The sequence below is a fragment of the Semicossyphus pulcher genome, unplaced genomic scaffold (genome assembly GCF_022749685.1).
Source record: "Semicossyphus pulcher isolate SPU_LCO1_2020_fin unplaced genomic scaffold, fSemPul1.0.p SCAF_7, whole genome shotgun sequence".
In the NCBI taxonomy this organism is placed as follows: Eukaryota; Metazoa; Chordata; class Actinopteri; order Labriformes; family Labridae; genus Semicossyphus; species Semicossyphus pulcher.
Window position 1 is genome coordinate 9,233,801 of NW_027211748.1, and position 70,662 is coordinate 9,304,462.

The window sequence follows — 70,662 nt, forward strand, 5'->3', positions numbered from 1 at the left end:
AGAGGAGCTGTTGTTTGTCCTCAGGCTGCTCTCTTCGAGGAAGGACAAGGATGTGGGGGTGGTTAGCAACATTTACTGACACAAACTGTGAGCGCGTGTGTGCGTGTGAGTGCTCATTTTTCACAGCAACCAGTCACCAATAACATTATATAAGAATGATCAAAACAGAAGAAACCATGGCAACTGTAATCCAACAGCCACTAGCTCCTCGCACATAGAAGGAACACACAATGTTCGGTGCAACTGCGATTACAGACGCTAAAGATCTTTTTAGATATATAGAAATATGTCTATAGTTATCAAGGCCTGGTTTTCTTTACCATGCAGAGAGGCGAGCTCGCAGCCTTACAGGGAAGAGATGTTTTTGTTATTGTGGCGCTGCAGATCAGCAGGCTTTTAGTCTGAAAATTCCTGACAGGAGCTCAGACAGTGACGGGCATAGCTTCGGGGAGATGAGCGTATTTCAGGCCTGAAACGGAGGCCTGATGGACAGAAGATGAGGGCATCTGGGTCACCGTCCCAAATGACTCCCTCGCTTCCAGAAAGTCAGGCACGAGCCTCCGATGGCCGTCTGGATCCCCGGCTTAGGAGAGGATGAGGGGGATGAATGAGGTAGCCACAGAGAATGCAGTTTCACTATAGCCGCAGCTTAAAAGCTCATTTACATCTGTTTCACCCTCACACCGGGCTAAACTGGGCCTGGGATGGCCTGAATACCAGTTGGCCCACCTGTCTTTACCCTTCCACAATCACACTCTCAGGCCTGTAACACTAATCACTGATCGTCTGTCCTGAACAGAGGCTGCAGTGAGACAGAAATCACAGCATGTACTGTTCAAAGCCACTGATGGAGCTACAAACTGAGACACGTTGCATACTATTGTGGTGTTTACGACTGTGCGGTTATGTGTTCTTTTCTTTTTGTTGTGCCTTCAGTGCGGGTCTGCCTTTCACGTATTTATGTCCCTGTTGGTTGTAATGATAATGCTCGATGAGGATGCAGATATCTACTAACATACCTATCTTATCTGGATATCTTTTCTGGATTTATTTCGAGAAACACAGCACCTATTCCAAGCGTCAACAGTCACTTCAGGAGATAACACAAATCACTTTTATTTAATTCAAATGAGACTTTCACACACGCACTGCACTCCTGAACATGTCTGGACATCACCCAGAGGAGCCGCATGTGAGAATGCAGATGTCAGAATCAGTTCATCTGGACTTTTTAACCTGCCAGTTCTTATGGGAAAACTGCTCAACAATCTACAGCCACACCAGAATCAGTGCTGCTTTTAGCTACATGCTAATATTGGTATGCTAGGATGCCCACAATGAAAATGCTAACCTGCTGATGTTTAGTAGGTATATGAAGATGAAGGTGAGGAACACAGAGACTAAATACATACAGGGTAATCAGGGACAGGTGAGACTAATCAGCACAGGAGAAAACAATGAGGGCAGCTCACACAATCTGAAAGGCGGGAAAACACACAAAGGCAGGAAGTAAAACAAGACATGACACACATGGGGCCTGAACTTTCAAAATAAAACAGGAAACACCGAAACCAAACTCAGGACTTTGACAGTAATAAAACAGGAAATGAAGAAGAATGAAGAACCAACGCTGAAAGGCTTCTGCGACCCAGCGTCTAGGGAATTTATCTCAAGCTGAATTTTAGATCTGCCATTCTACATTTCTATGGAGAATCTGTAAATAGAGATTATATTGGCATTAATGAACAGAGATTGGTGACATAATGTCACTGCAGGTCTAATCAGATACAAGTGAAAACACCTGTGTGAGTTTGTAGGGCTGAAGAGCAGTTTAATCTTCCTTATGTTGTTAGAGTTCAATGTATTAGTTTGTCAATTTAGTTAGTTGGTTATTTTTATCAGTTTGCAAAATGATAAGTGAGCGAACAAAAGAAAAATCTAAATTGATATTTGGTGTTGCTACTCTTTGCTTTCAAACCAGCATCAATTCTTACAGGTACACTTGCACAAAGTCAGGGATTTAGTTGGATTATAGTCAGGTGTATGATCAACCGATTATACCAAACAGGTGCTAATGATCATCAATTTCACATGTAGGTTGAAACACAGTCATTAACTGAAACAGAAACAGCTGTGTAGGAGGCTTAAAACTGGGTGAGGAACAGCCAAACTCTGCTACCAAGGTGAGGTTGTGGAAGACAGTTTCACGTCACAGGTCATACACCATGGCAAGACTGAGCACAGCAACAAGACACAAGGTAGTTATACTGCATCAGCAAGGTCTCTCCCAGACAAAGATTTCAAAGCACACTGGGGTTTCAAGATGTGCTGTTCAGGCTCTTTTGAAGAAGCACAAAGAAACGGGCAACACTGAGTGGCAGTGGTCGGCCAAGGAAACTTAGTGCAGCAGATGAAAAACACATCGAGCTTATTTCCCTTCGAAATCGGAAGATGTCCAGCAGTGCCATCAGCTCAGAACTGGCAGAAACCAGTGGGACCCAGGTACACCCATCTACTGTCCAGAGAAGTCTGGCCAGAAGTGGTCTTCATGGAAGAGTTGCAGCCAAAAAGCCATAGGCTACCTCTGACTTGAAAACAAGGCCAAGCGACTCAAAGTTATTGTGTAACCTCCTGGTCACAAGCTGCATCTTCAACAAGCAAGCCTCTGATGATGATATATAATAAAGCCATAAAGATTGTATACGGGAAGCCGATAAGATCACATCACTGTGACGTTCTAAAAAAAATAAATATGTTAAGTTTTAATAATTTTATTAAATTTGCTAATCTAAAACTCGTTCATAAATGCTTACATCATCAGGCTCCTCAGGTGCTCAGTGATCGTGTGGTGCCACTGAGACTATCAGGCTCTATAACACGTGGAGCATCTAATGGAGATTGTAAGGTGCCCTTTAGTAAGTTGGACGAAACGCTTTTTCTGTTCAGGGGATCAATATGTGGAATGCCTTACCTGCAGAGCTCAAACTGGATCCTGACTTGGAGCATTTTAAACTCAAACTGAAACAGTTTTTGAAGAGGGCTCAGTCTTGTAATCATGTATGATTTTGTGCTCCCTGTTTTACATTAAGTTTTATTGGAGGAGTGTATTTTAGTATCCTGTATTGTTTTATCTGTCTTATTGCTGTTGAGTCCGTTTTGTATTGCCTCTTGTGTATTTGTTGTTGATTTAATGTATTTTAAAGGCCCATCTAGGGACAAGAGTTGGAAATTAGCCAAGGCTATAAATGCTGTAGTGTGTGGCATCGGTTTACTTGCTTCATACTTGTCCCTGTACAAATAAACATTAAAATAAATAAAAAACTATGCAGGAAAACATAGGAACTGGGGTGCAGAAAAATGGCAGCATGTGCTCTGGACTGATGAGTCAAAATGTGAAATGTTTGGCTGTAGCAGAAGCCAGTTTGTTCGCCGAAGGGCTGGAGAGCGGTACAATAATGAGCGTCTGCAGGCAACAGTGAAGCATGGTGGAGGTTCCTTGCAAGTTTGGGGCTGCATTTCTGCTGATGGAGTTGGAGATTTGGTCAGGATCAATGGTGTCCTCAATGCTGAGAAATAAAGGCAGATACTTATCCATCATGCAATACCATCAGGGAGGCGGTGGTCGCACCAAATATTGATCTGATTTAGATTTCTCTTCTGTTCATTCACTGCATTTTGTTAATTGATGAAAATAGACTATTAACACTTCCATTTTTGAAAGCATTCTTAGTTTACAGCATTTTTTCATGCCTGCCTAAAACTTTTGCACAGTGCTGCATATCATCAAAAACATTGTGTGATATTTGACTTGACTGTTTTTCCCTCACACTGTGATTAGAGGAAAGATGAACGGATGAACAAACTGTGTGTGAGATTATTTTCTGAGTCTATGAGGCCGTTAGCGAAGATCTCGGTGAGAGATTTAAAGACTTTTCAGACTAAAGAAGAAAAGCTTCACTGCTTCTTGATTTTCATTTGGACTCTAATGATCAGGATTCCTGCGGAGACCTGAGGGCCTTCTCGCTCATATTAAGGAAATTGCAGCTTGAAAATGGAGTCAGCCGGCAGATCCAGTGAGGCTTTTTATGGGATAATTAAAACTTTACTATCAAATCTAAAAATCTCTGGAGGCCACTGCAGAGAAAGAGCAGCAGATAGCTGGCTGAGATGTGTTTGGATTTCAGCAGGAGGACACATGTGGAGTTAAAGGGGAATCTATCGTCCATCTCATCTTTTAGTAATTCCTCCTTGCCTCCAAAAGCACTGGTGGATGGAATTGAGTACGTATCGGGCAGTTGGTGGTGGGGCTGTGGCTGATCGCCTTCCTCCTAAAATAACCTGCTGATGTAATTTTGTTGTCAAAAATGAGGTGGGAACAAACAGAAGGCCCCCTCCCTGTGAAGCAACAGTTTCTATTCAGAGCCAATACCCGGACATCTGTCACAGTCGCTCATGTAATATTCCATCACGTAGTCGCTCAGGACCATATGGGTTATAGACAAATTCTGTGTACCTAACCAAACATTTCATCACCACATGTTGTCTTTCTGTGTTTGGATGGCAACAGAAGTAAAGGTGCAGGAAATGTGCCGCAGCACACGATACAGTGTTCTATGTTAAACCTTAAGTGTCATTTGTAAATATGGGGACTTTACCCTAAATTCACATGCATATTATCCATTACCTGGTCTTGTTTATCATGTGCAGAGCCACAGGAGGCTGGAGCGTGTCCCAGCTCACATCGAGAGAGCGACAGAAAACACCCTGGACTGTTTGCCGTCTGTCACAACACATAAAGACAGACAGCCAGTCATGCTCACATCAACAGCTACAACCAGATACTCATTCTGTAACATATGCCTTTACAGATGGCAGTCACTATCAGTCGGTTCACACTGAAATATCTTTAGAACATTAGGATGTATTGGCATGAAATTTGGTGCAAACATTTATTGTCCCAAGAGGAAGAAGACTGATGACTTTGGTGATCCTTTGACTTTTCCTCTAGCGCCACCATGAGGTTCACATTGGTGGTTTTGAATTAAATTTCCCAACACATATTGGATGGGTTGCGATGAAATTTGGTACATACATTCATGTCCCTATCAGGATGAAATGTAAAAGGTTTGGTGATCTAATGACTTTCCATAGTGTAAATACTTTCAATATTGTGGTTTATGACTCAAAACTATTGACATTCCCACAGGCTTTAGCTGCACTTGGCTTTAACTGTTAATTAACAAATGTTAGCATGCTAACTAAGCATGTAGCTCAAAGCACCTCTGTGCCTTAGTGAAGCCTCACAGAGCTAATAGCTTCATTCTTGTTTGTCATGCCATTTGGGTTGAGGAATGCACCTGCCACTTCCAGCGACTAATGAAGCAGGACGTTCTGGGCTGCGAGGCGTGCCATGTGTTTAGAGTGTATAATGCTGTACAGTGACACATGGCTGCACATCACGGCCCTGTTTGGTCGCAGACCTGGCAAAGTGTGGGTTTGATAAAGCCAAACTGATATACCTGAGCGAGGTAATGTGCGACCTGCCATTGGGAAATGTCCTTATCCAACACAAGGATCCCATTTCTTTGGATGGTCGGTAAATCCTCAGCAAAGGTTGCATCTTTGACTGACCTGGTAAGCCTAAAGGTCAAGTGTCATTGGTTCGATCTCTGTCAGAAAGCTTTTGGTGATAATTAAGCTCTTATGAGTTGGGCCAAAGCACTTGCAGAAATAATTGGAGGAGCCGGTTCATTCAAAGCGGACAACAGCAATAAGGGTGCCTGCTCTATGTTGCTGCAACAGGATGCGTCTGGCAGGTCAGTCGGTTACCTCTCATGCATGTTTAATACATGACCACTCAATTGTAGAGACAGAGGCACTTGATTTGATTGGTTGAAGGCTGTTAGTGATGCATACTGACCACAATCCATTAAAGAACTGGAACCAGCGTTTGAAGAGTTTGACCGTGTTTCCATCTGGATTTCCAACACCTTAAGAGCACTGAAACTGTTATGGTTCATGCGTTTGATCTCAAGGGGTTTACGGCTCCTTTTTTGAACTGTTTCCAATGTTTCCTTCTCCTGTTTCTTAAAATGGACTCTTAGGTAACAAGTTGTTGAGTTAGAGTAGCTGGGCAGGGAATTATGCTGTGGTGGAGACACCGATTGGTAACAATTGTGATTGAGGCCTGTATTGAGAGCCAATTGTTCTTGTTAATTGTGTATGTCTGCTGCACTGCACCATTGGTAGGACAGGTGCTTTTGAAGTCAGGATCCCCCCCCTTTATGCTCCTGACACTATATTACTGATTTCCATGTATCTAAATTCGTAGCAGTTTGGCGAATTAAACCTTTAAATCTGATGCTTGTACGAGCTTCTCATGCTTCTCTCTTATGTTGCAAATGAAGCCGAGTAGTAACACCCATAAATTTAAATAATAGATGGGATTTGCTTAAAAGGGAGAGTTTATCGTAGATTCACGGAAGGAGATTAAAGATAAACCCAAATAAATCTGTTTATTACAGAATATGAATGAAGAGAAAAAGATGGAATAACTCTTGTGTGTCGTTGCTGCCTTCTTGGTGAAATGAAGCAGAGGTTTATCAGTGGATTTTAACTAGTCCTGCTCCATTATAATCTATTGTCACACACATCACTTCACAATAGGTTTGATTATGTTGTGTGGTACTGTGTGGGAGCTCAGGTGTGCACTGCATCTATTGTGTGTATTGTGCTGCTGAATTGTTCTCATGAATATCCTCATACTGTGCAGACAATGGAGCGATGGTTGAACAGGCGCCCTCTCCCCTCTGTTACAGGAGCTATTCCCATATTTCATATGATAGCAAGCTGCTGGTACACAGTCGTTTTTTTCACGCACACTGAACACGATAATTCTCTATTTATAGACAGACATTTGTTTATGCACATATTCATCTTTATTTCTGTCCTTTTTTTCTGCTCCGCATAATCTCTCTAACCGACGGGAGCCGAGCGCAGAGAGATGCTTCCACGCTGGCTGCAGATGAAATGGAAGCAAGATGAGTCAATTAAAGGCAAACAACAGGCATAATGTCTTATGACATGTGGAATGAAGTGTGAGGATCACATATTGTCACAGCAGACGCGCAAATGCAAAAACACAATTATTGCGGCCCTGTATCTCTGCAGTGTGTGTGTGTGTGTGCCTGTGATGATCTTTGGAAACAGTTTGTGACATGCTGAAAGCCAGAGGACACAACACTGAATCATATTGCTCGCTCCCTCATATTAGATTCTCTTGTTTTCTTTTGGTCACGTGACAGAACACATCTCATACCTGAGGCTGCTCTCACCTTGCTGTTACTGTGGAGTTTCATTTTCCAACAGCATCGATCTGATTCGGGACCGCAGATGTGGAGGAGGACGAGCGAGAAGGCGAGAGAGAGAGAGAGAGAGAGAGAGAGAAGGAGAAGGAGAGAGAAAGAGAAGGAGAGAGAGGGGGAGTTGTTGATTTTCTTTGAGTCTGAGTGTCGGAGCATTATCTGCTTTTTAGAGGGTGTTGTTGTTCAGAAGCAGCCGGCTGGAGAGCCCTGCCTGCTGTACCTAATCGGAACCGAGAGCGTGACGCACTGATTAAAAAACCCAATGAAAGCACTCAGAAACACACACACACACACACACACACACACAAACACACAACACACACACTCTATCCCCTGCTTTGAAAACACAGACTCTCCCTCAAATTCCAAACCTTTTCTTTGGTTCATCACACTTCAGTTCACGCATATACATTCAGTTGTGTTAAATACGTGTGGGTGTGTCCTGCTGAAAAGAATGAGATTCATGTGCCGGGGACAATGTCTCAGGGAGGTATGCACTGTGTAAAATCAAGAGTCAGGTGCAATCTTTCCATGTGAAAGGAACCATGGACGCACTTTAGCACGTTGTGGTTGTAGCATGACTTAGAATCATTGGATGAATCCCAGCACAGCACATACAGGTCCCTGTTTCCAATTGTAATGTCTTGTTCAAAGGACAATTAATGTTATTACATTAATATGGGCATAGTTTTGTATTTCAGTGTGGTATTTTGACCCTCTCGTTTTTTCCTCACATGTACGATGGTAAAGTACAATTATTTCAAAGCTGCAGCACGATATTGCTGCTTTTTCAGTCTGGCAACACAGGGAACTGTCCAGTCCTGACCTACCCATAGCACTTTGACTAAATGGACTCGCTCTTCCTCCTTTGTTCCTTTAACTATGCTCACTGGTGTGCTTTGTTCCTTTAATGCAAACATGAGTAGTTTGGGGGGAACTTTCTGGGAGGCGGGGATTCTGATTCTGTTGTTTTTGTTATGGACAGTTTAATAAATGAATACTTCTTCTCAACTTACCTTAAAATCCCTTTAAGTTTGGTTTCAGATCTAAAAGCTTTTTCTCCACAAAATGAACTATTCATGAATAAATCAGCAATTAATCAAACCTAAGACTCAATCCTTTACAGTGAAAAACTAACCTTACCTGCTTCCTCTGGACGTGGTGGATGTGGTCTGATCAGCATCTCCACCTCAACACAAACAAACAAACTATTAAAGACTTGGTAACGCCAAAAAGTGCTCCAACAAAATCTGTGAAATACTGTAGCCGATGTGGTTTAAGAAGCTTGTTGACATATGTAAAGATAGTTTAGCTACGGTAGCAAACAAGCTAACCGCTAACATTCTCGCCACTAACATGGTGACAAACAGGACAATAAGTTACCATACTTCATCTAACAGACATACTCGAACCACTGACTCTTCAGTATTCCTGTCAAGGTAATAAATCAAATCTGGAGTAGGGTCATTTTCTCATTGACTTCTATAGAATCACTCTTCTTTTTAAAACCATTGGAGTCTCCCCCTGTGGGCCATTAGGAGGGAAGTAAGTTTATGATACTGCCCTTTTCGCTTCCCTTTTCACTTTACAATCTTTGAATATAAGACCTCATAACTCAGAAACAAAGCCTCAGGCAGAACAAAAAAGCAGTAACACTTCAAGGTCTTTAAGCCTTGAATATATATATATAACTACATCTACTGTTAGCAAAAGGCTAGGTGGTTATTAATCTTTCACCTGCTCTTTCTCTCTGTTCCAGCAGACCCCGCTCTCCCCCACTCTAACCCTTCACTCTCTGCCCTCCTCCCAATTTGGAAGATCTTAACCCTGTGGTCAAAAGCAGCGAGTGGTTAAGGATGCATAAAAAGAGAAAGAGAGGAGAGGGAGAATTTTAATTAATTTTCATGTCTGTATCTCTCTCCATCCACCTGCTCTGTAGTCCTCGCAGGCACAATGTAACCTGGAGTCAAGCCCGAGCCTCCATGACGGAGAACTGCAATTATTTCCTCGACGCCCTTATCACACCTCATAAGCACATCCATCCTCCCAGGTTCTCTCCTTTAAAGCCTTCATTCAGACGCTGAGGGATGAGCACAGATACTATTTTCCATCAGAGCTTTAGCTTTAACGTCAACATATAAATATATTTAAACCTCGTGTTATCCAGTGTGCCACATTTACCACCGCTCACTGTGGAGGCTCAAGTCTTTGAGGAGGTTATCCACAATTTGTGAACATTTTAAACGGCAGGCTGAAAAATGTGAAAGAAGTTGTTAAGTAATGATGTTGTGTCTGCTGTTCTCTGCCTCCCCTTGTCCTGTCTTATGTGTTCTTGAGCACGAATCTGATTCCAAATCCCAATACTCCAAACATCCCTAATAAATACGTCCCTATTATATATTTCCAAGCCTCAAGATTTGCATCCAATGCCAACGTTTTATACCAATGCAGAAAGCCCAGATGATGTGGCGGGGCAGAAAGTAAGAGGTCTGAATGTCATGCTTTGGGTTAGCGTTCTCTTACCATCCCGGATCTGTAATTCATGTTTTTTTTACAGTGTAAATCCATTGGTATGGTGGATCTTACATAATTTGGATTTTGCTGAATTTGCCTGATTTTGAAAATCTACTACCACATGACAAAATACAGTAATAATGACGAACATGAATCTGACCACATGTAATAAATCATCCAACACTGTGGTCAGACAGGAATGCTTTGAGTGGATACACTATCCAAACCTTGAATTGTGTTCAACGCAATGTTTTAAAAAAGTTACAATTCTAACTTCCTCAAATATCTTTGCTGGCAACTATGTACAGTGGATATAAAAAGTCTACACACCCCTGTTCAAATGCCAGGTTTTTGTCATGTAAAAAATTACATCAAGATAAATAATTTCACAACATTTTCCACCTTTAATGTGACTTATAACCTGTACAACGCAATTGAAAAACAAACAGAAATCTTTCAGGGAGGTAAAGTAAAAATAAACAACTGAGATAATGTGGTTGCATAAGTGTGCACACCCTTTTATAACTGGGGATGTGGCTGAGTTCATATTTAACCAATTACATTCAAACTCATGTTAAATTGGAGTCAGCACACACCTGTCACCAAATAAAGTGCCTCTGATCAACCCCAAATGAAGTTCAGCTGTTCTAGTAGGCTTTTCCTGACATTTTTGTTGCCACATCTTCCAGCACAAGCCATGGTCCGCAGAGAGCTTCCAAAGCATCAGAGGGATCTCATTATTCAAAGATATCAGTCAGGTGAAGGCTACAAAAGAATTTCCAAGGAATTAAATATACCATGGAACACAGTGAAGACCGTCATCATCAAGTGGAGAAAATATGGCACAACAGTGACATTACCAAGAACAGGACGTCCTTCCAAAATTGATGATAAAACGAGAAGAAAACTGGTCAGGGAGGCTGCCAAGAGGCCGACAGCAACACTGAAGGAGCTGCAGGAATTTCTGGCAAGTACTGGCTGTGTAGTACATGTGACAACAATCTCCCGTCTTCTTCATATGTCTGGGCTATGGGGTAGGGTGGCAAGACGGAAGCCTTATCTTACAAAGAAAAACATCAAAGCCCGGCTTAATTTTGCAAAAAGACATCTGAAATCTCCCAAACGCATGTGGGAAAATGTGTTATGGTCTGATGAAACCAAGGTTGAACTTTTTGGACATAATTCCAAAAGGTATATTTGGCGCAAAAACAACACTGCTCATCACCAAAAGAACACCATACCTACAGTGAAGTATGGTGGTGGCAGCATCATGCTTTGGGGCTGTTTTTCTTCAGCTGGAACTGGGGCCTTAGTCAGGGTGGAGGGAATTATGAACAGTTCCAAATACCAGTCAGTGTTGGCACAAAACCTTCGGCCTTCTGTTAGAAAGCTGAAGATGAAGAGGAACTTCATCTTTCAGCACGACAATGACCCAAAGCACACATCTAAATCAACCAAAGAATGGCTTCACCGGAATAAGATTGAGGCTTTGGAATGGCCCAGCCAGAGTCCAGACCTGAATCCCATCAAACATCTGTGGGGTGATCTGAAGAGGGCTGTGCACAGGAGATGCCCTCGCAATCTGTCAGATTTGGAGCGGTTTTGCAAAGAAGAGTGGGCAAATATTGCCACATCAAGATGTGCCACGCTGATAGGCTCCTACCCAAGAAGACTGAGTGCTGTAATAAAAGCCAAAGGTGCTGCAACAAAGTATTAGTTTAAGGGTGTGTATATTTATGCAACCAGGTTCTTTTAAGTTTTTTATTTTATATTTTTCCCCTTTAAAGGTTTCAGTTTGTTTTTCAATTGCGTTGTACAGGTTATAGGTCACATTAAAGGTGGAAAAAGTTGTGAAATTATTTGTCTTGCTGTCATTTTTTTACATCACGAAAACCTGGCATTTGAACAGGGGTGTGTAGACTTTTTATATCCACTGTATGTTAAGGTGAATTAAAAGGTCAAAATTCATGCCAATAAACTATAGTTAAAGTATTTTATGCAGTGTTGTACCAGAGAGCGCTAAACGCTCTGAGAGATATGGAGAGTTGCCAAGCACATGGCTAATGCTGCTAGCAATTCAGCCAATACAGCTACCGGTCCTGCTGAAGCCAGTTCTTACCAACATCTGAAGCAGTTTTATGAAAAAATCACTTCAGATTCCAACAGGAAAATTCTCACATTTTTATGCAAATTGTTCCCACCGGGTCTGAAAAAAGTCAGAACATCAGTCACATCAGCAACGAATTTGAAACGACACATGGAGTTGAAGCATCCGGCCGGCCTTGGGAAAAATCTCCGAGTGAATGATGACTACAAGAAACCATTAATGATGATTGAGGGCTAGAGACAGAAGCATAGGAGGCTCTGCTGAACACGGGTAGCTTGGTGCAGTTAAAATAAGATCTGTGTCAACTAAACTTTGAGATAGCTCTTTTTAAGTGAACGTGCACAACACTGATGTTATGTATGGCATGTTAAGGGATACAACAAGAGCACTTGAGGGGGGTTAGCGAAAGACAATGGTTATGGCTCATTTATTAGGTTGGTAAGTCAGGTTGGTCGCCGGCGCTGGCGGTTGCCATATTGGAAATGCCAGGCTAATCCAGAGGCGGAGCACGAGCGAGCTGAAGCCTATGGCTGAGGACTATTTACGAGCTGCATGAATCAGTCAGCTACAGCTAAGAAGCTAGGCTATATGCTCCTCAGCATAGCTAGCAGTTATTAGCCGTAGACTGTATAAATACCGAATGAGCTAGTTTAACTTCCTGTTTCCCACAGAGGAGATTCTGTTCTGTCTCAGTGGCTGACGGCAACAAGTAGCGGACTCGCTGCTCGCACGCCCGGTGAGATAGCGGCGAGTCGACACGTAACGGGAAACTTAAAATAACCGATCTTCTCATCACTACGGTCTGCTGTTATCTCGCCGGGAAAAGTCAACAACTCCTGACAACTATGTAGTGGCCCACAATTATGTTTGATAAACACTGAAGAGTCTAAAGCAAGCACAGTATACCTGCTACTCAGTGCTAAAAATATAATAACAATTATACTTGCATTTAACTCACTGAAAAGCTGGAGCTCAGACTTCCCACAGAGACAGATTATTTGTGAACGAAAAAATCCCCAAAAAGCTCCAACAACACAAACAGGTGAAGTTAAGTTCAGTGAATGTGTGTCTGTGTTGACGTCTAGCAGACGGCCAGCAGGATCCACCTGTCAATCAAGTGATCCAGCCCCTATGATTTAATGCTTAATATAATTAAAACGGGTGTGTTACAAAAAAATTCACCCCCCGTACAGTTATCTTGAACAATAAAATTAGCTTTTTTGTACCAGGCTGTAAACATGTTTATTTCTGCTGTAAAAATGAACATTTTCCCATCTGCTGTAATGTTATTTCTTGTTTTCTGGAGCCTCAAGTGGCCACTCGAGGAACTGCAGTTTTTTGCACTTCCGCACTAGCTTCATTTTTCAACACTGGAGGTTGTTAACTGGCTTAGAGATGGGTTTTTGGTATGGTCACATTTCTAAGAGATATGTGGGCGAATCACCTACCACCCCTTTAGCCAGTGGACCTGCGCATGAGTGGAAACTACAAGCTGTTTGAAAGGCTTGAAAAGTTTATATAGTTTATAGTTTTAAGGCTACAAACAAACTTCTGCCACCGACCTTCAAGAACCTTGATCAAGGTCGCTCTAGAAGGACTAGTTTTCTTTATACATCTCTGCCACACACCTTTTTCAGCCAAGCAGGGATTCTTTCACCTTTACTCACTTTTCCACCTCCACTGCTGCCCCTCATTAACTTGAGAACATAAGGGGAACCTTTTCTGCTATTAAAAACTGCATGTACAAGGAGACGCTGACTTCCTCCTTCATGCTGCCCCATTTCCTGTCCTTGTTTTGCCTCCCAGGATGTCCGATCTGCATGAAGGGAGAAAAGACGGCGCATTAATCACCTCTGGTGCTACTCACAACTCCCCTGACAGTCTGTTAAACACATGCACACACACAAACATTAAAGATATTAAACCTCACACACCCTCGAGCTCTTTGAAACCCTCAGAAAAGCAGCACAGGTTCAATAACGTCTAAGCACTCGGGGCATCTCTCGGGTTTAGAGAAGAAGGCTTAGAGCCGGGTTGGGAGAGGTCAGGGAGAAGGGCACAGAGGGATGGAGGAAAAAAAGAGGAAAGGATCCTGAAAAAGAGGAAGGTAAAAGGTGGGGATTGGATCAGCAGAGGGAGAGATTAAGCAGCCTGAAAGAGGGAGGTCTAAATCAGAATATTTAACGCTTGAAGTGGAGGAGGATTGACAAGTGAGTGGGTAGAAGTGACGGGAAAATGGAGGCTTTGGCAGAAATACAGTATGAAATTGGTTGCAGAATTAGAGTGTATTTTGGAGACACGGTGGCGGAGAGGCCGGAAAATGAAAGGATTGTGCAAAGAGGATAAGGGAGAGGAAGGTGGGAGACTGTTAAGGCTTGTGGTGGTTACCTCCGTTCACCTCAGACTGAAAAATATATCCTCTGCTATAAGCAAACAACACACCCATGTGCATCCTCTCGCTCTCTCTTTGAGGGAGGACGATCATCCCTGGACCCTTTGACTCCTTGTTGGAGTCCCTGCCACCAAACTTCCCCCTTTATCTCTTTTCCATTTGTCCTCGCTCGGTGGCTGAAGTGAAATCAGGCCTGAAACACAGAGAGATTATTCCAGCACACTGCAGTTTATTACACCAGAAGCACGCTCTGCTGCAGATGCACTCAGTGAGGAGATCGGCCAATAAACCGTTGTTACATTGTTGTTTTCCCTTTGGTAATGATTTTATATGAAGATTTTGGATTTGAAGCCTAATCCTAGATGCCAGGGGCCCTCAGCCAAGTAAAGAGCCACTAAGCCTACAGCTAGTATATCTTTCCATAAGCAGAGACAGGTAGTAACAGCTGGTACCCTGAGGTTTTGACAGCGCTACAAACTGACTGATGTGATGTAATGCACCATTATACTTTCCATGGACTTTAAATAGCCTCCTGCAGCCATGCAGTATACAGCTCTGGCATGTAATGCTTCCATACGAACATGTAGGGAGATTTGTAGTTCATTACAAGCACTCAGAACCATAAACGGGCACCCCAGTTATTTATTCACCATATTTATGCCGCAGCCATTTTCCTCTGATGTCACTCAAATGTTGGTGAGCGCAATGCTTTTATAATTTTGTATCACTGCAAGTTATTTTAATTTAGTGAATCTCACAAATTTTAAGTAAAAAAAACCTTTGATAAGGTTTCTTAAGCTTCTGTTCGGCAAGAGCTAACGTTAGCATTCCACTACTTCCTAGCTAACATTACCGTTTGATATTGTTAGCTTCAGGTAAACAGGGATTGTCAGATGTCTCCTTTCAGGAGGAAGGAGTACTCTTGGTACAGAATGTAACATGTATCTTTGTTTACCAATGAAGATGGTAACATTGACATTAAAACAGTTTGAAGGAACGCTCTAACTCCAAAACAGAACTTTAAGTCCACGCCACAGCTAGCGAGCGATCACAGCAACAACGACTGTACAACTACGACAGCTACAAAAACTATGGCTACATTTGTACAATAATAGCACCAGTACTACAGATCACTAAAGCTGAACTGAAATGAGAGTCTGGTCAACGGAGGATTTCCTGTTTGCGTCACCAGCTGTTCCCACCCTTACCCTTGCATCGCCGAACGCCGCTCCTGTCACCTAGCAACAGGTAACCCCTTTCGTTATTTTTTTTAACATATGTATCGCCAGCTATTCAGTTGAGTTGAAACCAAATACTCGGCTGCTTAAGAGTCTGCTATCTCGTCTGAATTGACGCAAAATGAATTTCGGGATACTTTGGGCCGTCAAGGATGCAACCGATGGATCCTTCATGGCAAAAGGAGGACACATTTGTCAGTCACATCTGAAGGAGCCTTCGAATTGGGACAGCCTTTGACGCGCTGCTGTGACACAAGCGGCCTTCAAATACGCCGTTCGAAGGATGCAGCTCCTGGATTGGGACACAGCTCATGTGTCAGGATTTATGACAGAGAGATGTGTTAAAAGACCGAATATCTGATGGCTTTAGTACCTATTACACATCAAGCTCCAAAAACATGAGTAGCCTACACTTCCCATAATGCAACTGGACATTATGTTTTGTCAAGCTCTCTCTACCACACCTTTGAAATTCTTCATCCCTAGTTTTCTTATCGAAGGCTTCCTCTTACAAATTGAAATTCACCAAGCAGAAGCTGAGATAACCTTAATGACATCACTATGACATCATTAGTTATTTTTTCACACTTGACAAATCTCCCTCCAGCGCCACAAAGGCCTTTCTGAGAATGTTTGCAAAGGCTAGATAGCATTGGCCATGACTAACTGACTTTGACTTTTAAAAGCCCCTTTAACATGATATCTACCTTCAAGGTAACTTCTGTAGCTATGACAACAAGCCGGTGTTGTTGTACAGACGTTTTTTCATGAGTGTGTAAGGTTGTGTCCCACCAGGTTACACAACTGACAGACACAAAAGGTGTTATCCTGTTAGATTCCTTGATGTGTGTTTGTGTGTAGAAGGGTCTCTAAGTGTTTGTGTGTGTAGAAGCAAAGATGTGCGCAGTGATGTGTGTCCCACTCTCGGTCTGTGCAGGACATAATAAGCCAATCACCGGGCCTGATGGAGAGAGGTGAGTGATGAGAGCTGTGTCTCCCGGCAGAATGAGACTGAGGGGGATAGATGATGTGTGCTGATGCAGGCCGGGCTGCTTTGCCTGGCGTGCGCCTCTAACACCTGAGACCAAGGCCACACTGCACAGCTTTTTACAGGCCTCATTGTTACAGAGAGCACACACACGCACAACAGTGAGTTATTGCCTGAGCACAAGCCATGCCAAAGAAATGGCAGAATAAAAACAGTTTGTTTTGTAATGCATTACATCTGCAGAAACGCTGACAGCTCTGGCACAATTTCAGCTAAGTCTGAGCTCCGTTTACAATCGCAGCATGCACCAATTATGTTGTGATAAATGAACAAATTAACAAGCACTTGGTCAAACGTCTTGGCATTTCATGCATACAGAAATAAAACAGTGATAAATGAGGCTCAGGTTTGCATTATTTACTGCTCTCTTACTGCATTGAGAAAATAAATGTTATTTTACTTTGGCACCTGGCGTGGGACTCCTACGCGCGGCTGAAATGGAAACAGTCTTGGAATATTATTACGGGGCATACATTGATCTCGCTCTTATCAGCAGCTGCAGATCCACAGAAACACACTGAAATACACAATCAAGCAGCTGTTTGGCTATGCACACACACTATACAGGCAGCCTGACACACATCTTCCTGCTGTATTGATCCTGTATTGATTGTTGTTTTTCGCTGCAGTTCTGTGTTGAACTGGGCCGTATATCTGGCTCCCTACTGGATTACAGTAAATCCCAAATACACCCAGATAAAAGCACAACTCCAGAGCGATGAAGATGCAAAAAATTCAGGAATAATCACCAAAATTTTAGGGTCACAATCATGCAAATAGCAGCAGCAATTCCTTCTCAGCTTATGCAACCATATATGCAAAACAATAAATCAGCTGAGCAAGGGGTAGAAAAAGGCTGAGTGCATCCTTGTTGCCTGAAAAATCACAGCTGGTTCCTGTTTCATACCGAGCACTCGCACATCACAGCACTCAAATATGCTCAGGCATGTACAATGTGCATACAGTCAACAAACAGGCAATAAGAAATCTGCTGTCAGGTGCCAGGAAACACTCAGGGGGCAAAACACTCACATGTGTGAGCCCACATGTGAAATCAGAGGGGCTTGTCTCAGAGCCTGCAGTGGTGAGATAAACAAAAACGCAGCAATTGCCCATTTGTCAGTGTGTGTCTGTTTGTGTGAATGAATCTGAATCTGCGCTCCACCATCCGGGACAACACAGGCCTGAAGGAGAGCAGGGCCACAGCTCAGTACGGTAATCATACACTTAGTGCCATCTTTTCCTCCGCAGTTCCTCTATCTCTGTCTTTTCCTCTGGCCGCCTCATTTCACAGCCCGTAAATACAAGCTGAGAGCAGCGCTGAGCAGAGGGAAGGAGGAAACATCCTATCAGGGCACTAAAGCATCTATGCTCTTGTTAGTGCGTCGTAATGTGAGCTCTGTTGCCTAACAACTAAATATCCGACAGGCTGGTAGGGCACCAGCAGGTTTTCTGGATCACTTAGGCTCCATTTTTTATATTTGGTTAATACAGACTGTAGCAAGAGTGAGAGAGATGCCCCTTAGGTGTCGTCTAATGACTTGTCAATTGCCACTGAGAAGATGTATCTTATGCTGTAGTCTGTAGTTGCTAGAGCACAGAAAAGGTCAGAGTTCAGAGCATAGACTGTATAAAAAGATGGACGACATGACAGCTCCCCAAAAGTGAAGCCAAAACATCTCTAGCGCCCCCTGCTGACTGGCTGCAGTATGGGTCATTAAGCCCGCCTCCTCCATGTTAACAGATGGGACATGATCAAACCATTGACTGCATATAAAGATGGGCGGCGTGTCTCCATCTATTCTCACTGTATGGAATTGATGCCAAAGTAGCCCCCATGACGGGCGCTGCCATCTTGCGATGGTGACGTCATTTGAAGCCAGAGTCTGTGCAGTAGAGATTGGCGGGTGGAGCTGCCGTAGCCACTTCCGCTAACCAAAACACACACTTAACTTACCGATGAAACCCAGCAAGGATCATGTCAGCGTGTTTAACAGCTTTAACAGCTTCTTTTGTTTTGGGTAGGTGAAGGGGCGGGACGTCAGTACCGAGGCTCCACCAGCCGATCTCTTCTGCGCAGACTCTGAAATGCGCAGGTGGCAGCATCCGCTTTCTGCGTCTTTATTAAGTCAGTGGTTCAGAGTCAATGTAAACGCGAGAAAGACGAAGTTAGTAGTAAGAAGCTAATAGGAGAATGTCAACAGCATTCTTTCGTAATGAAACAAGGCAATGAAAAGTTTTGCAAAACTCATGAAAAGTCTTCTTCGTCCTTTAGTTACCATACTTGAGTAATGAATTGCCTGAAGTTTTGAACCCCTCCATTCAGCATTTAGTCTTTAAACTCAAACTTCTGCATCCCTTGAGGATTTGGGGATCTTGTTAGTGGCTCTTTAAGTAACAACAGACATGTCCTTGTCCCTCTTTTGCTGTCAACTGCATCTCCTTTCATCATGGGCACAAAGTCTGACAGAGTCTAATAAATCATTCACTGAACAGAATCCCCAAAACAAGCCATTGCTTTGAAGTTGTGGGTCCACTTTGACAGAAAATAAGTCATGTATGTCAGCGAGCGAGAAGGAGTGTTTGTGGGAGAGAGATGCTCAAGATGCAGAAGGAAGTGCATATGTGTGTGTGTTTGTGTGTTGTCTTTTTCCTGCTTTGATCTCTCTGCTATTATCCGCTTTCGCCCGCGGTCAAGCGTGCAGCTGTCATGGCTCCCCATGAAACAAGGAGACAGAAAGACAGACAGACAGACGGGGGGTTCCTGTTGAGTGAGGGCCGTGATGAGTCCTCAAGTCTCGGCTGTCACTGCACACATCGCAGCTTATGTAAGCAGGAGACGGGGATGGAAGGAGGAAAGGAGGAAGGAGGGAGGGAGGGGAGAAGCAGCAAACAATGAGAAGAAGAAGAAGGGGGAGAGAAAAAAGTGTCATGCAGGCAGCGAGAGGAACAGAGGGAGACAGAAAGACGGGGAGAGCTGTCATCAGAAAGAGTCTGACTCATTCCCACTGTTCTGGATATAGCGCTGAGCTGAGAGGCATGTAGCTAATGTACGACAGCTCGAGAACAATTACAGTCCTTCAAACGAGGATTAGCCTCATAATATGTGAGGGAATGGGCCTGTCTCTGCAAAGCTAAGCCGAGAGAGGACTCAATGTGCACCGCAAAATGTGCCCAGTATTTACTCGTTTTGTTGCTCGTTCTGAAAACTGAACGCTTGTTTTAAATGCAGATATTTTTAAGTTCAATCTCAAGACATTTTGTCCTTGCACAGTAATTGGATTTTCTTTTTGCTGCAGATCTGAGTTAGGGAAAAAATACTGTATCTTTGATATTTCTCTTTAACTCCTCAGATAAAAACTGAGCTTTGGAAAAATCCATATCGCCCATCTCTGTGTGTGAATAACTGCATCAGAAAGATCCATAGTTTATTTTCCATCATATTCACTCGACCATTATGTCTGTAGTTATCCACAGAGGCAGTTAAGGGCCTCTGCTTGGCGTGTTCTCCCTCTGTAAGTGCCTGCAGAAAAGCACTGGCTGTGAAAGCTGCAGTCAAATAGCTGTAATTATCTACAATCAGTTGACAACCAGGGGCTGGCTGAAAGCTGCTCACACACAAACACTACAGAGAAGGGGAGAGGCAGCGAGGGGCGCGTGGGGTAAAATATCTCAGGAGAAGAAAAGAAAAATGGCAGTTTTAAAATCAGACAGTGAGGTTGTAGAAAACAGGTTAAGATGCAGCAGATGTGATTATTAATCAGAGGAGAATCTGACAACAGGATGGACTGACATCTCTACAGCCTTATATCTCCGATAAAACCATCTATGTTGATTTAAAGAGACAGCACACATTACGAGACTACATTCAGTACCTGTCTTTGGGTTTGTCTCAGTGTTTGAGCTTTTCCTCAATAATGAATAAATTAAGTCATCCATCCATTATCTATAACGCTTATCCTGTTCAGCATAGCATAGAGCCTATCCCAGCTGTCACTGGATGAGAGGCGGGGTACACCCTGACTGACACTGGCTGACACATACAGACATCCATTCATGCTCACACGGGCAATTTTAGAGTCCCCCAGTTAACCTAGACTGTGGGAGGCCTGAAGAGAACCCATGCAATGCAAACTACAGAAAGGCCCCCTACATCGAACCAGCAACCTTCAAGCTGTGGAGGCGACAGCGCTAACCACTGCACCACCGTGCAGCCCCTAAATTAAATCAGTTTTATTTTAATATCGCCTTTCTGGATCAGACGTCAAAGAATTTCACATTAAAAGCCACAGGAGAGACGTAAACTAGAGACATATTTATACTTTGGGGATTTGGAGATCATTTCTAGACTGTCACATCTAATTATGTTAAAAAAGATGAAGAAAGAAAATAGTTTTTTTGGTAACTGAATGTGAATTTTACATGTTAAATACATAGGAATTATAGGTCGTAATTATGGTTTGAAATAAGCTCCTTACTTTGTTGCAATCAATTTACAAAACTCTAGACTTTTATGCTGTTTCACAAATTTACATTATACCTGCTTTAATCCAGTAGTGAGTCAGTAATGCTAACTTACTTAAATATTAAATGTCCTAAAGTCTAGTTTATACCTGTTTGTCAACTGGACATCTTGACACTGTGACCCCGGCTTCTGATTACACATTCTGCCCCTCACAAAACAAGTTCCTATCTCTGTTACCAAGCTTTCAATCGTAATGCACGATGTCCACCAGAAGTTGGCACGACATTGTAGAATTCACTTCACTTTAACAAAATAAAATTAGATTTTGAGCTCTACCGTTCCATGAAAACGGAGACAACATTTTAAATGGGCCTACAAAATGGTATTTTCAAGGACAAGAGGTCAAGGTCATACAGATTTGCAATGCTGGATTTTATTTTAAAAGTGGGTGTGTCTTCTGGAAATGTCCTTGTGAGACTCAATAACATGCAGCAACTTGAACTCAAAGATCGATATTGCAATCAACATAAGTATGTTTCACTAATATATTCCAGTTATGTCACTTAAGCCGGATACTTTCATCAGACTGGAACTCCTGCCACTTACAAGATCTTTCCCTTAAAGCCTCAGAAGATTATCTTCCTAATGCACAGGTTGAACACTGCAGCTGACGCGCAGAGAGAAGCTAAGTGCTTGTAGCTCCTTGATGAGGCAGAGAGGAAGGCTGCTGGCTGAGTAAGAGGAGAGTTTATGATGCTGTCATGCAGCATTCATTCCTGTTAACAGCCATCACGCACGTAAGCAAAGAAGAGGCTCCATTTTTATTTTAAAGCATGATGAAACTGAGCTTGAATTCTGCAAGAGAGATGTAACTGTGCTGCTGTCGGGTGTCCAGCTGGAGGTTCGTCTCCACTGAATGTCAGAGAGAACAGAAAGTTAGCAGAGGATATTTCTGTTTGTTTTTTACATCAAATATTAATAAGAAATAATTCCATGTGTGTAATTATTTATCAGTCTTCGCAAACAAATCAACCCTCTGTGTCCCTCCGTCTTCCTGTCTCGTCGGGCTGTGCACAAATGAGAGCTGAAATTGATTTGCAGGTTCACAAATTCATATTGAGTTTAAGAAACTGGAATGAGTTATTGATTATTGACCTGTGAGCGTGAAACTAACGTGCAGGAACATGCATTAAGAGGGAAAGGGGTGTAAGGCCTCAATAAAGACATTAAGACCTCCAGAAATCCTTCGTATTATGATCAAAGCCAAACATTTCACAGGTGTGTCCTGCAACTCCTCCAGATGCCCATAACGTGGTCATCACTCCGCAGCAGTAATAAATCACTCTTCCTCGGTGTGAGAGGTTTCATTACTCGTCTCCCACAGGCGTACGCACTCCTGCCCCAGCATTAGGGCCGTGACAGAAGCTGTGAAGCACCGGCCTGGAACCTCACTGAAGGGCTGAACGGCCTCAGATGAATAGATGGTAATTAATACACATAGTACCCGGGAGACGGCGGTACAATCTCAGGGCAAATTACCCTATCAATAAAACGGCCTACAGACACAATGAGAGACAGAGAGGGGGGAGGGAGGGAGGGTACTGTACAGGTTAGGGCCAAGCAAGTTGCAGGAGTTTGACGGTGATAGAAGCCTGTCTTTAAGGCTCCGTCAGCAGGGGTGTGACAAGTGGGTGGCCTGGGATGGCACGAGCCCCACTTGAAAGCTGATTGGCCATCTCACGTGCCACTTTAAAGACAGTAGTTATACACACATCATGTAGTTTCCGGGCAATACAAGATTGGCATCAGTGAAGAATAAATATTTAAATATTATCATGTGTTTTGAGGGTTACCCTGTGGTGCAGTGGTTAGCGCTGTCACCTCAAAACTATAAGGTACCTGGTTCGAATCCCGGCCCCAGCCCGGCCTTTCTGTGTGGAGTTTGAATGTCCTCCCCGTGCATGCGTGGATAGTTAGGTTAATTGGCGACTCTAAATTGCGAATATTCGTCCGTCTCTATGTGTCAGCCCTGTGACTGACAGGCGATTAGTCTAGGGTGCACCCGCCCTCTCGCCCGATGACAGCAGGGAGAGGCTCCAGCGTTTAACAACTCTGAACAGGACCAACGTTTCGTTAGGTGCGACCCCCTAATCCTCAAATATGATTGGCTATCAGGCTGGTCAGAGGCGGGAATTAAGTTCAAACCAACTCGTTGGGCTTAGTTGTAAGACTGCTAGCAGCTTTTATAGCATTCAAGCATTGCTAATTTTATTTAGTTGGTACTTTAAGGTGTAACTTTTAGTGATACATCTTCTTGAGTCCTTAAAGAATGAAGCACGGAAGATTTGTAGGGTGACTTTTTTTTTTCTTTTAAATTTAAGACGTATACACCTCAACAGTTTGATACTGTAATGTTAGTAGTTAAAGTAGTTTCGAAGAATGGAGACAGAAAATGAAAATGTACTGCTATAGGTTTATGTGCACACACGTACTTTACACCATGCCTGTATGAGTCGATGCCCCAGTTGGGTTGCCCCAGTCAAAACAAGTCTGGACACGCCCCTATAGCACAGAGAAACAAACAAACAGAATATGCCTTAAACCTGTTTTAAAAAGGTGAAAATTGGAAAGAAAAGCTATAAAGACGGAGACGATGTAGAAGGAGAGATAATATGAAGTAGGTTTATACAAAAGATATCAGTGTCATAGCACCTTTGCATTAAATTAACATAAGAACTCAGGCTCTGTAGCAGAGAGATGATAAAGTAAACTTAATATTCACGATCAAACACTACCAATTGGATTTTCCTCGCCTTTTGAGAAATCCAATATCTCTAACCAATTACTCCTCTCTCTTCTTTGCTTCTCTCATCTTCCTCCTGATCTCTTCTGTGCGCCGGTCCCATAATGATGAAACCAGGCTGCTAGATATTTGGAGAGAAAGATCAATGGGGGGAAAAGCGTGGGCCTGCACATGGGGAAAATGTTTTGCCGAATCTCCTTCTCTGATCATTGCTTTCCCTGTGCAAGAGTCCTCCAGCGCAGGCCCCGGAAGCCTCCAGCTCCTCTCCCAAGCATCTCTCTGGACGTTACACCTCCCCTCGGTGGGAAAATGAGGGACAGATTATCACGCTGTTTGGACATTTGAACATTCATCAGCCTGGGGGCACAGCAGCAGAGCCCCCAGCAGGACTCGTGTTCATGAGCCGGTCAGAAACATGTTGTGGTCTCCGGAAGATCAAAGCCTGAGCGGGCTGCCTGAAGAGATACAGAGAAACACACGATACCCACGGTGGCTCCGAAAGGAACATGAAGGCTTTGGTTCGAGATTCAAAGTGAAAGGCGAGCTGCTCGGAGACGTACGACTGAATCCTTGTGGATCCAGTGTCACAGGTTTTTACAGCGTCAGCACATCTGAGAAGCAGGATGTTTAACACACGGGCAGAGGCAGATATCTGCCCTGGAAGGCGGCGGGCAGATTGTCCTGTGAGGCTGTCTGATGAATGAGGGCTGCTAGGCTTCCTCTCAGGATGGCAGCTGCTTCTCTTGTCCATAATAATAATCTTACAGCTTCAGTTATTATCATTAAACTAAAGTAAATGAAGCAATAAAAACGCAAAACAGACAAAAATTACAGCAAAAACAGTTTACAGTCTGTTTCAAGGGAGAAATAATCCACACATACAGTGTGCAGTCTCTACAGGGAGCTGTATGCGGGATCAGCACATTAGCACATCAGCACTTGTACATGTGTGTGCAGAATATGATTAAGCCTCTTAACACTCACGCACATGGCAGAGGCATCATTTATGCTAAACACAATCAACATATATTTTGCAGGAACACTGTAACGAACATAAAGTCAATTACAGGAAATGTATTTGATCACTCCATCCTACGCCCGGTGTGTGACTGATCAGAATCAGAATTGCAGACGCTGCACATACGAGGGTGGAGTCGATGAGGAGAAAGAGCTGAACTGAAACAGTTTGGATGTTTCATTAAAGAAAAAGAAATCTTGAGGTTGCAGAAAGATCCAGAGAGGATAAATCATTTTGTACTCCTGTCAGGCAGTGTCCATTTATCAACCAAGCAAAGCCACTTCCCTCTGAGTTCACCTCCACCGTGTTCGATCATAATACATTAATCATGCTCCGGCTCTTGCCTTGTTTGCATCTTAATAAAAGGGTGAAACATTTAGAGCTGTTCTAAAGTTGAAGTCTAATGCAGGGTACACGCTACAAGATAATCAAGCCGATTTTGGGCCTTATTTCCCACTTCAGACAAAAGTAAGGCAAGTCCCGATTTTGTGATGGTTCTAAAGATGATCCTTCCAGATTTTTCCTGTGGTGTGAGGTATGTTAAGAGTGATTTTACTTCAGCTCAGAGGAACGTCGTGGCGGCACTGATTTCGAATCCTAAATATTAAACATGTTAAATATTTACAATCCAATATCCTTCTGTCTGGGGGGAAACCCGAGGACAGCAGAGCACGCACTCTGTGGATTGTCACATGGAACAAAACGATCGCCAATTGCCTGTCATCCACCATGTTTGTTTACTCTAACGTCGTAAACAAACATGGCGGAAGACAGGCAATTCGCAAATCGTTTCGTTTGTGCCTAACTTCCTGCAACTTACAATCTTACCTCCTACATATAAGCTACTTCCAGTTACTGCTGGTACGTAAAAGTACAAGAAAACCAGACTAAAGGAAACACGAAAAGGAAAACTTATCATAAGCTGTGCGACAGGTACCCAGTACAACTACATCTATTGTCCTTTGAAACGTCACATTTATTACTCCCTTGTTTCCTTTAGTCTGGTTTTCTTGTGCTTTATCGTTCATGGAACAAGAAGACGTAAGGACAGTGACGTTTAACCCCGTTGCTAGGCAACAACCTTTTTGCACGTGGCTTGCTATGGTTCATAAAAAGCGGCAGTTCGTTTTTAGCTAGTTGTTTCAACAGTTTGTGTGCGTCCATGACCAAAAGTTAGTGCTAATTTGTGTATTTTATTGTAGAGACTATAGTTTCTGTTTACCAGCTGTTTATGAAGCAATTCACAAGCTGTTTGTAAGTAGTCTTTTTATCCGTCCTGTATGTAGCCTATTTAGAAGCATTTCTGTATTTCTTGTAAGTGTATAAAGTTGTTAGTCTATATTGTGAGGTTTATGTTTATTGTAGAGACAGCATAGCCTAAGGAACTAACGTGGATGTCTTTTGTTTCCACTTTATTTCTGAACCACACTCCCACGTAATAGCATAAGCAAGATCTTGAAATGCTTGATAGTCCTGGAGAAGGCCTAACGATCAGTAAACATTATTTGCCTACAGTGAGTAAAGTTTTTTTTTACTCCAGCTCGTCCGTTATGAGCTGCTGCAGAGCTGGACTGACAAATAAAACAGCCGTTTCTCATCTTGTTCTCATTCCAAATCCTACATTGAAGTACAAGACGTGCATAATAAGTAGCTGGCGTGTGGGTGTAGCCTGCCTGCCAAAGCCACAACTGTAACAAATAGGCTGTCACAGCTGACATCAGAAAAGGGCAAAAGCATTTGTTTTTATAACACTTTGTCCATCAGGATTTGACGTTTTGGCAGTAAATCACAATTGAGTGAAACATTATTCAGTAATTATTTAAAAAGTACTGCAGGAAGTCATGGTTCTCAAAAGTCCAGCTCTTTACCTGCACGAGACCGCAAAGTCTCTCTGCACCCCCCTGATGCCTGCAGCCATTCCCTCGTGTTTCCACGTTCGCTGCCGGTAGTTCCTCACCGCTGGGGCTGATTGGTCACTGGCCGCTCTGCTCTCATGACCCATTGGTTAAAAAGGTAAGTCTATCAACAGGAGGGGCGCTCCACAGGTGCAGCTAATCAAGCTTAAATGCTATGAATGTGCGGGCAGGAAGTAAATAACACGATAAAAACTCAAACCGTTTCAAACTAAAAGCATGCAATAACACACAAATAATTCTATTTTAAGATCTATTAAGTAGCTCAACGCTAGTAGAAAATGATGCTCAATAAATACAAAGCAAATAAGAATAAAGAAAAAATAAAACGTATAGCTCCGCCATGCAACAGGTATCCAGTATTGATAAGTATACTTAAAGTCTAAACTATTTTAGTCTGAAAATTCAGCTTTATTACTCTCTTGCTTTCTATAGTCTGGTTTTCTTGTGCTTTTAGGTACCAGCAGTAACTGACAATAGTTTATAAATACTGTTTTATTGCTCTTAAAGGTTACAAGCAGCTTTAAAGGAAGTAAAAGTGAACTCTACAGTCCTCCCTTTAGTGACTTAAAGGGTTAAGTATGCTTCAAATGAACTAATTCATACCAAGTGTCGTCTGAATATCTGATCTCTCATCTCACAGACATCTAACAAAAACTGTCTGCTATCTGCCAATCGGGGCTCCATCAGTCAAACTCCACCAGCTGCTCTTTCACACCACACTCACCCTCACTAATAGAAACCAGCTCCTTTAAATCAATAACATTTCTTCTATAATAATCTGTCTCCCCCACTCCTGACCTGTCAGCCCCCAATAGCACTGCCACCACTCAGCGAGCACACGACTCCGGCCACCCCCTCAACTCATGCGTCACCCGCCCCCCGTCTGGCCACGGATAAAGAAACTAAACTTTAGAGTTCAAGCTTTGACAGAAGTTTTGAAAAAGCCTGGGTACACTTGGGTTGCTGTAAAGTTCTTGTCTGCTTTGTTTCAAAGGATGCTTCTGTACGTAGAGTCTTTTTTTCAGCTATGTGGCTATGCATTTGTAGCTGTTCCAAATTGCCACACCAGAAGGAGAGATAAAAGCGAGGCTTGATGCTATGAATTGTACAACTAGGAGTAAAATGGTGCAAACATTTCCCTTAAAGCTTTCATGGCGTTTCTTTTGTACACCTAAAAAGTGACAGATGTAGTTTTGCTAAAAAAAAAAGTGTGCTTGAAAAGACGTTCAAATCCTGCATACTTTTCTCAACTCTGCACAGACAACCAATTATTGGGTGAAGTGAAAGAGAGTGTGAGTTTTAGTGAGCTCAAGTCGAAGGCCTACAGCTCCTGAGACATCATCTTTCAGCGCTAGTTTTACAAAGAGATCCCGGCTCTTTCTTCACAAAGACAAATTAAAACACAATTAATAATCCTACATCAAGCCCACATACGTCACATTCAGGCCTCTGAGATCCAGACTCCACAGTTAATGTTGTTTCACGCTCTAATATACTCGTCCTCTGTGAGCGAGGGCATGGAGCAGCTCCCACTGGGTGCAGGACGGTCAGCGTGTCCTCTGAGCACAGTCCTCGTTATGTGAGGACAAAAAGCTCCCAGATCTCTCATGAGCCTCAGTTTGGAACGTAAATGCCCGCCAGCAATGTTTGCCCACCTTATTGGGCACGAGGTGTCCACAGGAGGCAGGTGCTGCCCTTGAAACACTCTTTAAGACTTCAGCCCAAACTTGCCACAGTTAGATTTTATTACCCCAACGTGTGCTGAGAATGAGATAGGAGGTTAGTTTACTTACCGACAATAAGGAGGACATCTGTAGATCGACAGGCTCAGTGTGGGATTGGAAGAATTAATGTACTGGAATGAGATTTAACTTTTGCCACAGATGATGAACTGAAACTAGTGGTGAAGATGTATCCTCAGGACTAATGAGCTCCAATGAATCAGCGAGGGGAGAGTGTGTGTCTGGTTAATTAAGTCTGCAGATAAGCACATCATAAGCAAGAGTACCTCTTAATGCACACATGACGCCAAGTGTGAGTTCTGTAAACTGGAATATGAGATACTACCGCCCATCATACACACGTTTGTGCATAAAATGCTGCACACTTTGTATCTTAATCAACTTGCTTAGAGAAATTGAAGTTAAATAAAACAAGGGACGTGTTGAGGTCAACTGCAGACTCACTTTTAAATAAGTTATGGGTATTCACATATCATATGGCCTGGAAAAGTGAATCAGAAAGAGCTTTAATGCATTATAAATTGAGTTTCAAGCTTAAAGTGGACCAGTGAACCTAATGAGCATGTCTTTAGACTGTGGGAGGAAGCTGGAGCACCCGGAGGGAATCCATGCATGATGGGGGAGAACATGCAAACTCCACACAGAAAGACCCACTACGTCCAAACAGGGATTCGTACCAGGAACCTTCTAGCTGTGAGGTGACAGCGCTAACCACTGCAGCACCATGCAGTCCCCATTTCTATACATTTCTTTTTTAGTTTAGAGTAAATGTCTTTAGCAAGACTTAGAGTCTAAAGTCATGTTAGCAGCTGTATGAGAATCCTGTACAGATCGTTACAGCTGAGCGTTAAACTAAATGCTAACATCAGCATGCTAACAAGCTCACACTGAAAATGCTAGCAGGGCGAACAGTGCTGATGTTTTGCAGGTATAATGTTTTCCATGTTCACCATTTTATCAGAGTTTAAGCAAACTAATATTTGTTTATTAGAACTCAACATAAAGTGCAGCTTTTGATGGTATTAGGTCATAAACTAAAGTACTGAACAACTTGTAAATTAGCATGAGGATGGCGGTAAATAAACAATTCGAGTATCAGCGTTCTCATAATCATCCTTTAGGGAAAAACAAGTATCTGAGATATTTAACCTTGAACAAAGACATAGACTGCTGAAATTACAATAGAGCAGCATAATATTCTAATTAAATGAGGGTAATGTCTTGTTACTTAGTATTCAAGATCATTTATAATTGACATGACTCAGAGACAGATTTGATGACTCTCTTCACCTTCTCATGTTCAGTCTACTCACAGCAAAGACTACAGAGTCTATGCCCCATTCAAAGTGATCACTGACAGGTAAAGCCATGTTTGATTCAGCTGGGCCGAGTCCCAACAAAGGTATGAGTCATCAACATCACCACAAATCTGTTTACCAACACTTCCTCAGCCTCCCACGTAAAGGTGTCCTGCAAACACCTCACCCTGATGAAACTCGATCATCTTTACATCTGTTTACACGGCTGCTCGTCAGCGGCCTCTGTATCCAGGAAACAGGTGAATATCTGACAGCAGCAACGCACACAGTACAAGAATATCCACTAATCTCATTTAGGTGACAGGACTGCTGCAGAAAGATGCACTTAGGCAACATAAAGACTATGAAAATGAAACGATTGACAAAATGACGGTGTGTTACATGTTTAATAAAGAGGTCAGCTCTATAAAAGGGAATTTGTCTGTTAATCTGGTTGACAGTTAGTCCCTGTGACAGACGTTATTTGGAGAGCAGAGCCTGAAAAGTACAGTGGCGCCCTCTGCTGGTTAGAAACACAAGAGCATCCCTAAGTATGCCCTAATATTTGAATAAAAGTGGTAACGTCTTTATATAAAACACTTTACACAGATTTCTCTTTGTTTTTTTAAATATAGTTTCTAAAAATAGAACATTTCTTTAAGTTTTTATTCATTTATTTGTCGCCTAACTGCTTAAGATCTGTGTGACTGATGAATTATAACGTGTCTCCAGGTTTTAAAGAACTTGGTTCAACCTGTCACCTTCTTCTTCCCCTCCCTCTGGATCTGACAGCTGTACGCCTCATGTTAATGTCGGCCCTGCCTCAGTGAACGCCTCTGACTGACACTTTTTGTTTTTTCCCTCTCTGCCACCTGTGCCCGGCTGTCACAGTTCAGAGTGTGACTCTGCTGTCATCTGTGCACAGGAACAACAGGCTCTGTGACAAAGGCTCCACGACGCTTCCCAGGGGACCCCAAATGTCGAGGCAGGTAGGTCCTTCATTCAACCAGGGGTCAAAGTTTAGGCTTCAGCATCGGAAAGGCTAGCCAGGGGTTTAATGGTAACATCAGCTTTTTGTCTTTTAGTGTATCTATATGCAGAGTGTATCCATCTGTCTCTCCAGTGGTATTGCTTTGTCTATTTTTAGGGCTGCTAGGACATTAGCTCCGTGTAGAAATGTCATGTAAGACATAATGGCCTCGCAGCATTCAGCTTTAAATGTGAAGGTCAAGAAACGGCTTCAATCTCATTCACTAACTGGATAAGTTGACCTTTTGCTTGTATCTTTTTGGGCAGCCAAAATGAATCGCTGCTGAGACAATGGATAACTTCTTTCTATAGAACAAGGTGGAGAACACTGATAAGAACTGTAATGACATTTTAAACCATCGAATCATCTTGTTTCTGTAACAGCTGGCAGGGAACGCATTTCTAAAAATACAAACAATCCATTGGCTGACCTAGCATCTGGTTTATATGCAGAGTTCTGTGTAATATTAACATTTTTTATTCTGCTGAAGCATTATTTTTAAATAAACTCAGATTTGAGTTCATCTTATTCCCTCTCCTCTCTCAGGGAAGGGATGGAAGAGAGCTATGAGACATTTGAAGAGGAGTTAGGGCCACCAAGAGCAGATCCTCCTCCACAGAAGCCTGTTCGACAGATCCGCAGACCAGGTGGCCACACACACACACACACACACACACACACACACACACACACACACACAATCTGTAATGACTGCACATAAAAGCCTTAATCCATTGTACATATATTGTACCGCTCTATAAATACCTGGGAGCAGTAGCACAGGGAGCTGCTGAAATACGACTCCTGGTCAAAGGCAACACAGTGATAATGCAGCTCAGTCGTGCTGACTGGATGGTGGGTGTGATCTGCCTCAATCCTTTCAAACACAAAATCCTCCTTGTAAGACAGAGCTCTAAAAACTGTCGTCCATGTGGGAGAACACACTTTAATTAGGCAGCACTTTAGTATACACTTTAGTTAAATGTGTTCATGCTTTAATTGTCCTTAAAGGAAGAATTATACTGACTTAGGTGACTTTTTATCAAACATTAATATTGGCTAGCTACCTAACATTATCATTAGCTCATAGTTTACCATCAAAACAGTGGCGTTAGCTTCGAAGTGGTTGAATGCTAACATGAGCTGATGTGTAACATTAGCTATTGATTTATCACAGCCCCTTGTCCCATTGTTTTTTGCAATCTATTATCTTTTTCAGTTCTTTGGCAATAAAGAAGCGAGGGGTGATAACGATTAGGTAGATTCCCTATGATTATTATATTGTTGAACTGAAACAAAGCAGGACAACGTTAGAACATTATTTGAGTATCCCACCGTGAGCTAACGTCAGGGGAAATGTCTGCTGCGTGAATCAAAACACCTGCAAAACTAATGAAATTCCCAGGAGTGTCGGCAGTTGGCTACTTTGTGTTACTGCTAGTAAGCAAATGTTAGCATGTTAACAAGCTAAACTAGGATATGTTTAAATCAGTAAGCTAATACCATTGTACTTATTGCCACCATCATCTTTGGTAATTTGTTTGTTCAATATAGATTATTTTATATTTCCTTATGTACTTTATTCTATTAACATTGTTACTCATATTTTTTAATGTTCCTTAAAGTTGTTCATAAATGTAAATGTAAATGTGCTTTGGCAGCACATGTCAAATGCTATGCTAATTGACTCAAAGTACTGATCGCTGTTAGCATCTTGCTAATTACACTGCCTTACAGTAACTAGTGTGCCTGTTGACACTACTATTTGGGTTCAAATAGAGGATAATAAAATTAAGAATGTCTGAATATACTGTTCATCAAATCAATGTGGGTAAATAATTCCAGACTGAGCGCATGGTTGTTTACTGTTTGTGCTGTATATGACACCATCCTTCTGTTAATCTCCATCTGTTTGTTTCAGAAATGTACACGACAAGGAAAGTCAGAGAGGTTAGTCAGAAAACAACCAACATAAACAAATGTGCATTGTATTTACCTGATACATATTTTCTTCTAAGACACATGTTCTCCTATAGGAAATGGCTCCACAGCAACCGAGAGCAGAACCCAAGACATTACCCAGGGAGCCCAGCTTCCCCAGAACGAGTGAGTCATTCTCCTCTTTTCCTCAACCTATGTCGACCTTTAATGTCTGCTTCAAATGCTTACTATTAATAAAACCTTACCCGGCTCTTCCTTTTATTTCCTTCAGCACCCTTACCTAAAGCCTCGTCCATTCAAAACCTGACCCTGATTGACACGCCGTGGGAGAATGTCACCCTCAACCGCTGCCTGTTTGTGGCTATTACCATCCTGGTGCTCACCTCGGGCTTTCAGAGGCTGCATGGCAAGTAAACCAGAAAACGTAGGATCACATATAGAAAAGTAAATGTCTGCTGTGACTGAATGGTCTCTTTTGACCAAACAGAAACTATGCGCGGTCAGGGGACAGCAGAGGAGGAAGAAGTGGAACTGACAGTGAGACGTCCGGGTGCATTACGACACAGAGGACAACCTCCAGAGGTAAAGAGACTCACTTAGTCTATGGATATCTTTACTTGATCTTACTGTCAACTACTTCATGTATTCTACCTCCTCCAGCCTGAGACATCTCTATGGGAAGTCATGTTTTGGTGGCTGCCAGACCTCGATGATGAAGATGATGAGGAAGAAGAGGATGATGATGGAGAAGTTAGAAGAGTAAAGTCTAAGAAAGGAGTGCCAGCACGAACATCAAAGGGTCTCAGAAACAAGCCGCTACCAGACAAAAAACTCATGAAGCGAAGAGAAGGGAAATTAAAGGACAGGAGAGCAAAGAAGGCCAGGGATGAAGAAACCAAAGACAAGAAAGAAAAAGAGGAAACAAAGGAACCTGATGAAGCAGCAGAAGATGGAGACGCAGAGGAAGGAGATGAGGAGATAGTGCCAAAGAAGAGTAAAAAGTCAGCAGAAAAGAAAGAGAAGAAAAAGACTCAAAAAGGATGAGAGGATTTTTCTTTTGTAGCCGACAACAAATCATTTCCCAAACTATTTTTACCTGAGTTGATTTGACAACATTAATCAGAAGTTAATACTGAATTCAATAATAGATTTTGTCTTTTATATACCGGCACTTAAATTCAGAAATAATGTATCCTTCAGGTAAAGTGATCAATCTGTGTCTATGTGCTTTTTGTTGCTCTGATAGACAGATGTGAATTTGTGTTACGGAGCTTTGAGTTTAATTTGCATTTTCATTGCAGTTCCTTTTTTTTCCATCTCTATATGATCATTTTATCACTTTGATTCCCTTTAGTGTGGAAAGTATTACAACATTAAACTAACTGCTTATCAATCACGTCAGCTCAGTTAACTAAGTATTGTGTAGTTAGAATGGACCGGACATGGCAAACTAAAGTTTGAGATTGGGGCAGTTCCTCTGAGAGCTGCTTCAGAGAGCCCAGCTCTTCTCCAGTAAGTTCAAACTTTTATTCTGAGCCAAAATCTTGAGCCTTAATATTTCAGGAACTTGTGTTGCTTTTCTCAGATGCTATGAACCATTCCCACGATAAAGGGATACATCAAGAAATCCTCCAGTGTGTGATGTGTTTGTAAAAACAGGCTCTGTATCTCAAATGTTTCTCTCTACAGAATTTTATTACAAAAACAGCATCTTAAAAGACGAGCTATACTGAGTCATAGCTCCATATCCAGAGTTTGAGCAATTATACAAAACAGTGTGGTCATAAAGAGTGCCCTACACATTTACACAAACCAAAATAATGAAGAATAATCCACTAAATGTGGACTTCATTTTTAGAAATAATCAAACTGAATGTATCTGATATCTACAGGGAGCTGGACATTGTAGACAGACAGATCAGTGTGACTGCACACCATGAAAGCAGGCAGTCCTGATACGTTGGTCAGGGATCAGTTATTGGATATTGTAAGCCCCTCAGGAGGAGGCGGCCGCATCGGCATGGGGGGCATGGGCATCTGAGGGGGCATGTGAGGGGCACCCGGTGCACCAGGTGGGAGAGGGGGGACAGACATCCCTCCTGGTGGGGGAGGGGGCATACTGTCATTTGGTGGACGAGGTCCAACTCCACTCATGAGAGGAGGGGGGCGCTTCACGCCTGCAGGAGGTGCTGGACCGCTGGACTGGGTGATGGCCTTCTCCATTTTGAAGTGGAATTGTAGAAAGAACTGGGAGGAAACAGAACAAAAAAAAGGTTAAACTATATATTTTGTTCTCAAATTAAAAACCCTAAAGGGCTTTGTGGTAACAACAGCAACTCAGCTCATCGTTACCTGTTTGGTTTCTCTGTTCCAGTGGGTCCAGAAGCGGTTTTCTGCTTTGTCAATTTCTCTACTGGGGACCTAAAAGAGCAAAAATGTTTACAGCCAGAACAAAAGTGTTTCAAAGAGCACAGGAGAAGTGCAGCTCTGACTCACCTTAAAAGCAATAGTCTCGTATGGTTCTGCAGCCAAAAGCAGGTACTGCCAGCGACGATCAGGAGGCTCGATGCGCTGCTCATAAGCAGACATGAAACGATGCCTGGGTCCAATTCCTTCAGCAATCTCTGGGTAGTCAATCTGACAACCAGAGAAGAACAACACATAGTTTATAGATTTGTCAGTCAGATCTCTATTTCTAGAAATAATTTTAGTTATGACTGCTGTGGTAAGCTATTTCATAGGTTGAAGCCCAGTATATTGCTGTTTTCTTCATTTGGCCACGAGGACTACATTTCTTCAGTTGCACAGGCAAAATCTCAGGAATGAGACAGATGTAAGTTTAGCTTTAAGCTAATGTTTTAATTTGACAGGCGGCGAAGGATGAAAGCTATAAACATCTGCTCTGCCTTTATATTACAACCTTGCAGATCCTCCTTGAGGAAGAGATGCCAATTAACATACTGCGATTACTGGCTTTGGCAAGTGGCGCTGTATCAGACAGCTGATACCCAGCCTTGGGTGAGGGGGGAATATCTGTTTACAGCTGATCAGCTGTCACTGGAGGGACAAGACTGCTCTCCAAAGACATTAAAAAGTAATGATTTTATCAAACTTGAATACTTTAAAACAACTTCAAGTCTAAGAATCTTTTCATCTCTTTTAAATTTCACAGAAGGATTCCAACCAAACTTACTAACCTGGAAAAGTAGGGACTGTTGTCCGGTCTCTGGGTCCCTCTGTTTGGTGACTATAAAGACAAGAAAGACAGCGACCATACGTAAAGATAAAATAACTTAGTTTTGACAGCACTATCAGCATCAGCTTAATAATGACTGCACTCATAAATAATCTCTCAGTCGGCTTACCTTTGTATCCTGGACGACCAATTTTGACAAACTTCTTGACCTCAACTTTGACTTTGGCTGGAGCTGGCTGAGCAGGAGCTTCTTTTGCTTCCTTGGCTGCTCTCCGTGCTCTGAAACAAACAAAATACATGGTATTTAACGATTTATTAACACACACCACATAATGTGAATTCCATGAAATAGCTAATGATCCACCAAAAGTCACAGATACGTAGCTGACCTGTATTATGATAATTTAATAATTAGATTTCTTAGTAAACACATAATAATCAAACATAAATTCCCAGGCCAATCAAATGCATTGCAGATACACAAGAAGTGGACTTACAAGTTGGTCTGATGCTTCTTTCCCTGTGTGTGAGCCAAGTAGCTGCCCTGTAACAGAAGAAAGCAGTTTGTAGTTTTTCCTTTGAATCAAGATACTCGTAAAACAAGTAATAAAACCAGGTTTACATATCATAATCTTGGAGTGTTTCATTGTTGAGATCCTTACCTCATTGTTATGTAGCGTCAAGCAAAGTTTGCACTCATACGATCCTAAATGATTCTTCATAAAATAGGGGTCTTTGTTGATGTCAATGGTTTCCAGAGCCAGCTGACGTAACCGTTCTCGCCTATCACGGTTACTCTCAGAGGCAGAAGCCACCCCACCGCTCCCCGTCTTCCCCCCAGCTCGATGCTGGAAATCCATCTTGGCAGAGTGATGGGCTCAATAACACAGAAACCCACACGTTTGCCCAGTCAACACTGGACTGATACTCGAAGCAGAACTTTCCTGATTAGCTGAGGAATAAAGCACAAGCCATGAAAAAGGTTATTAGAACAGTACAACACAGTACCATACGTTGAGTGAAACTACCACTTCTAAGTGAATAGTTTACCATTTCGAAACAACTCAACTTTTGCTCTTTTGATAATAAACATAATGCTCAATTAGTACATTATTTAGGTAATATGTTTATGGCGTATGTGGATGTACTCCGTTTGAGGAGTACATAGGGTAAAGTAAGTGCACATTATACCGGATATATTTGTTTTTAAGAACAAGGAAGTTACATTTCTGACAGAAGTACGTACGGGTTGTATTAATTTGTTTTTTAAACTAATAATTCATTGTGACTGATTTGTATTGTGCTAACTGAATTTGCAAGGGATACGACCAACTACTGTGAAGTAAAATGGTAACAAGAAAGCTATTTATCTAAAGCACAGTAAACTTTAAATAAAGACGGAAAATTAATCGAGCTACAATACTATATAAATGCTTCATTTTGAGTACCACGATACCAAAATCAACAGCACTTTGTAGGTATAATGTAACGCTCGCTACCGAAAACGTTATGATGATGCTATTGCTAAGCTATCGTTGTTACCGCTTAGCATGGATTTGAACAAATTTCAAGCATCAAACGAAAAATAAAACATAGCCTAGCCTATTTTATATTACCAGTTTTGAAAACTACACGAGGAAACGCTAACAGCACACAACTTAATATAATAAATTGTTTTCTTTGTCAAAAACACTCACCTAGCCCACAACGTTAAGATCATGCCAACGGAAATGTGTATTGCGCATGCCGAGGTGACTCCTTCTTCTTCGGTTGCAAGCAGTTTCCGGGGCATTACCGCCACCTCCTGGACTGGAGTGAATACACCGGACTTGGTTTATTGACAAAACGGTACAAAATCACACTTTGCCCCAAATGTTAAATAACTGTATTTATCAATAAGACAAAACCCATTTACAACTCTTCTATCCACCCTTATCAATAGCTGCAACCGTGGTAGACTTTATTGTTCCTTGTATAACATCTTTATTAACTCATAACCTCAACACATTTTCCAAAGAAATTATTCAAGCTGAACTATAAACACATTTATAGTCTTCAACTTATACCCATTTGCTTTAAATTCCTTCACATTCCTCTCATTACATATTTATTTATATAGCCTAAACTTTACTCCCAATCGACCTAAAATAAGTCCATCCAATCATGTGGTTACAGCCAAAAAATACAATAAGTACATAACATTCATTTTATATGCTGCAGGCATTCTTCAAGAGCTGCATTCAAAAACGTTTTTATTGAAATTGTTTTGATAGGCATCTACTTAAACTGAACGATCAAACCATCGATTAATTGACAAAATAATCAACAAATTAATACATCATGAACATAATCATAAGCCGATGTTCAGTCCTCTTTAACGTAGTTTTAATACGTTCCATTTCAACCAACTTATAAAGTAGTATTTTTCAGAAAGTAATACATGAGTAATAATAATCTAATATAAAATGTATAATTGTAGTACTTTTATTTTTAAAACTTACAGCACATTGTCCTAAACATTCTTACATATCATGTTTTAAAATGTATGTACGAGTATTTTGCAGAGAGTTTTTAGTACTTTTACTCAAGGAAATTAGCTGAATACTCTTCCACTGTTTCGCGAAACTACGGTGTTCACACTGTTGGCACTATACGCTAAGTTTGTCCCTCAGCAACTACCGTACTATTACCAGCGAGGAGTGTCACTGCCACCGGGAGGAGAGAGTGTGTGTGTCCGCTGTGTGGCATTAAGAAGAAGCACTTCACCGCCGTATTTGCTTGACCGCAGCAGAAATGACTTAACACACTCCGTCACATTTGGAGAATATCAGATAACGACACATCGGCGTTAAATAGACGACACCGTTAGTGCTTCTGGCTCTTGTTATCTCGCTCCGTTAGTATGTTTTCGGTCGTGGGAATGTCTCGGATGTAGCGAAAGTATCCCTGTGAGTGCCTTCAACCTGAGTTTTACTGCGTCAGTGACCGTCAGTGATGCGTTTCAACGAGAAGGAGCTGGTATCTCTGAGCCGCCAGCCCTCAGAGAAAGCAGCCGAATTGGGGATGAGAGGACCCAAGAAAGGAGACGGTAACACGGTTTATTAAACAGCGACTCAGCTCTTATCACACCTACTTCCGTTTCGTGTTATCTGGGCAGCAGCAGCTAATGTTAGGATCAGCGACCATCAGATATACTGTGGTGACAACTGTACTGCGCTGTCTGTGTTGTGTTGTGACGTTTCATCTCTCTTCCCTTTTTGTTATCATACAGTAGTGAAAAGGAGGCTGGTGAAACTGGTTGTTAACTTCCTCTTTTATTTCCGGACTGATGAGGAGGAGGTCAGTTAAATCAATATTTGAACACCTGCATCGTGGCAATATTCTCTCTGTTGTATTACCTGTACTGCATTGTAAAGTGAAACTACTTCTTTACTTCTGCACAAGTACGTGCTAAATCAAATTAAAACATTATTTATGTATTTTTCAGCCGGTTGGAGCTCTGCTGCTGGAACAGTGTCGGGTGGAAAAGGAGGACAGCCAGACCTTCTCGATTGGTGAGCTGTAGTTGCTTTCTCCATTACACATGATGACTAACCTGCTGACTAGTTTGAAATCGGTTTGTACATATGTCACTGAACAACAGTAGTGATGTGTATGTCCATTACTCATGACTTTAATCTATATTAGAGTCCCTCTGTTATGTGATTTTGAGAGGGAAACAATGACAGATAACCGATATTACGACCAATATAGTGAATTTTTGTACCTTTTCCTTTGTAGATTGTCAATTATTATTAAACAGGTATGACTGTACAAATGTACTGAGCAAAAATAACTGAATTAAAGAGTATTTAACAGTATTAGCCCATACAGTGTTAACCAATTCTATTGCGGACATTTGTGGGATCAGCTTTGATGCTCTCATACGTGATGCTGAAAGCGCTGAGAGCATTGTAAACTATGGAGTCATGCTTTGCTGGACAAATTAAAGGATGGCACCAATCCTTCTAATCACCCAGTGTTTCTGCATGTTATGTTGTTTTAATAGACGCATATTGAAAAACGTATGTTTCAGTACCGATATGTCTATGATAGGCCGATATCTGCTGGTAATATTGGTAAGCTGAAATATCAGTCAGGTTGTTTTTTTTAAATATATGAGAATTATATTTATCTAGGAAACTATTTGTTTCTCTTTGTAGCCTTTCTGGATGAAGCAGAGAGGAAGTACCTGTTTGAGTGCGACTCAGAGGAGCAGTGCGGGGAGTGGATAGACTCCATCATCAAAGCCAGGTCGGACTCACTTTTTTTTCCTCACTTACATTTTACTGTTAAATTGACAGTCAGATAATTTATTGAAATTTGCTAAATCAGTCATTGCAGTCAATTATTAAGTAAAATACCACAAAGGTCTTGTTTAAATGTCATTATAAGCTTTATACTCTGAGTTCTATTGCTGAGGGAAACACAGTGCAGTTTACGTCGCAGTTTGTGTCCTCTCCAACTGAATATGGTCATAGACTTGCTGATACACATTGCTCCGGTGTTGGTTGTGGCTTTCACACGTCTAAATATGCAGTGAGATGTTATTTGTGCGCTGTGGTCACTTCAGCGTGCGCGATTCTCCAGTAATCATTCTCATGAGTTAACCAACAAAAATGAAGAGTAGCTGTTTGCAGAGACACAATGCAGATAGAGTGACTGTGTTGAACAGTTGTCAGCAACGACTTGGTTTATAGGGCGCACTGACCTGAAACAAGTTATGTACTGAACTCAAAAACAGTTCATTACAATGATGTTACAAGCTTAGTGGCAGCCCAAATCTTTGTTATTAATTGTCTAATTAATTTATCATTCCATCTCTTACAGTTACGAGTTCATGAGGAAGAACCTGATATTCTATAGGACTGAAATCCACAGGCTCACTGGCAAGGTAAGACCCCTCACAGCAGCATGCTGACACGATTAATGCAACACAGACGGTGCTTCTATCCAACATACTGAGAAGAATTTAAGTGTGAAGTGTGTGCAATGCAATCCAACAATATGTGCTGAAGATAAATGGGTAGATAAATAGATTCAGATTTGGTAGTTTTAGTTTAGATTTTCTTTAGAAGTGCCAAGAATCTCAAGCAATATGTCTTTAATGTGCTGAAAATCTGAGAGAAATATTTATTACACCTTTAGGGGTTAAATATTTTATGTTTGATTCTGTTTGAACAACAGGCTATTTGCCCTGCACAGCTTTTGTTTATTTACTGTCTTTCTCACTCATCATGTGCTTCCTGTGCAGGACCCCTTGGAGCAGTACGGTATATCAGACGAAACTCGCTTCCAGGTCAGCAACGGCCTGCAGCTGATGCCTAAGGATACCTCCTCCCTGTAAACCTGCACCCTCTGTCCACATGTTCTTCATTTTCTTTTTAGTTCACCCTGCCATTCCAACATTCACTTCTCACTGGTTTCAAAACTATGGCATCAGCAAAAGCACTCTAGCTATTTTAGATTTTCATTGATCTGAATGTATTTAGTTTGGCTCCTGACTCACGGAGAGGATTTAGTGCAGATGTTGGAGCAGAGTATCTGAGGCCTGAAAAAGGGAGAACTCTAAATATTTCTTTTAAGACATTGTCAATCCTTACAGGTTACAGATGTTTTAGTTCATGGGATTTTATTTGTATAATTTTCAGACTTTGCCTTAGTTAATATTGTCTGTATAAAGCATGTTTATTCTGTCTTTTCTACTGGACATACTGAACTCTCAGACCATGTGACTTTTAGAGCCTCTGAGTGTAATGATGCTGTCAAACTGGAGCTGTGACTTTCTTTGAGGACTTTTAGGAATATGAACACTGTTGTTTAACAAGATCCAAGACATATGAATATGGTGTCAAACAATATTCATCAAGTGAATATACACTGTCTATAGAAGCTTATGATTACTAGATACCTTGCCCTATTTCAAAAACCTTAGGCCTTAGTTAACCGTAGTAGACCTTAGTTTTTAAATGCATGGGCCCTTTGATCTGCTGAGTTGAGCCACTCATTTGACTCCATTTTTGCTTTTGAGAAATAATTTTCAGCAATCCCAATTAAGCCCATTTGGACTGTAAAACTATATTTTTGCACATCGCTTGTCATTACGGGGTGAATTTTTTTAAACAAGAATTTCAATAATTGACTTGAATCTACTGTACCTTTTCTGTGGCACTTTTAATCAGATTCCTTCAGCTAAGCTGTTGGACCATGTCAGGACAACTGGCTCGTGACACGACTCTTATTTTTTGAATATCACACAAACATGTTTGTCGGTGTAGCTTCAACACAGTTGCAGCTAATGTTGAGGTGACATTTTTGCCCTCAACAACATTTCCTATGTGGCATTGCTGTATCCTGCAAATTGGTCAAATGTGTATTTCATTTATTTGCAGTCAGGAGTCGACCCAAAAATCATGTCATTGAATGTGTCTTCATTTTAAACTTTTGCACATAAAATTTGTTTAGACTGTTTTTACCTCATGTTAGATCATATTTGTTTCACTGGCTACTCTTTTACTTTACTAATAAAGCCATTTCAAAGATACTTTAAATCATGCTGTGCATCATTTTAATAACTAGAATGGAATTGATAACACCAAAATATTATACTTAAAATGTGTGCATTAAATCATTATTAGCTCATTAATAGTGTTCAGCAGATGGCAGTGATGCAGCAACTTGTGTCTATCACATAGCCTACAACAGATTGCTGTTAGATTGATATTTCAGTGGCAGACTCAGGCTGTCTGAGGGGCAGGTGTGATTAAAAAGGCTCCAGCTATATGCAGTGGGGCTCCTATGCTCAGAAAGCCTTGATGCATTTATGGGGGAACACTTTTCTAGATGATAATGATAATTAATGACATTTAAAAAAAGAAGAAGATGTTTTTACTTAAAATTAGCTAAGTTTTTATTTGTCATTCTTTTTTGTTACCTCCCGAGATGTTGTTTCCTGTGGTAGGTGTCAAAACTGGTGTCCCTGCATGTTAATCACGTGTGTTTCACATGATTTATCCTCAGTAAACGCATTGTGCTGAAGATGTGGGGGGCAGTAAACCGATAAGAGGCATTGTGACTGTGACACGTTCCTTAGCAACGCAGAATGTGTGATTCAAAAACAGTGACGTCACAACCTTCCCGTGATGCTTAGCGAACCCAAATTGAACGCTCGGCAAAAGAAAACATTTGTATTTTGCATGCTCTGTTTTTTGGAGTTAAACGTCTAAAACAAGAAATTTCAACTGAAACTGACACCGCGAAGACGAATACTTCAACGGGGCATAACGGGAAGAGGTTATCTGGGCACGGTAGGCATTAATAGTGATGTAGATTGGAACAAACAATATTGCTAATCTATTAGCCGGCTAGCTAGCGTATTCGACGGTAGGTCAGCCAGCTGAGCTAACGTTAGCATTAGCCAACCTTTTATATGCTAGGTGATTAGATGAGATGAGTTATTTGGTTATAGTATCATTTTAATGTTACGAATGCAGATGAGCCGTAATCACCACTTTGGGTTTTATTTGTTTCCTGAAAGCAGCAAGCTAAGTCCTTCAGTTAGAGTAGTTTTGCAGTTATAGGTTGCTTGTTTTCACGAATGTAATTGTGTTGTTAGCAGGAGAATGAACTCACACACAGCTGATCATGTACACTGTAACTAATGTCATTGTCATTTACGAACAGATTTGCCCCATGTTACCGAATATAGTTTAGTTGGGATTTAAACTAAGGCTCTCGAGTTTAGCCATTGTGCGGTGGACGTTTTCTATGCCTTGAACATGAATAGAGAATTTATTTGCTTAATGTCCTCAAGAGCATCTATGATGACAGTTTCTTCACAGGATCGTATCTGGGAATGCCTCCTGAAGGAGACTGTAGTTTTGAGAGTTCAGAATTGTTAAGAGTTATTTACCATTGCACCTATTGATTAGTCTGCTGATCATTTGTTTATGAGCTAAGTAGGCGTAGACGTCAGGAAGTAAAGTACAGTAGTTTAATTTATTTTCAACGTGTCAGACAGATTACTACTGAACAATTGCTAAATTACAGAAAGTCAACAAGTCATAACAATTACAGGACCACTGTCTTTTCACTAAACAACACTCATTGAACTGTGGTATGATTTTGTTTTGATCAGTCTTGTCTTGTTTTCAGGCATCATGGATCAGGATTATGAGTGCAGGCTGCTCCGGCAGATCAACATCCAAAATGAGAACGCAAGTCCTATAGTAAGGAAATATGGCAACACATATTTATTTGTCCAATTATTTCTTTGTCTTTGTACTATAAATGGGTTGAGCTAGCAAAGATCTTATAGTTACTACAGTATAACTTCAGTCATTATCTTGATGATACCATGATGGTAGCCTCTCCCAAAGAGGACTGTTAACCTTGCAAAGGACTTACAATGGGCGGAGAGGGTGTTGCTCTCTCAATGTGTTGGAAGAATTAACGGTTTAACAGGCCGGTCTCTCTCATCTGACAGTGTCATGAGTGTTGAGTGATAACAAGACCTTGCCAGCCAAAAGACTGGGTTTTGTGAATGTAGCCTCCTGTTATTAACACCTCAACAAATGCACCATCTGCCTCATAATTTATCATCCTGTTGGGTTGTAAAGACTTTTCAGATCCCTCTCTCCAGGGCCTGTTTGTGTTTGGCCTCCAGTCAGAAAATGCTCTCTCGTCTTCTCTCTTGTGTAGAAAGCTGTAGGGGCGGCGCGAGCTCTGACACCCACCAGCTCCCCCCTGTCGTCCCCCAGTAAGCACGGTGATCGCTTTATTCCCTCCCGGGCCGGAGCCAACTGGAGTGTCAACTTCCACCGCATCAATGTGAGTCTGCTGCTGTACAAGGACTTGACTGTCTTTCCTATCAAAAGCACAGTGTTCTCACAATCAAGATCTAAATGTGGATTGTGGTTTATTAGGAAACGTGTTATTGATTTGCATTGTTCTTTTATTGTCTACAGTTCAGGAATTGTTTGACAATGATCATTTATTTGTATCGTTTTCTTGCACAGGAAATTGAAAAGTCGCACAATCAAAATAGAAAAACCAAAGACGGAACAACAGACAGCAACAAAGGTAACCACCTTTTAAACCAAGAGGAAAGAATCGGGACAAATAACAATATATTGTGAAACAGTATCTTGTTATATAGATATGTACATTACTATTTAGCGACATACAAATAAAGCACAGATTTTTTTTGTCAATCAACTAATTGATTCATTGTTGCAGCTCTCGTTATTTTACACTAGTCCCAACATCGTGAGTCGTTAAGTTCTGATCCAGAGGCAAACATTTCAACTATTCTTCCTGGCAGAGAAGCCTTTGGTCGTTAAGGGCCTGTGTCCACTAACAGCGTTTTTTGCACTGGCAGCTCCCACAACCTCAATTTCAGAACGCTTCGCATTGGCACTTAGTGTTGCTAGGTTAGAAATGTTGCCACACGGCACTTCCACTTCCCTTGGTAGTGACTGTTAAGTCTGTTTTAAATTGCTCTGTATGCTTAATATTTGCTATTCTTCAAGAAAATGTACAAAGCCAGTGAAAAAATGGCGTTAGTGGACACAGGACCTAAATGGTTGCTTGACATTTAAACGGTGGCATATGTGTATTTGTGGCTGCGGGCTTGGAATTTCAGACTGAAACCAATATTACTATATAAATGTTTAAGAAATACGACAGCGATTGTTATCCTCGATCATCCCCAAATATTCAGATTATTTTCTGTACTAGCTGTACATTTAGTTTGACTTTTTCAGGTCATTTTCGCAGGTATCTCTCCGCTCTGGTCAAACAAAATAATTTGACCTTCTCTTGTTTACTGAGCCTCGACAGGCCCGTGGAAACTGGAAGACTAAGCAAAGTTCAGTGTAAAATTCACCCTAATCTTTGGAGATGTGAGGGAGAGCTAAGAAATTTCAGAGCGGGCACAGTGTTTGAATTTAATTATTACGACAGCCTGGTTTGATTTCCCCTCTGTCTCTCCCTCTGCCTTTAGCGGACGGTCTGGCTTACTCGGCTCTGCTGAAGAACGAGCTACTGGGAGCCGGCATCGAGAAAGTCCAGGACCCCCAGTCAGAGGACCGCCGTCTGCAGCCGTCTACCCCTGCCAAGAGGAGCCTTTTTAGTGTAAATACCGTTCCTTATTAAAATGGCTGTTCCTTTGAAAGTTACTAGTTTCATTGGTAGTTTTTTCCTGCAACTAATCATCCGTTTGTGTTTTGTAGTATTCTGTAAGTACGAAGAGAGCTCTGCCAGAAGAGGACGGAAACACAGTCTCTCCATATTCTCTATCACCTGTCAGTAGCAACAGGTAATAGACTCTCCTGGTCATTCCTTTAATGTTTTCTGCGCCATTTGTGTAGAAGCATTTCTTACTAAATTGTGTTCTCTTCGCTCTGCAGCCAGAAACTGCTGCGGTCACCTAGGAAACCTACACGCAAAATATCCAAAATTCCCTTTAAAGTTCTGGACGCTCCAGAGCTGCAGGATGACTTCTACCTCAACCTGGTGGACTGGTCCTCTCTGAACGTGCTCAGTGTTGGACTGGGGACCTGCGTCTACCTGTGGAGTGCCTGCACCAGCCAGGTGTGTGTGACAAGTTGTTCCTGGTCGTGTATCATACATTTACATGGAATGGAAATGAGCTGCCTCTTGGTTGTTTATGTTAAACTGTATTTTTCTTTGTCTCCGTCTTTTTAGGTGACCCGTCTCTGTGACCTTTCTGTGGAAGGAGATTCTGTAACATCGGTGGGCTGGTCAGAGAGGGTGGGTTTCCCTGTCTTCTTTTATCATCTTTTTATATTGTTACATTAAAAAAACATCCAGTATCCTACAACAGTCTGATTGTTAAAGGTGCTGTTTGTGTTCAGGGTAACCTGGTGGCGGTGGGGACTCATAAAGGCTATGTACAGATCTGGGATGCAGCAGCAGGGAAGAAGCTCTCTGTACTAGAAGGACACACAGCCAGAGTGGGTGAGTTGAAAGGCTGGAGGGATGCAGGAGACATATTACAACCTTCTTTCATTTTTCACAATGTTTTTTTTTTTTATCAGCATCTCTCATTCATGAGCGATGAATCATCATCTCTTCAATCTGCCTTGCTTTCTCTTTCGGTAGGTGCGTTGGCCTGGAATGCAGACCAGCTGTCGTCTGGGAGCCGCGATCGGGTGATCCTGCAGCGCGACATCAGAGCCCCGCCTCTCCAGTCGGAGCGCCGTCTCCAAGGACACAGACAGGAAGTGTGCGGCCTCAAGTGGAGCACAGACCATCAGCTGCTGGCCTCAGGGGGGAATGATAACAAGGTATGGGTACAGAGAATCTCACCTGCTTGTCTGTGAGCTGCACGTTAGTGTCGGGTCCTGATTTCTCTTCCTCTCTGCTTTCAATCTGATGTGTGCAGTTACTGGTGTGGAACCACTCGAGCGTGCTCCCGGTGCAGCAGTACACAGAGCACCTCGCTGCAGTGAAGGCCATCGCCTGGTCTCCACACCAGCACGGCCTGCTGGCCTCTGGAGGCGGCACTGCCGACCGCTGCATCCGCTTCTGGAACACTCTGACGGGGCAGCCTTTACAGTGCACTGACACCGGCTCTCAGGTGTGCAACCTGGCCTGGTCCAAGCACACCAACGAACTGGTGAGTCACCTGAAGGCTTTATGTGGATAGTGCTGGTGTTTTATAGAACACATTGTTCTGTATTTAATATGCAGGTGAATGTGTAACACTGTAGTTTACTATCAACTGTGATTTGCATCTGGTTTGCTGCTGTGCACAGCATCGTAATAGTTGTGTTGTCATAGTTAAGTTGCTATTTAGACAGTGTAGGAACCCTGAACAGCTGTGTCGTTGACTCTCATGATGCCAAACAAAACACAAAGAGTAAATAACACAGTTTTAGTGTGTGAAGGCTTAATATTTCACTTTTGACTTAAATGTGTTTACCTCTGTTCCTTTATATGAGCTCAGCTACATAAACACATCCCTCTGCACGGCTGCAGAATGAACTGTTATAGACTTTCTTTGACAGTACACAGACACCGTGTCACACACGAACAATGCTCCTCTTTGATCTGAAGTATTTATATTAAACACTGTTTGTTCTTTCTGCAGGTCAGCACACACGGTTATTCCCAGAACCAGATCCTGGTGTGGAAGTATCCCTCTCTCACTCAAGTGGCCAAACTAACAGGACATTCCTACAGAGTTCTCTACCTGGTGAGTATATACTGTCTGTATTAATGTGTGTTTGTTACAACAGCAAACTAAGACTGAAGAAAACACAGTCAGAATACTTCTTGCAAAATACAAATAAAACAAAAACTAATTAATCTTTAATTATATGTTCCAGTTAGGAACATTTCTGGATGTCTTCTGAAGTGCTGCTCTGTAGAGCAAATTATTAAACATCCCCCACACTGCAAGGACACTAAAACAAAGAACTCCCACTCTTGCTTGTCCCTGATCTCTCAGATTACTGTGATAATTTGGTATTTTTCAGTGTGTAATAATGATTTTATGTGTAGGCCATGTCCCCTGATGGAGAGGCCATAGTTACAGGAGCTGGAGATGAAACGCTTCGCTTCTGGAACGTCTTCAGCAAAATGAGATCCACTAAGGTATTTACTCCGTATCTCTGCTGTTGTGTGTCCCTTCCAGCTGTTACATGTTTTCATCTGTTAGTAATCGTTTTCCATCTCCGTCCCTCTTTTAGGAGTCGGTGTCGGTGCTGAACCTCTTCACCAGGATCCGGTAGTAAGCGCACCTCTGTGCTACGAGGGAACAACGGCGGGAAGGGATTTTATCTTTGCATGTATCGAGCTGTAAGCGGCCCCTTCTTTGAGTATTCCCCTCAGTAGTCTACAGAGGGCCCCGCAATCGCCCTGAGTTATTAAGCCGAGTTGTAGCTGGAGGTGGGAGGGAGCTGGGGAGGTGCACAGCATGAGTGTCGAGAGCAGAGGAGATGCACACAAACATAGAGTATTCACCTCCTCCTGAAAGATGGAGCCTCCTCCAGCGGACCAGTCCTCTCTAATGACAAGGAGAATATCAGGAGGCGTTTCCTCCCCTGTGTGATTATGTTTTGTTTACAGACTGGCGTCGTGCTCACCTGCCAAATATTAAGTTTGTCCTTTTGATTGTCTGTTTAATTTATTTCTGTTTTATTATTTTTTAACATATATTCTTACCTGTGTGTTTGTTCTGAAGACCGGTGGGTTTGCTTTTGTGTGTAACTGAGGCTTTGGTCGTGTCTGTGGCGCGTGTTTGGCTTTCTGCAGAAAAATACAAACTAATCTTTTCATTAGACAATAATGTTTCATGTACACTGATTTACAGGTTACATCATCCCGTGTGCTGTTTTCAAGTGTTTAACAAGGATCGGACGAATGGGGCTGGTCTCTTTTTTTTTTTTTTTTAAACCTGACATTATCTTCACTTTGGTGTGAAGATTTTAAGCAGTGTTGGCTCATTGTTTCATCATCTCACAGGAACAATCTTGTATTAGCACACGGCACATCTTGGAAGATTATAACCATTAGAACGATTGCTCAGAAAATATTTCTTTTATTGATCTTTCCTCGACTTTCTTAAGGGACCGTTAAAATGAAAACATTTGGTTTAGCAGCGTATTTTGTAACAGCAACTAAAGCAAAAACATTTGGGATTTAAATGAGTGAAATGTGATTCTGTGCAGAGCTCCTGCTTTGTGCTGTGTCGGCTAACGTATTCACGCTCGGGGGCACTTCTCTTTCGCTTCTTTCAGACCGTTTCTGTGTTGAGCCGTCGTGCCAGTGTACTTTTCTAATATGAAAAAACAGATCCTGTATCATCTGGAAAATTTTCTCCCAAATTTGTTTCATTTTCCTTTTGAGTGATTGAGTCAACGAGCCTCGCCCATTCAAGTGACTGCTATTTATTTGTGTTGTGTACAAAGGTTCTTGTACAGAGATGGCATGTTTGTTTATTATGAGGGAAGCTGATGGGCGGTTTCACTGCCGGATCTACGAACATTTCTTTTAATGCCACTTCAAAATCAAGACAATGCTGCCAACTTGAATTACAGGAAGAATGTTAAAAAGAAAAATATTTCTGTACTGAGAAATAATCAACAATTAAACAAACATATCTTGTAACTTTATGTCGTCACTGTTTCATTGTTCAATAACTTGAGTGTGGATAGTGTTTTATATCAGTGTTTAACATTTCTTCCTAGCCTGCCTCTTAATCTACATTATAATTATTGCCTTTGCATGAAGCGATGAAGTCACGTGACCTTCGTTGTCATGGTAAAAATAATAAACAAGGTTAATTTAGTGCGTTTTGGTTTAGGCACCAACACCTCATTGTTTGGGTTATTTACATCCGTTAGTTATATTATGATGTAATATATTTCTCTGCAACTTAAAATGGGCTTCAGCACTTACACTATTATACACTGTTTAAATGATGTATACTGTACATTTACTGTTGTGAAGACCATGTAAAAAGATGAATGTCTAACCACCCAGCGGCGCCTCTTCAAGCCATTTATGTCAACACTGTTTTGACGTCTGTGAGATGTATCCGCTTCTCTGTGTTCTCACTTGATTGTAGCGTTTAATCTGAGCGACACAACTATAGTTCGGTAAAAGAAAAGAAAACAACATAATGTCTTGTCAACCCGCGAAAAGCTCCCAAGAAGCTTCAGTGCTTCAACTAGTCTCAGGTCATCAAGTTCGTTGATGACGGTGACGGAGAGCTGGAGAATCTGCTGTCGGTATTTAACTGGTCAGTGTAAAATCCACAGTATATAATGTATAATTATAAGGTTTCCTCCACACACTTATTCTGTTTTTCCCTTTCTATTTACCACCGTACTGTTCACTTTTTAATAGAGAAAGTGGTCTCCTGTCCTGTGTTGTCCAACCCCAAAGTGAACACCAGAGGGCGCCTTCCTGTGAGCAGCTCCACACAGCGAAACAGGGCCACACTGAACCACACCCGGACAATCAACCCTGACCTGCTACCACGAAGGTGACAGTCAAATGTAACACTTACTGGAAGAACAACCTGCCAGTGATGTCGACTGTCTTTACATCAGGCTCAGAGGACGGTTGAACTCACACATTTTCCTCAGTTACAGTCCACCACGTTTGTAAGAAGCTCAGAAGGGACAGAAAAAAAACACCCCCTGGTCTCGCCTCGCTCCCTGGAAGTCTGCACATTTCCATCACATTACCAGTCCAGCCCACACATGCATAGTTTTGACCGAGAGCATGAAAAATAATGAACGCTCACAAACGCCTCCCAAAGCTCCCACACCTCTGCTTGTGCCCTGTGGCCCATCCAAACTCACTTACACGTTTAACAGCAAAATGGATTTTTATCAGCGTAAACAACAGCTGAAGGGCCTGAAAACATGAAGACAGAGAGGATCTCAGATGATTCTGCTCCTGTGGTTTCAGCTTCAATTTACAGATAAGCAGAAAAAGGCTGATGTTGGACTCTTGGTTGGAATTTGACTCCGATTAGGACAGACTTTTAAACTAAAAGACTAAATATCTGCGACTTCATTGACTTCTAAAAGGTCATTATGTGCCTTTTCCATGTGATGAAGATCAGGTACCGTAGGCCTACATGACTCCTACCAACACTAGAAAGCCCCCGAGCCTCTCTCCCCTTCAGACTCCATTATAATGTCATCTAAATAACATGCATAGTCCATTATAGTGATCAGATAAATCATCTGAATAGAAGACATTCAGCACAGTCTCGCAGCTCATCTGGCTGGCTCTGGGTGGGCAGATGTTAACATTAAGCCCTGAAAGCAGAGAGGGGAGAACGGAGGGGGAGAGCTAATATGCGTAATCCTGCCTCCTGATGTTTCTATCAAGAGGCACAGAGTGAGATCTTCATTATACGCGTAAAGCCTCACAACACAGCGAGCAGGATCGTCCCCCAGGTTCCTCCATAAGCCCGGCTCTTCAGTTGCATTGAGACCCGGCCTGCAGGGATATCAAAGGAACAGGGCTATTGTGATGACTAATGGCTGCAGCCAACGAGATTTTCTTTTTGGTCATTTCGCCTCAAGGAACGGAGCACAGATAGGGTCAGGTGTGTGTGTGTGTTTACAAAGAGACACTGGTCCCCTGCCCAGGCTTCACCTTTGAATTCAGAAATTTGGTTTGTTTTTCTGCAGCATGAGATGAGCAGTCAGATTGCTTTTGTTTGAGAAGATTCTTTGATTTAAGCAGCTTAAAAAGGGACAAATGATCAAAATCAAATTTTATTATTATTGTGAGGTTTTCGAGGATGTTGGTAAAATATCACACAGGGCCCTGAAAGCAGCAGGACGCATCCTCACCATGGTGCTCTTTTTATTTAGTGTCTTTGTTTGAAATGAAATGACAGTTAGACTCTACTTAAATTGAGCCCTGCTATGATGACGGCTAAATTAATTGGTTCCTAATAGCTTCCATGTCTCCACCTCCTTTTATTGTACAAATGTGAAGCCAAAACACCCTCAGAGCGGGCGCTGCCATCTTGCACATTTGGAGCCAGAGTCTGCGCAGTAGAGATCGGCTAGTGGAGCTGCGGTAGTGAAGTCCCGCCTCTTCCGCTACACAAAACACATTTAACTTAAGAAGTAACAGCAAAGATCTCTCATGTCGGCGCAGTCAACAGCAGAACAACTTAATTCACAGATTTGTAAACTTTAATGACTGTAGTGATTGTTTAAGTTACGTCTCCTCTCGCTGATCCTCCTCTTCTCTGCTAATCAGGAACAGATCGGCTGCAGGAGCCGGATTTGTCAACAGAGCTGTCAATCATCACTTTTACACCATCAAACAACTAATGAAAACTAAACTTGTCAGAAAAATGAACACTTGGACTTAATTAGCATGATAATAACTAACTATAATGACAGAAACCATGTTTGAGAAAAATGTATTTGACGTGTATTTTGATTGTATAGTTTGACTCATGTCCCATCTGTTAACATGGAGGAGGCGGGCTTTATGACCTATACTGCAGCCAGTCAGCAGGGGGCGCTAGAGATTCTTGGCTTCTCTTTTGGGGAGCTGTCATGTTGTCCATCTTTTTATACAGTCTACAGTCCAAACTAAATAAATCTTCAGTGCAGCCTTGCAAACATGGAGAGTAACGTCTTTTTCTCTGCACAGCAGAATAAAGTGCATACCGACATCACATCTTTTGAAAATCACTGAGGGCTTTGGTAACGTGTAAAGAGAATCTGAGAATCATTTCTGACAGCTTTTTCCACAGAGCAAAAGAAGTTGGCTGATGGAGCCCTTAACTTTTTTTCCCCAATATATTTACTTTCAAATAATTCTGGCTCCATGGTGATCGTTTGTCCTTTTCTTGTATCACTGTATATGGTTAGGAATAATGTGCCAAGTGCCTAATTTCCAACAAAGCTCCTTAAAGGGATAGTTTGATTTTTTTAATGTGGGCTTGTATGAGGTACTTTTGAATAGTAAGTGTACTACGTACAGCAGATAACAGTCAGCACGGCCCCTGTTAGGAGAAGCTGGCTGGAGTTCCTACGCAGAAGCTAAGCACAACTGCAGACGGGGTCAGGAGTACCACGTACTTGAGCCACTTAATAGAGTCCTACATACAAACAAACATTTCAGTTTAGGTGTACGCTGTATTTTAGTTTTTTGTCACCGCGTCCCCTTGACGTCAGACAGCCCTTTCCCTCGGCTTTACGCCTCACTCTGCACAACAGCCCTGTATACCTACACATGCAGCGCACAGTGTCTGAGCAGCTGTTTGGGTTTGATTTCAGCCTGTGCTCGCCACGGCACTTTCTGACCCAAACAGATGACATACAGCATAGTACACTTCACGGCATGCTTCCTCTAGTCCCCATCGTGAATGGCACTTTGTCGTTTCCATAATTGCATTTTCTTTTTTTGTCTCTTCTACAAAAAGCTGATCCGATACCATGCACTGCATGCGTAGGTATACAGGGCCGTTGTGCGGGGGCAAGACATAGAGCCAAGGAAAAGGGCTGTCTAACGTCAATGTGAAGCGGTGACAATTAATAACATACAGCGTATACTTAAACTGAAAGGTTAGTTTATATGTAGGACTCTTTAAGGTTGGTGGCCCCGTCTGCGGCGGTGTCTAGCTTAGCTTTCCTGTAGGAACTCCAGCCTGCCTCTCCTTACAGGCCCTGCTGACTGTTATCTACTGCACGTAGTACACTTCCTATAAGTACCTCATTAAACCCCACTTCAAAAAATCCGAACTGTCCCTTTAACACCTTGAGACTTACTAAAACATATTTAACTGGGAAGTTTTCACACTTTATAAGATAACTTCTGAGTGGTCTTTGTTTCCGCTGGTCCAGATCGGAGGAGTGAAGAGACCTCTGCTGACTGTGAGAACGCTGCACAGTTTAAAGTCAGGACTGTACTGGAACAAAAATCAGATCATTTTAAGCCCAAACTCTTTTATAAGTTTAGTATTTCCACATTCAAATCACCCTTCCAGCCTACAACTAGTGCTTAACTGTCAAAGAGGTCAAACAACAATGAGTAACAGTAAATCTGACGATTATGTAATTTGCTGAAATTTACACCATTAAGCTGTGGATGAAAGGGAGAGCCTCCCTATGGGACCACTGTGTGAGGTTATTATTCTGTTATTATTCAGAAAGGTTTTGTTGTTGACTGTGTTTTTATACCACTTGTTTTATGTGTCAGTGGGGTTACTGTATGTGATCAGAAAATATCTACTGTGCTTTTATTTGATCTTATTTTACTTTCGTTTGACTGAGCAGGCTACCAACATGTTCAATTCTAAGTTATTGCATCGGCAGATAAATTAAATTGTATCCAGCCCGGTTGTATTCCAAAGCAATTATTTTCACCTCTTTCAATTTACACAGCCCTCAGCTATGTAACATTTCACTCTGGTTGTTTCCATTTACAATTAATTAGATGCAGAATCTTGATCTCAGCTCAGGTTTATTCAATTACACGTGAGCTCCTCACCACAGTCAGCTGCTCGGGTGAAGACTTTTGCACCCCTGAGATGCATGATTTCAATTTAGTTTTTTTTTCCGTGTGTGTGCGCGTGTCTGTGTGTGTTTGAGGTCTTTCCTCGATCAGATTAATATTACACGCTGAAATAAGGTTTGCAAACTGCATTGATTTACTGCCGACAGTTTCCCTTTAAATAGAAACACAGGTATTTTCCATCATCGACGTGCAGCCTCTATATATTTAATTCATATGCATCTTTAACCTTCATATAATGTAATTTGTCTGTATGGGTTTGGGGCCGCACCCTTAACAAGGTCTGAAAAAAAGCCACGTTGATTGGCCACCTCATGCTGTCGTCACGCCACATGGTCCCGCCCCCCCGCTTGTCCTCTCCGGCAGCAGCAGGCGTATATAAACACGCGGATCCATCTTCCTCCAGCCTACCCAGTAACATCATGATAAGCATTACGTGGAGCTCAGATGGGAGGGCGCACGCGCTCAGATCGTGGCTGATTTCAATAGAAAGCTGAACAGTGAAAAGAGACGCAGCCTTGGCTACTCATCCAGCACGCGCTGCTTCACGTTATGTCGGCTTCACCTGTTGTTCCCGTCGACACACGGTGAGTACATCACTTATTAGATTAGCCCCGCACGTTTTATCCAAATAATGCAGAGTAAGTCGATTTATTTTCAAGGCATTTGTATGTTTGCATGTTTTCGCTCCTTAAAAAGCCGCATATCCTCGTTTTTCGCACTTAGGGATTGAAAAACAAACATTATGAAGCAAAAATATAAAATAACATTTGAGGGAAACATAATCCATACTGCGTGAAGGGGAAATTAAAATGACAGCCCCTTCCTCCTCTTCCTGCCTCGCCTGGAGGAAAATGTTTATCATGTCGTCGTGTTGCCGCGATTTGAGCAAAGAAAATAGAAAAACAAGAGAATTGACCTCACTTTAAACCATGACTGGGGTCGCTGCAGGTTACATGTGTGAGATATCTGAGCTCTTTCTGGCTTTATAACCTCCTGAGAGAAGAAAACTTCGGTGCAGCAACAGGTGGCATGTTTTTTTTTTCTTTCCCGGGCCGGAGTCGAGGCGAGATGCTGAGGAGGAAGGAGATGGACGCGGAGGAAAAGTAGGGCGTCATTCAGCACCGAGACACTGGACAGCTCCCACGTCGAGGGCTACTCGTTTCCCTTTAGCTACAATAAGGACGGAATAACAGCTTTATATATCGCTTTTATAGCATCTTGTGTACATATAAAGTGAGTATTAACACAACCTAATGGTCAGAATAAAATGTCCCTGCTGTTTGGAAACTAAAAGCACGATTTCTGAGTGGCAGCTTCCTCTTTCGCAGCAGCAGATGAAGTAATTTGTTCCTAATCAATACTATATTAAAATGACTTTAGTGTCCATTATTGATTACCTCTTCTGGGGTCTCCTCTTGGTCTAAATAGAGTGTTCTCTCTGCTCAGCACTCCTCTTTTCTCTACTTTGCACTCCCCCCTTTCCCTCCCTCCTTCCTCGCTTCCTTCCTTCCTCCCTTCCTTCCTCTCACTAAACTGTCCCCATCTTCCCATCCCCCCTCTTCCACTGACTCCCAGTCTTGTTGCATAGCTACCAGCTCAGAAACATACTGGAGATGCAGGACAATCTGTCTGTCTCTTTTCTCCTCCAGTCCAAATGTGACTTACAGGGGGGGAAAAAACACAAATCACTTGTAAAGTTGATGCTCCGCTTTTACGTTTTTCTCACTCTAATCTATGAATTGTGCACAGATTTCATTGTATTTGTTCAACAGCGTTTATTTTAAGTGCTATGCTGTGATCCTCCCCTCCTCCTCCTCCTCCTGTCTCCCTCTTTTGAGAGGAGCTGAAAGGTTGGCATTACAACAACAAAGGAAAGATGGAATGTCAACAGGCTTCAGAGAGAAATGGGTTGAGGGAAACACAGAGATGGGAATTGCATGTAGTGTTTCCATCTCTGACATCTAAAGTTCACAACCTATCAGCGCAACACTAGCCGGCGGTCAGACACTCTGTGAGAGCTGTGACACATCCTGAGAAATGTAACTCTGAAGTCTGCGCAGGTGACGATGCACAATCGATACATCACGTGTAACAGCAGAACAGAGCATGGAGGATTCCTGCTCAAGTGTTTCAAGGCCTTGTGTTGTTTCAAGGTTGTTTCTTTTTCTTCTCTTGCAGAGTGAAGCGGTGAATGTGGCGCTCCTGACAAAGCACAAGAGGATGGAAGTGTTGTTGGTGCTTAGTGGAAGACTAGTGATTTTGTTGTGCCGCTGATCAAAGAACAACAAGTCCCAGTCTGCCTCTCAGCACAAGCAGAGCTCTTCAGTGTACGTCGGCTTTAACCTGCACAAATCACAATGTGTTCACGTTTCAATGATGGCGTTGTGACTGAGTTCGTCCGGTTTATTCAGCTACAACAGGATGAAACCTGCACTTAAAATGTTCTGATTCATCCCAGCCTGCATGTCCCTGTGTGACTGGGTACAGCCCTCATGTTTTCAGCAGTTTTAATTACCTGCTAAATTGCAATCAAAAGCATCATTTAAGCGCAGAAGTGAATCATGCACGATTAAATGTGCTCCAAAACCTCAGGGAAATACAGTAAAAATGTCGAGCAGCAGCATATTTAAAAAAAAAAAAGACTTTCAGTTCCTTCAATTTTTTATTTCAAACTTCACTTTTGTCCAGTTGTGCTGCAAAAATGTAATGTTGAAATAAAACCTTACTGTAAACCTGTTGCTGGTATTTCTGTTTTCTCACCTCAGAACTACACAAACCACCACATACACTGTGCAACACACACTGGGTGCTGAGGAGACCCCAAAGAAGAAAAAGAAAACACTCTGGTATCTCATCATATTCTTGTGTCCTAACTACGCTCCACATATTCCTCCTCTTGGATAAGATAGCGTGCTTCCAGAAATCTAAAGCGTTACTATGTGCAACACTGTGAGTACTTAGAGGACTGAATACACGTCATCCATCAATAAGAGGGGTCTAAATCCCTCTGTGTACTTAAGCGACTGCCTCAGTCACTGTAATGGATAGCGCTCACTTCCTTTAGGGCTTCAGTAGCGTCTTCAGTATCAGAGTTTTGAGAGATCAGGAGGTGTCAATTTCCCAGCTATAATGAGGCAATCATGCAAATTATCAGATTTAAGTGTTCAGAGGCTGACCCGGCTTTCTACATGTTTCTATGCTGAAATAAGCGTTCAGTGTGAACTTACTGGCAGTGCAACAGGTAATACGATAACACGAGATCGAGTTTCACACATACCAAACAAAGTTAAAGTTGATTTGCTTTTTAACCCACTTTAAAAACAGCATTTGGTCTGTGTTTGGGGAGGTGGACATAGACCCAGGCCTTCCCTAAAGTTTTTATTTTCCTGTTTTGCCTTTATTTCATCAGACAGCTGAAGATAGACAGGAGATGTGAGGAGCAGAGAGTCCTGCACTCCTGCAGAGACGACATGCACCGAATGATCGGCAGACCGGGTGTCTGACCTGCGATCAGTGGGTCGAGGACTGCCTGTTCTACCAATTGAGCTAAACCAGCGCCCCGAGCCAGGCCGTTTCTGAGCTTTGATTTAAAACAAACCTACAAATTAAGATATGCAGTTACTAAGAAGAGACTAGAAAGCATAGGAACAGACGCATGTTCAATAAAACCAGTCCACATCATTTAGATCATTCAGCATTACATCATAGACCCTACCAACTGTACCTACATTTATTAAAGGCAGTGATAGTGAGGACAAATGTTTCAAAATAAGAGAATTTGATACACATGTGACTTTAAAGTGTGAGCTGTTGCTGTGCTTATTGATATGTATGATTGCAACATAGAAAAGCAGCAGCATCATTATGAACCAGCTTTTTTCCTTTTATTTAATCTATATTTTATTCATTTGGATTTAGAGAAAATGCTAGATCATAGTAATGTTTTATGAGGATCCAGCTTTACCAGTACACATCAACAAGATCATTCAGTCTTGCATCAGATTCTATTGACTGTACCTACATTTATAAAAAGCAGTGATAGTGAGGACAAATGTTTGAAAACGGTTGGAAGGAAAATGGTGGAAAAGGCTTGAAGCTTCAGACATAAACAGCTGGAAAACACACCACCTATGCTCTATTTTTTCTGTTGTTACCAGGATACCTGCATGAGTGACCTGACAGGATCCCATTTATTGTTACGCATGACAAACAGCGTGCTCGAAATAGATAAGTCAAGCCCACCTCTGATGGAAACAAAATCACATTTAAAATTTAAAACAATATCAGATAAATGTAAAGTAAGGTTTGATTTACCATCAGAGAAATCCAAAGCTGACATCAGACCAATGTGTAAGTTACATTTAAATGAAAAATCATCTTTATCTCCACTGACACTGAACGTGAAAATCAATCATGTCCCCACATCCTGTTAATAATGATCCCACACAATGCTTACAGCCTCCCTCCACTCAGGAAAGCTTGCAACGTTTTAATTAAAAATGCATCGTGGCTGGTCTCATTCACACTGCTCCCTGTAAGTCTCCAGATCGGCAGCATGCTGCTTTTTCATATATAAAAACCAGGGACTGGCTGGCGTTGCTTAGCAACACAAAAGAGTCAAGTGCATTTGTTTATTGGCCAATAAGAATGCAGACAAAGTTTCAAGGTTTTTGGGGAAGGTCCTGTATTAATGTAACTGACTAAAAAAAATAGAGCTGAGGATTTTCTGGAACAACCTTCATACAGCTGAGTGAGTGTATAAATAGTGTTATACAAAGTCCCTTTATAGAGCTCATACACACACCTCGGCCTGTCAAGTAAAGAAGTAGAAAGGTGGCTGATTTGCTGCTGGTTTTAGCCTCATACAGAGCATAAAAATAGCACTAAATCTCTTTCATCTTGTACGAAAGAGGCTCCATAAATTTAAAAACTATATATCTTTAACTTTATCGGTGTATAAATCACTGTTTTGATCAGTTTTCTTTTTCTTCTGTTATACATAAACATGTTATACAGTATGCGTCTGGCTACATCTGGCCCCTGCAGGACGGTTACAGCATTACACATTACAGTCACTACTTTGCACATGTGGTGCTTTCTTTGTCCTGTTCTGACTGAAATACTGGCCACACTTGGTGAAGACTTTTGAACTCTGGAGACACATTGGTTTTAATTTCGTTTTAAGCCCCCTACAGGACGGTGACAGCATAACACATTACAGCCGCAGCCAGACACAAATGGTTCTTTCTTTGTCTTGTTCTGCCTAAATTGAAGAAAAAAAAATTATAGCTACCCCTGTTAGAAGAGATTAAATCCTCAGTCAAAGACACTTTATAGAGATTATAATAGTTCTGTCTGAACACTAAAAGCTGTTGCCTAGAGTCCAGGCAGATGGTTTCATGAGGAAAAAAAAACTGGATGAAAATAGTGATGGATGTGTAAAAGGAAGTGCACAACAGGTGACAAATTGCATCAGTCACATTCTCAGGAGCACAGACCTTGTGTAATACATGCACTCCCTCCCTCCTCGTTGTTATTACTATCTGGGCACCCAGCCTGGCGCGATGGTATGCCAACTGTTCCCCACTGTCTGTACTGGCACCCATCGTCACCAGCACTCTGGCACCTCGGAGGGGGGCTCTGGGGGAGGGAGAGGGAGTCAGCAGTCAGCATGTGGCGACATGTGTGGTCAGGGAGAGCAGGAATCAGGAGAGAACATGTCGGCTCATCATCAACGCAGGGCTGACATTTGATGAGCCGACGGAGATCAGATCTGTCATCCGACATAAGCTCTACCTCATGGCAGACTTTGCTTGGCATTAAATAACTACAAATATCTATAAGGAAATAAGCAGGGTCATCTCCAATATCATTGTGTTGATGATAATTAATTTAAATATAATTGCTGCCGACATCAGTATCTTAACGGATAATTGAAGAAAGCTAACCACTACAAAATAGAGGCCTCTGCCTGATCAATGCAGCTCTATCTCTAATAGAACACTTCACGAGGCTCATCTAAAAATGACAAAGAAATCAATAGAGATAATGATAATGTTTAATAATGTGTTTTATTGCCTACAGAGGGTATACTGCTGTATAAATACACAGGCATTTAAATAGTTCTAATCCTACATTATGTACTGTCTAAGTAAATAATTTATGTTCCCATGATTTCATTAGCCAGACGCTAATCAGAAACCTGATTAAAATAAACTACATAAAAAATGAAAAAGCAGCACAACTACAGGAAAGATGTTAAGTTAAACTCACACCTTTTACTTAATAACTTTCTAAAGCAAAACAGGCTGTATTACTATTAATTTTGTCAAGCTTTTTGCTGTTACACCCTGTTTTTAGCAAGCTAGCTAGTAGCACTGCTCTAGGTGCTGAAGGCACTTTTTGTACAGACATCCATGGTTCCCAGGGGACAAAGCTAAATAACGTTGGTGATCCTTTGAATTTTTTTAAGTGCCACTATCAGGAACATGTTTTTGGATTTGGAACAACTACTGCTCAGAAAACTTAAAAACAAGTCCTTCAAGCCCTGGCTTTACTTTGTGTTTATTGCTATTTCAAAAATGTTAGCATGCTAACAAGTTTAACGTAAATGGTAAGCATGGCAACACTGTAGGCTACTTGTAAAACGTTAGCATGTTAGCATTGTAGTTGTGAACATGTTAGCATTGCATTTAGCTCAAGGCACCCTCTATCAGAGCTGCACTCTGTTTTTAGCTTGCTAGTTGCACCGATCTAGGAATTCTAAAGGCACTTGGTCGGTTCAGACTGAACTATCACACTAACTGGATGGGTTTCAATGAAATTTTGTACAGACATTAAAGTTTCCCATGGGACAAATCTAAATTACTTTTCTGTGTCACTATAACATGGTTTTGGTTTGAGTAAAATGACTCAACAACTATTGCTAAGAATACTTATGGCCTACATGCGAAAATAGAATAAGTTCCTTCAAGCCTCTGCTTTACTTTGTATTTATTGCTAGTTACAAAATGTTCGCATGCTAAAAAGTTGGCGAACATGACAAACACTATACTTGTTAAACATAAGCATGTTAGCATTGTGGTTGAGAGCATGTTAGCATTTAGCTAAAAGCACCATCAGTCAGAGTTCCTAGCATCGCTGCAGACTTCCTTCTTGTTCAACATGACATGCATCAATGATAAGCTTTAATTTTGTTGCACTTTTTATTAAATGTCTTATTGCCTGTAATTGATAAATATTATCTTATTTTGTTTTTCAGCCTCTTACAAAAATGGAACTTGAAATTTGCCTTGGTCTGTTCCCCTCTGCTAAATTAGATTGACATTGTAAAACGAATTATCAATATATATATGTAAGCAGGCACATTCATTAAACTATTCGTCAGCAGTAGGAACAGATAAGATGTCGTTGGGGGAATTTGAAGGGAGCATCCAATCAATTTAAAAAATTATTTTACCTTAATATGTGTAAAGGTACGTGACCCTTGCAATTAAAAGCTGAAGATGACTTTGGGGGGAAAAATGCTATGAATTCACTTAACATTTGAAGCATCTGTATCTGAGTCCATTTAGTGTTTTTCAGTAATCGCTTTATTCAGAGAGGTCAAGGAGAGACGTCTCTCAGCTCATATGATAGTATAAAGAGTAAGATTTCACATTGAGCTACACATGCATTAATTCAGAAAATATCAGCATTCTGAATAGGTACACTGTACCACTATATCAGCTATAGAAAGTTATAAAACTGGAGGTCATGAGCTCTGCAGATGATGACAATAAGAGGTTAGACAGTGAAATTATAAAGCAAAAAAGGGCATTGCGTCGTTATTTCAGAGCAGTTCCAAAACCTTTTTTTTTTAAGTTTAGTACATTAATTCTGTTAATTATTTCTTAACTGGAAAAACAGGACTCAACTTTATTTATATGAAGCACCTAAGCTGTGGAAATGTGCTTCCTATTTCTTAAATGTATTGTAGTAAATTAATATTAGTGAATATGAAGAACTGTTGGAACACAAAAAGACTTGACAAGAAAATTATTTTCAAGCAGCTTTGTTTTACGTTCATAAAAATGTCTCAGATCATATTTACAGAACAAAACATATTAAGGTCACAAAGAACAGGCCTGAATATTATCATATCACATCATTCTTTTTTGGCAAATAATAAAGACTTCAGTCCCAAATACTAAACAATGTTGGAGGCCAAATTGAACCACATAAATAGTGTGTAGCACAAACACCTTGAAACAACTTGACAACAACATCAGTATTTTTTTTTCATATATTATAATAATGTAGAAAACTTGCCGTTTACATGTTGAAAATAAACAGAAATATGATACACATTTTTTTAAAGAATAACCTGTGATTTATATGCATGAGGTGAGACAGGCTAGTCTCATTAATGCCTATACACTTCAACTGAAATCAGACTTCACTGTGATGGTAAAATGAGCACACTGGTTAAATGAATATTACTCTTATATTCCACAAACTGAAAGGCCTACCCAGTGACACACATAAAGCACAGCAGACACGTTTTGCCAAAATGTTACCATCAGCACAGCCAGATATTCCAAATGAAATAAATAGCACGAGCATATAAAACATGAAATAAGATACGAGTAAAACACAGAGGTATGCGTAAGAAAGCTCATTTCTTTTAGTTTGATGGGTTGCTTACAAAAAGTATGAATTTGGAGTCTGAAAATTGTACAATACAAGTATGATTTAACCAAACTTGTAGCTCCATCTCATCTGCTGCACTGTACAACCAGTTTCAGACCTGCTTTATTTACAATGAAAAGGACCTCATAGTAAAACATTAAGGTCAACTTAAAATTAAGAATCAAAACCAATATGTCTTTAATGCGAGAATAGAAAATAAAAGAAGACAGATTTTGATCTTCGGCACATCGCCTCCTCCTGGAGGGAAACTGAAATCTGAAACACTTTACCAGGTAACGACTGGTCAGGTCAGAGACGGGCCATGGGCTGAAGATGAAACCGGACAGTCAGTACTAGGTGGTCTTCACCAGATCGTACACGTGGATGTGGACGTCATCGTCGTATTTGATGTAGTATACCGTAGGCTTTGCTGGGACCTGGTAGATGACCAAGCCCGTCCTCTTAAGACCGTTATCTGTGACGTACTCCACCTGTTTACCCACAAGGCTCTCTGGCTCCTCGCCTGGCTTCCTGTCTGCTGGCAGGAGGTGTTTGTTTTCTGAGTGAAGGACAGAAAAACAACAGCAAGATTAGTGAGAAAAAAAATACCTCTTTTTTTATCAGCCGAAGTTCAGATAGTTCATGATTTAAAAGATGAAGCTGAACTTTCAGCAGACATGATTGCCCAGTTTATTTTTTATTAACTTCTCCCAGTCTCTTCCATTTCTCTCTTAACAGTATAAAGTTTTCATGATAAATCAAGAACATAACTTTATCTTTTATTATTGAATCAAGCAGAAACTCTGCACAAACTGGTCAGGAAAATGAAGACAGCATAGAGATCGGAGTGTTTTGTAATGCTGACTATGTAAATTTGTCCCGTTCTCTTCCTCCCACCTTCCAGCAGCTTCGGAAACATGAACCATCTACCAGCTTTATGCAAACACACAACAAAGCTCTCCTTAGTGTACCTGATTCAGGCAGGACACGTAGATCTCCGTCCTTGTAGTCGTCCCACAGCTGGTACATGTACAGCACCGGGTCCTTCTCGTAGGTGATGTAATACCAGTGGGTCATGATGGGGGCTCGGGACAGCACCATGCCCCGCCACTCGTTTTTCTCCCCGTCCTCCTTCTCGAACAGATGCTCCACAGCTCGGCCCACAAGCTCCTCCGCCCCGGGAGGCACCTTGATCTTATTGTTCACTGCGGAAGGAAGACGTTTGTGTAAGACTGTTAACTGGAAAACTTTAAAGAACCGAGACGCCAGAGTATTAATCAATATTATACTTTTTGTGAATGCTGGAAGAGCAGTAATAAAACATGCAAAAACTATTTTTCTGAAGTAAGAAAATGTTTTGAAGTGACCTGAACTTTACTATTGACTTGTGTATCAGGTAATATTCATTCCTCTTACTGAAAAAGTCAAGAATTGCTTGGTCTCACATTGTCAGTATTATCATTTTAAGTGACACCCGATCACATTACTACAACACTGTTTCTTTATTTGTCTTTATGATTACGTCAGTGAGAACAGTGGTGTATTTAGAATAATCAAAAGAACTAAAGCAGAAACAATCACAACAGTACAGAGACAAACGCAAACTTTAAATAAAGAACCCTCAAGAAAAGGCCACAATAGTGCTGACAGTGATCTCTGAGGGACTGAGAAACACACAGCTTAAATGAGACTAAAATATCTTAATACGTGATTGTTTGTAAAATGCATAACAGGGAATCTTTGTCACACTCACCAACTTTCTCTGTCAACACCTGCAGGTTGGACACTCGGCTGTCTTTGAAGAGCTCGATGCCGTACACGCAGTCAAAGCCGTCATATTTGACCATGTAGAGGGAGCTGTTCACAGTGAGGCGCTCCAGAACGGTTCCTTTCCACTTGGTCACGTTCCCCTTCTCCCTCCAGGTGTGCTGAATCCTGCGGCCCAGCAGGTTGTCAGGGTCCGGGCTCAGGGCCGACGCTGAGCTCTCACTCAGCTCTCCACTGCTACGCTTCCTGTAAGCACAGAGGGAATGTAAGCATTAATATATTAGCTGTAGATTTATGAGATATTTATCAATATTAGTGTCAGAATATTTGTTCTGAGTGAGGAGGTCTTTAAGAGATGAAATTAAGTGATACCATATGGGCGCTGTCTCCCCATATGCATGGCCTGTCTAATAATAATATTTACAAGTGTCATGCTGTCATGGGATAGTTGCCTCCACTTCAAAGTGCTACAGCTTAACTGATTTCTGAAATGTTTAGTCATGTTCTCACTGATCAAAACCTGCTTTAGTCCCACTACACATGCCGTTACTAATATCAAACATGGCATAACAAGTAATGGCAAATATGAAGCACAGAGGTGTTGTGGTAAACAACAGCTGTGACACTAAATCTGCATTGGTGGAAGGTAACTGAGTACTTTTGCTGTAGTACAGTGCTTTTAAGTACAAATTGGAGGTACTTGTCACGCAACTTTATACTTCTTTTCCACTTCATCTTCGAGATAAATATTGCATCGTTTATTCCACTACATTTATCTGACTATTTAGTTACTTTTCAGATTACAATTTCACACCCTTCCAGTCTACTGAAAACCACAAACCTACAAATTAAGTCACTTTGTTTATTTCTAATAACATTAAGGATTAAATGTTCCTAAATGTATATAAAATTTCAACTAATCCTTCAGCTAAATAGTCTATTTAAAACGTGCATGCTGTAGATAAAGTACCCAACAGGATGTTAGTATGTGTTTATAATGTAGAGTTTAAATTTGGCACATCCTCAACCAACAACAATGAAAGCAGTTATATTAATCCAGAAAACAACACATATTATAGCAAAACACAGACGCGGTCCAATTAGTACTTTTTCTTTACATTCTTTAAATACGTTTCAATAATAATATATACTGTACATATTTTACTTTAGTGAGGTTTTGAATGCAGGAGTATTATTTATAGTGTTTTTACACAGTGTGGTATAAGAACTTAGTAGAGATGCTTCTTCCGTCCGTTTATCTGCACTGTAATGAATAGGGCCGACTACCAAGGCCAAATATGCCAAATTCATTGAAAGAATAAAATTGCAAAAACCCATAACATTCAATGTACTGATTTTAAATTTGAGGCAGTTTCAACAAAATGTTGAAAAAAATAATGTAAGTGAGTTTAGAATAATGATTTATCTAAGTTTTAACCACTAGTCTGAGAGGGGAGTATTGGAGACACTAGGATTAAAGCTGATATGAAAAGTCCTACATTTAGAAGTAGATTCGTTTAAAGGGCAGATTAAAGTATTGCCTGCTGTGTCATTCCAGATGCATAGTTACTTAAACTGACATACAATGTAATATATCAGGGTCAAAACAATTAAGTCAGACTTGACTCTTACCTGCCCCGTTTCTTTGACATGTTTCCATAAATTCAAACAACCCTGAGAGAACCAAGACATTTCAGTTAGAGGACATGACAGTACCAGAACAACTTTGTTCATGTTAATGACATTTGTTTTAGAGTTAATGTTCTGCAGACAAACTCATGATATCCCGCAGGTCTGCTTCCCCAAACTAACTCACCTACACTCATGTAAATTAGCCAACCGACCCGCATTACCGGATGTAAACAACATAACTGCGACAAGCGATATGCTAATGCTAACTGACGTAGCTCAATGCTAATGAAGCGAACAGGTTATACATTTATACAGCTGACCATATGGCTGATAAATGTGTAACTTCAGCAGGACTAGCCGAATAAATGTCGACGTGTCGAGTTTGGTCGTAAATGTGTAGCTACAGCGTGTCTAAAATTGGAAACAGCTCGGTAGAAAACAACCCTGTGAAACCTTTCAGTCGCTCTGTTTATTTAAAATGAGTAATACTTCTGAGTGTTGGGCTGCTGTATTTCTCTACATAAGCTAGCTGAACAAAAGGAAATGCATCGCCATGTAAGCGCTGATTTTACACTGGTTGTAACGTTAGCTTCTACATTAACGGTATATAAATAAGGACTGACTGTAAGATATTAAGTGATATTTCTGATGCAATCGACAAGCTGAATAGGCGGGTGCCGGTAGAATAAGCTGTTTGCCCTACCTGATCAATAATTTCACATGTGTTGTCTTTGCAGAGCAGATTCCAACACCTAAGCTAGATACACGGAAACGAAACTGATAGGTGGACTACAACTACCAGAGGCCACCTGCAGCTCTCAAAGCACTCTGGGATTTAGAGTCACTTAAATGTTCTTCTAAATAAACGACTGTAAATCCTGAAAACTTTGGAGTCACCCTAACACTAATGGGTGTTGTATATATTTTTGACCAGTGGGATATTGATATTTCTTAAATATTCTTGTCTTTTAATCATTTAGAAAAGAGACCAGTTGAGCAAGCCCCGAAACTACATTTCCCATCATTCACCCAGGCTCAAGTCCACATTTCCCCTCTATCATCAAGACATTCCTCAACACCTCCCTACCACCAACTAAGTCATAATTAAAGTCACAGACAGAGCTACAGGCGAGAATTGTTAAATTTCATAGTCATATAAAAGCCATTTAGCTTTCTAAGAGAGCTTCTTAGGCGATGCAATTTAAGTTTAAATTACATTCTTTTCATTTAGATAATTGAATATTTATTTCTTAATTTAATTTACAAGACCCCATTATGTGTATTTGAATGACAGTCTAATATCCTTTTGGCTTTAAACACAATATTGTTGTGGGCTTTGTGTTAGCTACTGTCATAGAAGCTGAATTGTTACGAGACCACAAGTGAGATTTCTAATACAAAAGAGCTAATAACGGAACCACGTCAGACATTACGTACAGGAGTTAATATTAAACACATGCCGCTTAAGGTGTTGGCCTGAATTACCATTTGGCTTGAAAAACTAACAAAAAATTGAGTATAATATTCCTGAAAAAACTTTTAGTGTTATTTTATTGTACATCAGTAAATCCTAAGTACGTAGTTAACAACACCCAACCATTTCACATATTATAAAACCCACCCAAAGAGCGCTTTGATAATTTAACGCTATAATAAAACACTGGAGGTGGAGGTGGACTTTGCTTGGAGCTAAAATGCTACTTTTCACCACAAGATGTCAGACTAAACACAACATCTCTGCCTCTGGCTCTCTGAACAGACATCAGATGATGGACTGACCAGTGTGCAGAGTGAATGATGCAGTACCCTTGGGTGCCCGTCTGACAGCATTTTCAGGGTGAAAGCTCTTGGTTTTATCTTGTGCCAAATCACCTGTGTGTGCATGACTCACCTGTGATGTGATGGTGAATAAAAACAGACTGTTAGTGGTAATCGCAGAGCAATCAGCAGCAATCATTAATACATGATTGTGGTTCTATTACATAAAAAAAACTATCTTGTTTAACTTTATTTAATTCACACAGACTATTATCTACACTTTTATTGACCTATGTGTGTTCAATTGACTAGTGTAATACGTGTAAAATACCAGTTCATTTATTGAACACACACAATACGCACATTATAATCGAACAAGACAGTAATATATATAAAAGGTCACAGCCTCATGTCGTTGGCCTTTTCATAGTAAAAAGCTTAAACATGGTGAGTTTTTTTAAATGCTTATTCCAGTTCATTTTTAGACCTAATAAATAAATAATAATAAAAAAATAAAATAAATGATTCAGTACCCAGAATCTTATTCCTGGCAGTACTTAAGCTGTCCAACACTGTTCCAACTGAACAGTTAGCAGAATAAATAAAGTATGATCAATCCAAATAATTAAAATAATTGACACCTCATCAGGGTCCAGATTTTCTTGCGAGGTAGGGAGAGAAGCTGGCAGGACTTTTCCCACCATGTCTGTAAATAAAATGTTGACTACGGCCCGGATCATGATGTGCATATTTCTGATTTAAAAGTTGGGTAAACTTCTCTACAAAAACAGGTACACGTAAGCAGGTAAACGTATTTCTACTTATTTTTATGGCACCAACACTTCCTGAAATTATCAGCCAATCAGGGTGTAAGCTCAACTGTGGCTTTACAGAAACTCTCAGCTCTAGATGAGATGTATTAATCCGACCATTTCACCCACAGAGAGAAACTTGGTGCCATTAGCAGCCTTGGTGGTCTGAGTGGCTGCAGTAAATTAAGATTTGGATTTAAACAGTTTGACCGCAGATAATTCAGATCAGTTCCCTACAGACGGTATTGTTGTGAGGTGTGAGTCAGTGCTGTAAAGCTGACAGCCTTTGTGAGGAAGCCAGTGTTGTATCGACACAAAGCTGTCCGGCGTCCAAGGTTGCCTCCTCGTGTCCTTGTTGTTGTCACAGCAACAGAAAAGGCCTGAATGTTGGAGAAATGGGCTGGCGGGCCTTTTTTTGTTGTTAGTGGTGGTGCATTTAGTCCCATGATGCTCTAGACTGGAGGTCGCTGCAGTTTTCAGGGCGAAAGGAAATGAGACTCTGCACGCATATTTTTACATGTTTACAGTTGCAATGGTCCCAAAATGATCCTTATGTTTCCCCGTCTGTGACTGACATCCTCTTCTGCTCATCTCTTCCAGGTTTCTCCGGAGCTGCCATCTGAGGAGGGGAGCCCACAGCGGCCATCTCCCCCGGGACACATTGAGAATACCGTCTCCAAAAATAGAGGTCTCCTCCTCTCCTTCCAACTCCTCCTCTCTACCTCGTCTCTCGCAGGTATCTGTCCGTCTGCTGTCAGTGTAACTGAATGAAGGACAACACTCACACTCCTGCACAGAAACAATCTGCACCCTGCTGAGACACACTGGTGATGTTTTTTGTCAAGTGTTGCAGGAAGATTGCAAAGCAGACTTGTAA

The 70,662-nt window shown here is 41.5% G+C and overlaps 5 protein-coding genes across 5 annotated transcripts; 3 read left to right on the top strand and 2 right to left on the bottom strand.

Moving 5' to 3' along the window:
• The first annotated feature begins 30,814 nt into the window (after positions 1 to 30,814).
• On the top strand, positions 30,815 to 34,482 carry LOC138612076 (junctional sarcoplasmic reticulum protein 1). Its single transcript, XM_069685383.1, has 7 exons — positions 30,815 to 30,890; positions 31,482 to 31,582; positions 32,857 to 32,885; positions 32,972 to 33,041; positions 33,148 to 33,282; positions 33,364 to 33,458; positions 33,537 to 34,482. Exons 1-7 carry the CDS (start codon positions 30,883 to 30,885, stop codon positions 33,918 to 33,920), a joined length of 822 nt encoding a protein of 273 aa, XP_069541484.1. The 5' UTR covers positions 30,815 to 30,882; the 3' UTR covers positions 33,921 to 34,482.
• A 77-nt stretch (positions 34,483 to 34,559) lies between these two features.
• Positions 34,560 to 37,812, bottom strand: sf3a2 (splicing factor 3a, subunit 2). The gene is made up of 8 exons (XM_069685242.1): positions 37,770 to 37,812; positions 36,735 to 37,024; positions 36,570 to 36,616; positions 36,242 to 36,351; positions 36,074 to 36,123; positions 35,373 to 35,513; positions 35,229 to 35,297; positions 34,560 to 35,123 (listed from the first exon to the last, which is right to left on the bottom strand). Exons 2-8 carry the CDS (start codon positions 36,930 to 36,932, stop codon positions 34,848 to 34,850), a joined length of 891 nt encoding a protein of 296 aa, XP_069541343.1. The 5' UTR covers positions 36,933 to 37,024; positions 37,770 to 37,812; the 3' UTR covers positions 34,560 to 34,847.
• Positions 37,813 to 38,790: 978 nt separating this feature from the next.
• plekhj1 (pleckstrin homology domain containing, family J member 1) lies at positions 38,791 to 42,640 on the top strand. The gene is made up of 6 exons (XM_069685050.1): positions 38,791 to 39,160; positions 39,344 to 39,411; positions 39,560 to 39,626; positions 40,275 to 40,365; positions 40,942 to 41,005; positions 41,366 to 42,640. Exons 1-6 carry the CDS (start codon positions 39,067 to 39,069, stop codon positions 41,456 to 41,458), a joined length of 477 nt encoding a protein of 158 aa, XP_069541151.1. The 5' UTR covers positions 38,791 to 39,066; the 3' UTR covers positions 41,459 to 42,640.
• Positions 42,641 to 43,269: 629 nt separating this feature from the next.
• Positions 43,270 to 50,222, top strand: LOC138611677 (fizzy-related protein homolog). Its single transcript, XM_069684861.1, has 14 exons — positions 43,270 to 43,418; positions 44,266 to 44,339; positions 44,812 to 44,940; positions 45,129 to 45,192; positions 46,115 to 46,245; positions 46,344 to 46,429; positions 46,521 to 46,704; positions 46,819 to 46,884; positions 46,989 to 47,091; positions 47,236 to 47,420; positions 47,519 to 47,752; positions 48,227 to 48,331; positions 48,640 to 48,732; positions 48,828 to 50,222. Exons 2-14 carry the CDS (start codon positions 44,271 to 44,273, stop codon positions 48,867 to 48,869), a joined length of 1,491 nt encoding a protein of 496 aa, XP_069540962.1. The 5' UTR covers positions 43,270 to 43,418; positions 44,266 to 44,270; the 3' UTR covers positions 48,870 to 50,222.
• Positions 50,223 to 63,037: 12,815 nt separating this feature from the next.
• Positions 63,038 to 67,983, bottom strand: LOC138611551 (spindlin-Z-like). The gene is made up of 5 exons (XM_069684724.1): positions 67,919 to 67,983; positions 67,216 to 67,257; positions 65,570 to 65,829; positions 64,788 to 65,021; positions 63,038 to 64,375 (listed from the first exon to the last, which is right to left on the bottom strand). The coding sequence occupies exons 2-5, from the start codon at positions 67,233 to 67,235 to the stop codon at positions 64,170 to 64,172; spliced, it is 720 nt and encodes a 239-aa protein (XP_069540825.1). The 5' UTR covers positions 67,236 to 67,257; positions 67,919 to 67,983; the 3' UTR covers positions 63,038 to 64,169.
• Between the last annotated feature and the right edge of the window lie 2,679 nt (positions 67,984 to 70,662).

What these genes read in the sequence shown, in the direction of transcription:
- LOC138611551 (XM_069684724.1), bottom strand. Translation starts at nt 67,235, where the DNA reads ATGTCAAAGAAACGGGGCAG. An exon ending in ATGTCAAAGAAACGGGGCAG is followed by an intron (nt 65,830 to 67,215) that starts GTAAGAGTCAAG and finishes CTGTGCTTACAG; the next exon opens with GAAGCGTAGCAGTGGAGAGC. An exon ending in ACGTGTCCTGCCTGAATCAG is followed by an intron (nt 64,376 to 64,787) that starts GTACACTAAGGA and finishes TCCTTCACTCAG; the next exon opens with AAAACAAACACCTCCTGCCA.
- plekhj1 (XM_069685050.1), top strand. Translation starts at nt 39,067, where the DNA reads ATGCGTTTCAACGAGAAGGAGCTGGTATCTCTGAGCCGCCAGCCCTCA. An exon ending in AGGACCCAAGAAAGGAGACG is followed by an intron (nt 39,161 to 39,343) that starts GTAACACGGTTT and finishes GTTATCATACAG; the next exon opens with TAGTGAAAAGGAGGCTGGTG. An exon ending in TCCGGACTGATGAGGAGGAG is followed by an intron (nt 39,412 to 39,559) that starts GTCAGTTAAATC and finishes TGTATTTTTCAG; the next exon opens with CCGGTTGGAGCTCTGCTGCT.
- LOC138611677 (XM_069684861.1), top strand. Translation starts at nt 44,271, where the DNA reads ATGGATCAGGATTATGAGTGCAGGCTGCTCCGGCAGATCAACATCCAA. An exon ending in CGGTGGGCTGGTCAGAGAGG is followed by an intron (nt 46,885 to 46,988) that starts GTGGGTTTCCCT and finishes GTTTGTGTTCAG; the next exon opens with GGTAACCTGGTGGCGGTGGG. An exon ending in GCAAAATGAGATCCACTAAG is followed by an intron (nt 48,733 to 48,827) that starts GTATTTACTCCG and finishes TCCCTCTTTTAG; the next exon opens with GAGTCGGTGTCGGTGCTGAA.
- LOC138612076 (XM_069685383.1), top strand. An exon ending in GGGCTTTCAGAGGCTGCATG is followed by an intron (nt 33,283 to 33,363) that starts GCAAGTAAACCA and finishes TTGACCAAACAG; the next exon opens with AAACTATGCGCGGTCAGGGG. An exon ending in ACAGAGGACAACCTCCAGAG is followed by an intron (nt 33,459 to 33,536) that starts GTAAAGAGACTC and finishes TACCTCCTCCAG; the next exon opens with CCTGAGACATCTCTATGGGA.
- sf3a2 (XM_069685242.1), bottom strand. Translation starts at nt 36,932, where the DNA reads ATGGATTTCCAGCATCGAGCTGGGGGGAAGACGGGGAGCGGTGGGGTG. An exon ending in TGACGCTACATAACAATGAG is followed by an intron (nt 36,617 to 36,734) that starts GTAAGGATCTCA and finishes CTTCTGTTACAG; the next exon opens with GGCAGCTACTTGGCTCACAC. An exon ending in AACAGTCCCTACTTTTCCAG is followed by an intron (nt 35,514 to 36,073) that starts GTTAGTAAGTTT and finishes TCTGGTTGTCAG; the next exon opens with ATTGACTACCCAGAGATTGC.